The sequence below is a fragment of the Stenella coeruleoalba genome, assembly GCF_951394435.1.
Source record: "Stenella coeruleoalba genome assembly, chromosome: 16".
Lineage (NCBI taxonomy): Eukaryota > Metazoa > Chordata > Mammalia > Artiodactyla > Delphinidae > Stenella > Stenella coeruleoalba.
Window position 1 is genome coordinate 62866108 of NC_137162.1, and position 72089 is coordinate 62938196.

Genomic DNA, 72089 nt, shown 5'->3' on the forward strand with positions numbered 1-72089 from the left:
TTTTTCAGTTCATTTCTAATTAACTGGCCAACTTTTTACAGTTCACCAAATACTGAGTTCAAATTTTTATTTTTTAAATCGGTTATGCAACAAAGTTCCAAGTGAATAAGCGTCCTATTTATGACAGTGTTTTAAGCCACCTAATTAAAAGCATTATATATTTAAAATTGAAATTGAATATTTTTAAAACCTTCTAATCATCACAATTATAGCTTCCTAAACTACTGAGCAATCCTGCCCCCAAAGATAAATATGACAATGAGAAGAGATTTGAGAATATAAATATTTTAATCATTCACATAGCAAGCTCAGTATGTTTCAAATTCTTTATTATACATCATGGTTGCACAATTTGAGGCTGGTTAAATACAATTGTTTTTCAATTTTTCTTTGAATATTTTCCAGATTACTACATGCAAGTGACCATGAAAATATTTGGCATTTTAAAATTTTGAAACTCTGAACAGGCACTTACATGAAGGAAAACATTACCATTCACAGATATCCACATTTAAAATAGATGCTCCAGCACATGGTACCTGGAACCTTTTGCCAGTTAAGAAGTTGGTTACTGACCATTTTTCAAAGTGCCATAGTAGTAAAACAGGCTTAAAGAAATGTAATTTGGGTTACTTAGCTTACCCATAAAGTAAGGTTAACTGACAAGACTTGCACTGAAGTGTATAAAAAAATATTGGTACAAAAACCAATGAACCGTAAGTGAAAGTAGTTTCACACAACAGGCTTCATTTTAGTTCCTACACCCCACATTTAGTGTATTTGCGATCAGACCCCATGCATAGCATAAAAACAGATGACTACAACCTTCTTTTTCAGAGGCTTTGAACAATACTTGAATTTAATATTAAAAAAATTTAAACAGAGTGGATGAACTGGTTTAAATTTGAGTTTGAACTAGTCAACTTTCCAATTTAACAAACATGAAATTGTCGAGATTTGGGTAACTACATACTTCACCAGTTCTCCTGAGTCCCCCATCCTCAAATTTTCCCCTGAAAAGGGAAGAGAATATTTGCAAGAAAATTATATTTGCATATATGTGCTAAAAAGATTCCTTAAATCAAAAAAATTTTTTTCAAAGTATTTATGGAAAAATTATATAGTTTTAACAAACTAAAATGCCAACACAGAGTCAACTCCACATTGCAGAAAACATACCGTGGTACCTATCTGATAGTAGTAGCAAAATGGTTACTTAATATGGTACCCCCCCCAAAAAAAGCTGCAATGACATGCCACATAATCTCTTATGGAAAAAAATTTAATATTCACATCACAGAAGACTTCAAAGAGAACAAAATTCAGGAAGCCATGAAATGGTAGACTCAGAGGCACCTACAACGAAACACTCATATGCATTTCTCAAACACGTATGGAAAAACAAAAATGTAGTTTTCAAAAATATTGAGATGCCATGTTTTAAATCTTTGCAGGATTAAGGGCCACTCAGGTTTTTCTAATTTTATTTGAACACAAAATGTTTAATTTTTTGCGTGTAGAGAATAAGAGGTAATCATTAGCATGAAAAAGGAGAATAAAAGAATTTGTAATCAACATTATGCAGAAAGAAAGCAAAATTACAAATACCAACCTACTCACATGAAAATCTTTAATGTTTATGCTGATGTACAGCTGAGTGCTTATCATTAAATGAAAGTGTGTGGTTAAAAAAACAACAACACGGCAGTTTAAGAAAGTTCCAGTGTTTCAAAGAAAGCACTTTTTAAATGTATATACATGAATAACATTTAGTTATGTCATAAAATAAACTCAGCACTGTAAGATAAAGGAAGACTATCATAAATGGGGTTTTGGCCTTTTCCCCGCCCTACACACTGCGACCACCTTTAACCTGCCGAACTTCAATCTCAACAGATATAGGAGTTTTTTTCTTTTTTTTCTCCTATTCAGTTCACATTTCAGGCTGCTCAGCAGATGCCTGCGATTCTGGCGATTCAAATCGCTGGTGAAAGTTTGTTCTCTGTTTCCTCAGTTTTTCAGGAGCTTTTCTCCACAAAATTATCTCCTAGAAGACAAATGCAAGACAACAAATTAATGTCCTCATATTATTCCTTATATTTTCACCATAGAAATAATGCCACTTCAATTTTAACCATAACAAAACTAACTTCTTCCCTACAAAAGCCCTCCTCTTTCTTTATTGACTCACCTTCTTCCAATTCTAATCTTGGGCCTCCCCTTCTGGCAACTCTGCTCCCACCAGCACCCATGCATGCCACCACCATGAATCCAATCTGGCACAAAGTCCTAGCTATTACTGCTTTAAAGAATTCCTAAAATCTACCTTTTGTTTGTTGTTCCACTGCCCTTATCCAAATTCAAGCCCTTGTCACTTCAACCTTAGATACTAAAATAGCTTCCTGGTAGATGGCTCTCCCTCCCTTGCCTGATACCCCTTTCTAAGCTATCCTTCCTATCACTTCCAGATTAGTCTAAAACATTGCTTGGATGACTCTTCCAATAGTTCTCAGTTCCTCCAGGATAAATCTCCAACCTGGCATTCAAGCCCTCCATAACCTTTATCCAATTTATCAACATCACTCTCTTCCCTACCTAGACCCCAGTACCCCACCAGCCAAACTGGGTTACTCTCTGCATCTAACGCACTTCAAATTAAACTTTCCCTCCATCTTCCCCTTGATATTCTTCAAATCCCTCTTCCTCTGCCTATCTAAGTCTCACCCTAACCAATACATCCTGAGATCTCTTCTCTTCTAAATTCTTAAAATTACTTGCTTCATAAAGTCATGGCAGGCTGTTTGTTTTTTAACCAACATAGCAGAATTTAAACATCCAAATGAATGCCCGTGGGAAGCATATACTACTCAATAGGGCCACAATATGTAATTGATTTGGAAATTGTAAATTTCATATAATCTAATTTGAAATTATAAATCACCTATGTTTAATTATACAGCATTATGGCAGCATTAGCAGAGTAACTTTTCTCTCTTCCCAATTACTGTCAAAGTATTACTTAAGTTTTCTGTTAATTATACACACTCTCTCTTTCCACATATCGGCAATGTGAGGGCCTTGAGGACAAACCATGTTTAAAAAGGTAGCTTTTGTATTCATCACAGTACTCAACACAGAATAATTTCCTTTTTTTTTCCAGAATAATTTCTTATTTAGTTTTGAACACTCAACTGACATTCAAATATTTATTAATCTGATTCCGAATACAGAAGACCATTCTAATCACTATTTTTTATTCAAAATTCACCAAAGGCTTTTAATTGATTTTCAAATGAGAACAAGTTTTATGATAAACATCTTATATTAAAAAAGTATTAGGGGTGGGCTTCCCTGGTGGCGCAGTGGTTGAGAGTCCGCCTGCCGATGCAGGGGACGCGGGTTCGTGCCCTGGTCTGGGAAGATCCCACATGCCGCGGAGCGGCTGGGCCCGTGAGCCATGGCCGCTAAGCCTGTGCGTCTGGAGCCTGTGCTCCACAACGGGAGAGGCCACACAGTGAGAGGCCCGCGTACAGTGCAAAAAAAAAAAAAAAAAAAAAAAGTATTAGGGGGCTTCCCTGGTGGCGCAGTGGTTGAGAGTCCGCCTGCCGATGCAGAAGACGCGGGTTCGTGCCCCGGTCCGGGAAGATCCCACATGCCACAGAGCAGCTGGGCCCGTGAGCCATGGCCGCTGAGACTGCGCGTCCGGAGCCTGTGCTCCGCAACGGGAGAGGCCCACATACCGCAAAAAAAAAAAAAAAGAAAGAAAGTATTAGGGACTTCCCTGGTGGCACAGTGGTTAAGAATACACCTGCCAATGCAGGGGACATGGGTTCAATCCTTGGTCCGGGAAGATACCACATGCCGTGGAGCAACTAAAGCCCGTGAACCACAACTACTGAGCCTGTGCTCTAGAGCCCACGAGCCGCAACACGCCTGGAGCCCACATGCCTAGAGCCTGTGCTCCGCAAGAAGAGAAGCCACTGCAATGAGAAGCCCGCGCACCACAACGAAGAGTAGCCCCCGCTTGCCACAACTAGAGAAAGTCCGCACACAGCAACAAAGACCCAATGCAGCCATAGATTTAAAAAAAAAGTATTAGATTTGGGTCATCTCAAAAACATTTATAAGAAGATTGTTTAATTATGGAAAAATGGAAACCCCCAAATCCATCAAGTTGATGCAGTCATTAAAAGTGATAAAGGAAATCTTTGTTGATAAAGGAAAGCTATTCAAGATACTATTGACTGAAAAAACAAATTAAAGATCAATATGCATAATAATGATCTAAAAGCACATATACAAATTTGTCTAGAAAACTAATCACAATGGTGGTGGAATTTTTGTTGACCTTTTACTTCATTGTTTTTTATTGCCTGATTTTTTTTTTAAAACAAATAGCAGGTATTGTTTTTATAAAAAAACAAAGGTTTCAAGAGAAAAATAAAAGCCTTGCCAGGGACCTCCCTGGTGGTCCAGTGGTTAAGACTCGTCACTTCCACTGCAGGGGCCGCGGGTTCGATCCTTGGCAGGGGAACTAAGATGCCGCATGCCACAAAATTAAATTTAAAAAAAACAAAACAAAACAAAAAAAAGCCCTGCCAAATTATAGCCCATTCTGGAGTCCTGCAGAATGACCGGGAAGAGATGGATTACAACATAGTTCCATTCATGCTTACTTCTATAACATACTGTCAGTGTTTTCACTTACTTAGAAACCCCCACTTGCTCAGTACAATAAAGCTTAGAAAAATGTGTTTTTGGAATTGCCACAGAACAAAATAACATCTGGGTGGCACCATACCTGCTGCTTGAAGTACCTCCTGTCTTCCTCATCAACAAGGACTAGATTCAAAAAGTACCTTACTGAAAATTTTTTGTTCACATCTCTCATTGTTGGAGTTGGGTCATAGCCTGCTAAAAACAGTCTTATTGGAATTGATTCACCTGAAAGAAAAGCAATTTCCATTTAATTCTAAAGGATGATTAAATATATCAATAGTTACATAACACCTAAAACTAAGCATCATAGAGAAGACATTAATGCTTCAGTTCCTCACAAGACAGCAGCATAACAAAAGCTTTAGACGGGTTTCTCAGCCTTGACACTATTGACATTTTAGGCCCGATAATTCTTTGTCATGGATAAGGTCCTATGCACTGTATGAAGTTCAGCAGCATTCCTGGCCTCTACCCACAAGATGCCAGTAGCAGTCCCCAAATATGATAACCAAAAATGTCTCCAGGCATTGCCAAATGTCCCCTGGGGAGGGGGGACCAAAATTGCCCCTAGATGAGAACCACTGCTCTAGAGCCAAAATGCCTGGATTTGAATCCCAACTCCAGCCAAGTCACTTAACCATCTGTTTCATCTGTACCATAATTTCTAATCATGTGTATAAATTCTTGAATACTTATTACTAATTCACCCAAAGCAACAAACATGTTTAGAATGATGACATTCCTTCATTAGCAATGAAGCAATAGCAAAAAGATTGCTATTCAGATTCTCATGGCTTCTCTTTTTCTAAGAATAATTATTTGCATATTCTGCTTTGAATCCTTTTTATGTAATAGTTTTCTTATGTATATCTATTTCCTTAAAGATGTACAACCCATCACTTTACATAAAAATTTGTGGCTGCTGGAATTTTACAAAGTTATGTTGCATAACACAAGAGTACACACACAAGAGTCCTGGAGTCAGAAACCCCTGGACTCAAACTCCAACTGTGCAATGACTAGATATTGAAGGAAACCAGAATATGTCACCGAAAAATATTCCTCTTTGACATACAGATTATTTTGAGCTGAAGGCAATTAAGCAGCAGTAAAATCAGAAAAGAATCCCCTGTTCTGCCTAAAGGCAGGATATAAATTCTCCTTTTACTGAAGACAGCCTTTTTTCAGGCCGGGGATGGCACCAGAGGAACCTGCAAACAAGCCTACTCCATTGGTTTTCTCCCACATATTTACCTGCCCGTAGTTTGCCGCCCTGGGAAGCCTAAACTGCTTTCCTTTGCCCAGTCATTTCTCTCCAAATTTATTGTTCTTTTGAAGATGCTATATAGGCTGAAATTCTAAGTCACAGCTTTGAGTTACTTTTTTGTTGAGGTTTCTCCTGGGTGATGTGTACTGCATGCATTAATCAACTGTTTTTCTCTTATTGATCTTTTTGTTAAAGAATTCCAGCTGAAAATCTGAGACGGGTAGAGGGAAAGTTCTGCCTCCCCTACAGTATATCACCTTTAACAAGTTTTTTACCTCTACATCTCAGTTTCATGTATAAAATAAGGGTTACCACTACCTAACTCAAAGTGTGGTAGGGAACTTGACAGCGCCTGAGAATACAATGCCTCATCTATAGTTGGTACTCAGTAAATGGTAACTACTCTTTGAAGTAATTACTAACAGAGTAAGAAAAACCCAAAGACATAAATTTAAAATGATAAATACTGGCTTCATTGTCTTAGACACTGAAAATTATCTACTAAGGGAACTGCTTATTTTCTTGAGGGCTATATAAGAACTCCAAAATCCCACAATGAATACTTAATTATACTGCACCTTATGTTCAGCATGAGTAAAAAAGATTTACAGAGAGAAACTACTGTAACAAAAGGTAATTAAAATATTATAAATTCAGAACTAGGGAAGAGATATCCATAAATGTCTCTTCTAAATTCTAAATTTAAACTGAGTAAAAAATTAAACCTTATTTCAAACTAGAAAGTACTACTATAGTCTTCTCAGCATTTATACAAAGATAATCTTAAAAATCATTGTAAGAATCGTTTTAAGAATTCACAGATATATTCACACTGAATAAATACTTTCAAACTAATCTGCCATGAACAGTGCTATCTGCACTACCTGTAACTTAAAAGTAAATGAAAAGTGTATTACCTTTTACTGGTGCACCATCCATTATTTCATATTTAGCGATTGTTTCTGTTTCTGTTGTGGTACTGGGTCCTAGTGCAATAATGTAAATGATATTAATTTAAATACTGCTAGAATATGATCTCCAGACTTATACCTTCTTCCTATTTTCTGACTACATTATTTTAGTACTAATTTACTTTCCCCTTTTGTGAAAATGTTGATCATTCTTTTCTATTTCTTGATCTACACTTACTTACCACCCAACTGAAGATCGCACTCCCTTCCTCCCGAAGTAATTCAATAGACTCTTGAAAAACTGCAGGGGCTGGGGCGCTTGACCGTACACACAGGAAAACGTGTGTATAATTTATAGTCCGTTCTCTGTATCCTCCACTCCTCCCTATCCACGGTTCCTCCCTATCTGTGGATTCAACCAACTGCAGATCATGTAGTAGTGTAATATTTACTACTGAAAAAAATCTGCTATAAGTAGACCCATGCAGTTCAAACCTCATGTTATTCAAGGGTCAACTGTATACAGTTCAGAAATAATCTTCACAGACTTCCTTCTATCATTTCTAATATCTGCTAAAATAGAAACTATCAATGCATAGCAGTGCACTGACATGCTAGTTTTCTCTGCAACACCCAAAATGTTTTCTCTTGTTAACTTTAACATAGACAAAACATCAAAGTGAATACCTGACATACATACAGTTCTTTTAAAAAGTCAATGAGATAAGTTTAAAAGGTACACTAAAACACAGTAATGATCCCAATGTTGTGAAATATACAATATGCAAAGGCTAAGGTCTGTTCTGGATTATGAGTACAAATTATTTTTTATTTAAAATTTTCCAGAACTGAATATAATTTTTATAACTAGAAAAAAATGTTTAAATAAACAATTTCTTTTTAAACAACAAATGGGAACCTGAAGTTTGGTTTTAATATCTTTAAATCACTTTAACTTTTTTTTTAATATTTTTTTCCCAGTCTGTGGCTTGTCTTTTTATTCTCTAAACCATAGACAGTTTTTCTTTTTTTTTAATTAATTAATTAATTTTATTTTTGGCTGCCTTGGGTCTTCGTTGCTGTGCACGGGCCTTCTCTAATTGCGGCGAGTGGGGGCTACTCTTCATTGAGATGCGCAAGCTTCTCATTGCTGTGGCTTCTCTTGTTGGGGAGTGCGGGCTCTAGGCGCGCAGGCTTCAGTAGTTGTGGCATGCAGGCTCAGTAGTCGTCGCGCACGGGCTTAGTTGCTCTGAGGCATGTGGAATCTTCCAGGACCAGGGCTCTAACTCACATCTGAGCGTTGGCAGGAGGATTCTTAACCACTGTGCCACCAGGGAAGTCCCTAATCACTTTAACTTTTATTAGCAGGTGAAAAATGGAGATTAAGAAATTACAGATATTTAAAATCATGACTACCAATTATAAATTCTTAAAAAGTGTTGTCTAAAATTCTTTTTAGCAGAAAACCAGCAAAGTTAAAGGGAACAAACTAAATCTAAATATTAATTAAAATCAGGGAATTCCCTGATGGTCCAGCGCTTAGGACTTTGCACTTCCGCTGCAGGGGGCACAGGTTTGATCCCTGATCAGAGAACTAAGATCCCACAAGCCACATGGCGTGGCCAAAAAAATAATAATAATTAAAATTAAAAAGCAGTTATGGGGCTTCCCTGGTGGTGCAGTGGTTGAGAGTCCGCCTGCCGATGCAGGGGACATGGGTTCGTGATCCAGTCCGGGAAGATCCCACATGCCGCGGAGCAGCTGGGCCCGTGAGCCATGGCCGCTGAGCCTGCGCTCCGCAACGGGAGAGGCCACAACAGTGAGAGGCCCCTGTACCGCCAAAAAAAAAAAAAAAAAAGCAGTTATGAACCAATAGAAGATTTGGGGGCAACTGGTCAGCTATCTGGAGAAAAGTAAAGTTGGATCCATAGCTGATCTCTTACATCAGGACAAATTCCAAATGAATTAAAAGTTTAATTAATTAATTTAATTTAATTTTAATTAATTAAAATTCCTAAACTATAGTGTATTACTTTAGTAGAATCAAGCACAGAAAATTTTTAGAACCTCAGTGTAAAAAAGGCCTTTCTAACTGTGGTATAAAACCCAGAATCCATAAGAGTAAAAACTGATAAATCTGACTTACATAAACATCAAGAACTTCTAGATGGCAAAAACCACCATAAGCAAGACAAACTGGGGAAATTTTGCTGCTCTTAATACAGAAAGAGGGGGACTTCCCTGGTGGTGCAGTGGTTGAGAATCCACCTGTCAATGCAGAGGACATGGGTTCGATCCCTGGTCCAGGAAGATCCCACATGCCATGGAGCAACTAACCCCGTGCACCACAACTACTGAGCCTGCGCCCTAGAGCCCGTGAGCCACAACTACTGAGCCCACATGCTGCAACTACTGAAGCCCATGTGCCTAGAGCCCATGCTCCGCAACAAGAGAAGCCACCATAATGAAAAGCCTGTGCACCACAATGAAGAGTATCCCCCGCTCGCGGCAACTAGAGAAAGCCTGCACGCAGCAGCGAAGACCCAATGCAGCCAAAAAAGAAAAAAAAAACAGAAGAAAAAGGGATTGATTTTCCTAATATATAAAGAGTTTCTACACATCAAAAGGAAAAGACTAATAATCCAATAGAGATGGGGCAAAGGATATGGATAGGTGGTTTACAGAAAAGAAATACAAATGGCTTTTATACACATGAAAAGATGCTCACCCTCACTCAGATGAGAAAAATGAATTAAACTTTTCCCCCACCCATGAGATCAGCTAAAAGTTTTGTAACATCATGCTTATGAGAATACAGGGAGAAAGAGGCACCCTCCTACATTCATTGCTGGTAGTAATGCAAACTGGTACAGTCCATAAAGAGGAGAAACTGATATGAATTGAAATTACAAATGAATATACCGTTGGAAACAGCAATTCCACTTCTAAGATTTTATCTTGCACACAAACCAACACATATGTGAAATAATATTATTAACTAAAGCATTGTTCATAATAGCAAAAGACTAGAAACAACCTGTTATGTCCACCAATAGCTAGTACACCCATTGAATGGAATACTGTAAGAAAGATGAGGAAGTGTTCCACACATTGATATGTAAAGAACTCTAAAGTATGTATTGTATATAACCACTTAACTAAAAAAAGGGGGAGGGTGTAATGTAGAGGCACTTGCAGGTATATGGATAAATACTTAAAGGATTTTAAAACTTACAAACATATCACCTATGAGTAGCTGGAGTACATAAACAGGACACTTTTTACTGTATAATCGTTCACACTTTATTTTTGAACGATGTGAATTTATTATGTATTCAAAAATTAATTTTTTAAAAACATAAATGAATAACTCACTGCCAGCAATATTAAGTATCAAAGTTAGTCTCCAAGGTGGATATTTATTTTAAGTTTAAACAATATTTTAAGATTTCAAAATTTCAACTAAAATGAATTTCAGTTCAAATACTCTTCAACTTACCAATTCCCGTGATCTCTTTTTTTATCAGTTGTAACTCCATATGTTGGATTTTTATTCTTACTAATAAGAAGTAAATTTTTCCAACAATCACATCCTTTAAATGATACCTTTGGGGAAAGAGTATTTGTCACTTACTAAATATCAGTTTACAAAACAAACAAAAGGAGTGAAATATGTCCTGAAAGGATTTATTAGGTATCTGTAGGATAATTACTATTTAAGAATACCATTCTGACCATTCATGTGTTTAATGTTCTTTTTTGAAAAAAGTACTCATCGTTTTACTATAAAAATAAGGAAGCAAAGTTTACTTGACCATCGATACACCTCAGAGGGAAGAATTAGCCTGATTAATTGTTGGTCCCTACGTAGAGGTTAACTTAGTTTCCAAAGAGCTTAAGCATGGAAAATTAAGATTTTTATGCCTGAAAATTTTTATTTGGTGTATGAAGATGTTTTGAACATTAAAAACTCTACACATGGGTTTAGTGTCAGTATTACTCCAAGTGCTAGAATAGTGCAGCTAACAAATCACCTGGCCACAAAGAGAGACTCCATAAATTGAGTTTGTTGCTGTAATACCTACTAATCAAAGACTTTTCCAGGGACCTTGAAATAACATGGTAGCAAACCTAGGAATTCCTGTAATTCCCAGAGGGTTTTTTTTTTTAAACTTCTCCCAGGTTTGATCTCAAAATAATATCCCAAGAGTTGATTAATGCAATTATGTTAGTCTGAAAGGAGGCTTCCAGTGACAAGTTTTAGGTCCTAAACTATCTAATAATTTTATCAACAATATAATTTAAGACGCTGAACACGTGTGTATCACAATTTCAGTGATATAAACTGAGACATGACAAGTAATAAAAATGATGTAACAGAAGAGTGCACAGGAAGGGGACAAAAGAATGAACATCCATTTCTTCAACAATAAACTTTAGTGAAAAATAAATAAATAAAAGAGAAAACCTATAAATTAAAAGAGATTTAAGAATAAAAAAACAAATGTAGTGTGTTTGGATCCACTGGATTTGAGCAAGTCTCCTTTGGATACTGATTTGAACAAACCATACGGCGACAAAACATTTATGAGTAAATTAGGGAAAAGTGAACACTGACTAAATATGTGACGAGGTTAAGAAATTATTAATATTGTTAGATATATACTTTGGTATATGTTTGAAATTTTCCATAATAAAGCTTTAAAAGGCATTAATAAATAAAATAAGAGCCCATTTCTGAAAATGTACAACATATATAAACATATATACCCCCTCCCATGAAAAGATATACATGAGGATTTAATAGTGGTTAAGTAGTAATGGTGAAAATATGTGGTATTTTTACTTCCTTTGACTTTTCTACACTGTCAATTTTTTTAATAATAAAAATGTATTGCTCATGTAGTCAGAAAAAGAGCATTTTTGCTTATTTTTAAAGAGATGACCAGCTAAAATGATCTCAAGACAAGAAGATAAATTTTTTGAGACATAGGATTAGATGCCTTCTGAGATGGTGAGATCCTCTATAAAAAATGGTCAATTACCAGGAATAGAATAATAAAGACGTCTGCGCTGAGTCAGAAACAAAACTAAATTCCTAAAGTTTCTTTCAGCTCAGAGATTCTGTTGGTCTGTTAACATCAGATTAATGTTGATTCTATCCTTACCTTGACCAATTTACAAAGACATAAAAGGTTTATTTCTTAATTTTCCCTGAACATTTATGTTATCTGTTTGTGAAAGGTACTTACTTTGATTTATTATATTCAAATTCTATGTGTAGACAATCTTCAATGCCCACTTCCATCTTAATAGAATTGTTGACATCAGGATAGGTAGCAAGCTGGTGAACAATAAGATCATATTCTTTTACCAAGTCTGTCAGTCTTCTTACTATCGTCACTTTAAGGAAATACCTACAAAATTAATGGAGAGGACAAGTTAAATCTCCTGTGATATATCTCAGTGTTTTAAATAAGCAAACATTAACTGCAACTCCTCTTTCTCTGCTGGAACTCCTTAGGGATCAATTTACTCCATTTACTTCATGAAGAAGTTTTAATTTTTAAATAAATGCCCCCACCATAGAAAAAATACAAAGTTCAATTTTAAGAATAGTGTACATACTTTTTAGATCAATTTGAAGCACCATCATCAAGCCTACTTGAGGACATCTCTCTAGATCACTGCTTTTTGTTTGTTTTTTCTTTTTTTCTAGATCACTTCTTAACCATACACTAAATGAGATTCATTGGGAAACTAATAGATTTAGAGAGTAATTCCATTTACAGGACAAATGAAGTACCTAAGAACGATTCATACAGGGAAGTGTATGACTAAAACTTCTCATAATAGGATTCTCTAAAACTACAGAAGGCTCTTACTACATCAGATGAGCATTACCCAGAAAAAAAAAAAAAATTTTGACAGAATTTAAAAAATCTTAAGCCTTCCAGTCCAAAATTATAATTAGACGTTCTAATAAGACATTCAATAGTAGTCATTACTTTCTGGTTTTGATTCTGTCTACAGTTTCTGATACACGTTCATACCTTAAACGGACATTGGCACCGATGTAAGATTCATATGGCTTTTCAACTTGCATAAATTCAAAATCATAACTTCTGCTCTGAGTCAGTTCTCCAGGTAAGGCTAGTTCTTTCACTAGGTTTACAAATTCGTGAGTATTACTCTTGTCATTGAAAAGTTCTAAGAAATTTTAAAAAGCAAAAAGACCAATTATATTTAATACCCATCTCATTAAAACTCAAACTTCTACTTCCAAAGCAAATAATTTTTACAAAAAGAATTAGTTGGATTTGCCTCCACTTTAAATACTAGAGCTATGATCTAAATTCCATTATCTTTCTCACTATTATGCTCCACTTAGGCATAAAAAAATTCAAGCAGCATAGCAAAATGAAAATTTCTATTATAAAAAAATGAATTCATTCCTTTAATGCATTTAGGGTTTGCCCAGTATGAAGCTGTTTTAACAGACATATTTCCAGCAATTATTTGAACTTCCTCCCTTCTAGGCAAAAAATGTATTGTCTTGTTTTGCTTTAGTTAGGCAAATATATTACCTTGATAAAACTATAATACGCAAAAGACTAAAATCAACTATCAGTTAATTACTATAATTTGCCCCTTAAATATAATCTCATCCAAAATAGACATGTAAATAAATATCCACCCATTCCAATTTTGATACTTTAAAAATGTACAATAAAACTTAGAAAGCTAGGACCTATTTTCTTTTCTCTTTTCCGAATCTGCAGTACCAAAAGATTTATACAGTTTAACTCCTACTAAATCAAGAATGTCTCTGAAATACACATATGGAAACATACACAAGTTGATCTAAGTCAAAAAGAAATTACACTTTTCCTTTTCACATGGAATTTTCTATTGACAAGTGAGTCTGGCTACAGGTACACACTAAGTTAGGAAGACAAATGGCATGGGTAATTAGAAAGTGAAGGATGAAGGTGACACTGCTAATTGTGAATAAACCTGGTGAAAAATGTAGGCAGATGGAAATTTCAGTGAGTAAACTAATTTACTTGAATTATTTTTCAAGGCTGGTAGCTTACATAACTCCTTTCACTTTTAGTAATTAAGTTTAATCACAAATAAAGGCAGGATTAGTCAAATATCATTTAATACAATTAAAAGAAACATGATTTAATATTTATAAAATAAATCCTCTTTTATTACGCAAAATCAATTCCTTCTTTCCATAAAGCTAAGTGCCAAATTAAACTCTCTTCAAACTCAGTTATCAAAGAAAAAAAAAGTAATACTATTTTAAAACTCACCAATTTGACCTACAAATTCAATTCTAATTCCTTGGTGCTCTAGCCTCTTTCCAGATTGCTTAAAGGCTATGTTTACCTGCCAAAACATGAAATTGTAAGAGATGTTAACAATCCTTTTCGGGCCTACTAGCAGATTGCTTCCAGATGAATACAATGTATAAATATTTCAGGTATTCATTTCTGAAGTCTGAGACACCACCACATACCTAGATCCTACCTAGACCTTATAGCGCCAGAGAAGGTAAAACCTACTCATATACAATCAGTAATGAACCTCTTACTTATACGTACACTTAAAGCATCTTCTTTGTTAGTAAGGAATCCTTCTTTACAGCTGGAGAACTATAAAGACTCAATAAAAGGGAAAACTTTCAACTATTCAAATATGTTTTCAGGTCAAATAGTTAAATTCTACAACAGCATTTTAATGTAAGGTTATTACTAATTCTAAGAACTGATCTTAAAGATCACTTTCAGCCTTTTATAACCAACAATATATTGTTATAATTCCTGATCTTAAAAGCAATGCTTATTGCCCTGAGTCTGCTACTCATCCTAAAAACAGAATGTCTAAAGATTTAAATTTTGAGTATGATTATCTTACGTACTTTTCAAATTAAATATATAATCTAAAATCCCTAAATTCATATGTGCCAAATGGAAACCTTAATTTTAAACATTTTAATTTGACAAAATATCTATAAAGTACATACATATTAAAAACAAAACTCGAAACATTTAAGGATTAGCTAACATACCAAAAAGCATACTTCCGGGTTTATTCTTTACTATAAAAAATATGGGTAGCATGACTCTTAAAAGCTTTTCTTACAAATAGTGTTTTCAAAAGACAACAGAAATTAAGGACCAATAAAAACCGAAGTTCAGTTACTTCTGTCTGTAAACTACATAATTAAAATATTCATGCTTCTATATCTTCCATATATCTGTGACCAGGATGAGTTAGTTACCTGCCTTCCAAATTAATATCTCAGAAAAACAAGTAAATAATTAAACAAATTGTAGTACATCATATGATGGAGTATAATTAAAGTATAAAAATAATAAGGTCAAAGAATATTTAATGATGTGGGAAGATGTGCATGGTATGTCACATGAAGGAAGCATGGTCAAACTGTATACAAGTATAATGCCAATTATATTTTTTAAACTACAGAAAAAACTCTTAACAGGAGTTACTTCTGGAATGTATGCTTATGGGTAATTTTGTTTCCTTCTCTGTAGCTTTTTTTGACAGACGGCAATTAAATTTAACTTTAAAAAGTATATGCTTCAGGAGTCCCAAGACAATTCAATGGGGAAAGAATATTCTTTTCAACAAATAATGCTGGAACAACTCAATCTCAACATACAAAAAATGAAATTGGATCCCTACCTTGCACCATATACAAATATTAACTCAAAATGGATAAAAGACCTAAATGTAAGAGCTACAGTTACAAAACTCTTAGAAGAAAACATAGGTGTAAATTTTAGTACTTCAAGACACCACCAAGAAAGTGAAAAGACAACTCACAGAAATAGAGAAAATATTTGCAAAACATAACTGACAAAAGACTTGTATCTAGAGTATATAAAGAACTCTTACAACTCAACAATCAAAAGACAAATAACCCAATTAAAAATGGTCAAAGGATATATACAGACTTTTCTCCAAAAGAGTTATACAAACAGCAATAAGCACATGAAAAGATGCTCAATATTATTCATCATTAGGGGAAATGCAAATCAAAACCATTATGACCACTTCTCACCCACTAAGATGGCAATAAAAAATACAGACAATAATAAGTATTGCCAAGAATGTGAAGAAACTGGAACCCTCATACATTGCTGAAGAGAATATAAAATGGTGCAGCTGCATTGGAAAAGCCTGGCAGTTCCCTTAAAAGTTAAACATAGAGTTAACGTATGACCCAGCAATTCCATTCCTAAGTATACACACCAGAGAAATGAAAACACACAGTCACACAAAAACTTAACACACAAATGTACAGCAATATTCATAACAGTCAACAAATAGAAACCCAAATATCCTCAACTGAAATGTCCTCAACTGATGAATGGATGAAGTGTGGTACATCCATATACTACACAGATATATACTGAAATATTATTCCGCCATAGAAAAGAATGGTGTTTTGATACATGCTGCAACATGAATGAACCTTGAAAACATTATGCTACATGAAATGAGGCAGACACAAAAAGACAAATCTTATATGACCACTTATATGAAATAGAACAGGCTCAGAACAAGCAAATTTATAGGAAAAAAAGTAGACTAGAGGGACTTACTTCCCTGGTGGAGCAGTGGTTAAGAATCCGCCTGCCAATGCAGGAGACACCAGTTTGAGCCCTGGTCCAGGAAGATCCCACATGCACGCAGCAACCCCATGTGCCACAACTACTGAGCCTGCACTCTAGAGCCCGTGAGCCACAACTACTGAGCCTGCATGCCACAACTACTGAAGTCCATGCACCTAGAGCCCGTGCACCACAAGAGAAGCGACCACAAAAAAAAAAAAAAAAGAAGCCACCACAATGAGAAGCCCACGCACCGCAACAGAGAGTAGCCCCCCCTCGCCGCAACTACAGAAAGCCTGTGAGCAGCAACGAAGACCCAACGCAGACAAAAATAAATAAATAAATAAACTTATTTTTTTAAAAAAGTAGGCTAGAGGTATCCATGGACTGGGAGAAAAGGGAAAAGAGTAGTTATTGCTTGATGGGTACAAAGTTTCTGTTTGGGGTGATGAACAAAACTATTTTAAAATAGTGGTGACGGGGGCTTCCCTGGTGGCACAGTGGTTGAGAATCCACCTGCCAATGCAGGGGACACAGGTATGAGCCCTGGTCCAGGAAGATCCCACGTGCCGCGGAGCAACTAAGCCCATGTGCCACAACTACTGAGCCTGCGCTCTAGAGTCCGGGAGCCACAACTACTGAGCCCACGTGCTACAACTACTGAAGTGCTACAACTACTGAAGCCCGTGCACCCTAGAGCCCTTGCTCTGCCACAAGAGAAGCCGCTGCAATGAGAAGGCCATGCACTGCATCAAAAAGGAGGCCCTGCTCCACAACTAGAGAGAGCCCGAGCACAGCAATGAAGACCCAATACAGCCAAAAATAAATAAATAAAATAAATTTATAAAAAAAAAAAGGTGATGATTACACAACACTGTGAATGTGATTAATGCCACTGAATTAGACACATAAAAATGGTTAATATGGTAAATTTTACTATATATATTTTTTACCAAAATTTTTTTAAAAAGGAATAAACCTTGAAGACATCATGCTGAGTAGAAGAAGCCAAACACAAAAGGCCACATATTTTATGATTCCATTTATATGAAATGTCCAGAATAGGCAAATCCACAGAGAAAGAAAGTACATTTATAGATTAGTGGATGCTAGGTGTCTTAGTCCATTCGGGCTGCTATGACAAAATACCATAGACTAGGTGGCTTAAAAACAACATAAATTTATTGCTTACACTTCTGGAGGCTGTGAAGTTCAAGATCAAAGCGCCAGGAGATTTGGTGTCCGGGGAGAGCTTGCTTTCTGGTTCACAGACGGCTGTCTTTTCACTATGTCCTCACATGTCAGAAGGTGCACATGGGATTTCTCTGAGGACACTAATCCCATTCATGAGGGCTCTGCCCTCATGACCTAATCATCTCCCAATCCCCCCCAGCCCCACCCCCCCAATATATCACACTGGGGATTAGGTTTCAACACATGAATCTTATAAGGACACAAACATTCAGTTTATGGCACCAAGGGAGTTACTGCTAATGGTATGGTGTTTCTTCTGGAGTGATGAAAACCTTATGGAATTAGATAGTGGTGACAGTTGCACAACTCTGCAAATATAGTAAAAACCTCTGAACTGTACACTTTAGTAGGGTGAATTTTATGGTATGTGAATTACAACTCAATAAAGCTATCTTTAAAAAAAATGAAAAAAATAAAAAATGAAAGTATATGTCACAAATAAACCAATGGAACAGAACAGAGATGTTGAAACAGACTCATACAACCTCTGGCTGATGACAAAGGTGATGCTGCAGTGTAGTGGGTGAAAGGATGGCTTTTTCAATAAATGTCCTGGGTTAATAAGATATCCATGTGGGGAAAAAACAAACAAACAAGTAGCCTTGACTCCTATATCACAAAGACAAAATCAATTCCAAAAAACTGAAGATCTAAATGTGAAATGTAAAATTGTTTTAAATTATAGGAAAAACAGGAGAACATCTTCATGCCCATACGGTAGGCAAAGATATCTTAAACAGGTTACAAAAAGCACTAACATTTGTAGAGTATTAAAATTAAGAACTCCTGTTCATCCAACGATACCATTAAGATAGTGAAAAATCCAGCCAGAAAGATATTTATAATACATATGCAAAGGACTCTATATTGAGAAGCACGCATCAAGAACATACCAAAAAAAAAAAAAATCCTACACATCAATAAGAAAAAAAGTCAACTGAGTGTAAAAATGAGCCCAAAAAACTCCCCACCAAAACCCAAAGCCTTGAATAGGCATTTCACAAAGGACATCAAATAGCCAATAAATATATGAACAGTCACTCAACCTCATTAGATGTCAGGGAAATGGAAATTTACACATGTAGCGAGAAAATGAGAAGGTAAGATGACAAGCCATAAACTGGGAGAAAATATTTGCAGAAGCCACATCTGAGAAAAGGCTGTTTTCCAAAAAGGGCTGTTTCCGACTCTTAAAACTCAATAAGAAGAAAACAAACAACCCGAATGAAAATTAGGCAAAAGATTTGAACAAGCACTTCACCAAAAAAGATATATATTTGAAGATAAACATATGAAAAGATGTTCAACATCATATTATTAGGGAACTGCAAATTAAAACAATGAGATACCACTACAAAACTATTAGAATGGGCAAAATCTAGAACACTGACATCATCAAATGCTAGCTAGAATGTGGTACAACAGGAACTCTCATTCATTGCTGAAAATGGTAGTGCTACTTTGGAAAATAGTTTGGCAGTTTCTTACAGAACCAACACTATTTCCTTTACTCGTTTGACATGTTCCATCCTTTTAATGATTTTGTCTGCTCTCTTCCAGGCCTCTTCTCTTTCTCCCCATCATTTTAAAGGGACAGTAAAGTAGAAAAGCAAAAAATTTATTTCAAATATAACACTAAGACATCAGTAAGTAAACTGGCAAAGGACCAGAATAGACGATGCAGTAAAATAGCTAATAAACCTAAGTTCAACCTATCTAGTAACCAAAGAAATGCTATCAAAGAATAATATCATTTTTGCCTATAGAAATAGCAAAGATTAAAAAGTGACCATATTCAGTACTACCCTGAGTGAAACAAGGCATTAAGTGAACATGTGATTTGATGCAAATTCTCCAGGTTAATATGTATTGATACCCTTCAAATATTCATGTCTTTTGGTCCAGCAACTCACTTCCAGGAATTCATTCTAAGGAAGTAATCTTATCCTACAGAAATTTGGAGAAAAATTTATGTACTAAAGTTTTATAACTAAAAACATGCCTGTATTACTAAAGATACAGTGATATACTACAAGCAGTCTGAAAAATACAGTAGAAACTATTTAAATATCCAATAATAGGGAAAAGTTATGCTTAATATATTATACATACATTAACTAATGCAGAGAGACGAGGAGGAAACACATTCAAATTTTAACAGTGAATTATTTCCATATGATGGGAATATAGATAATTATTTTATTTCCCAAACGATCTACCATGTGTATGTATCACCTTAACAAGCAGGGGAGAGAAACTCTTAATATTTCAAAAATACTGAAAATAATTGAAAAATTATTTCAAATGTTTTATGACTTGATTTTATCTAGGATATTACCATTCTTCAGTATCACAAACTAATGAGTACTAATCATGTTTCATAAGGTATAAGAATAATCTTATACATCACTTGGTAAGGAAAAGGAGGAAAAAGTTAAACCACAGAAGGTATCATAAATGTATCTGACCATGCATGGACACGTTCCAAATGTACTTAAGTCCTCTACAGAGTATCAAGAAATGAGATCAACAGACACAATGACAGTAGTACAGACAGATAAGCTATAAAGAATGAGAAAGAAACTTTTAGAAAGGTATACTAGAGAATTATCCCCAATCTCCACAACTCAACTTTATGTTAAAGGAGAAACAAACTTTAAGTGGATCACAGCCCCACTGTAGAAAGTGTCTGAAGTTAAACAGATGCACATAGTCACAAACACACAAAATTTTCCACACAGTTTAATTTAGACTCTGCCCCTGTAACCCTTCCAGTTTAAGAATCTTTCCTGTAAATGTTCTATTGAATCAAGGATTTAACTGACCTTCTGAAAAAAATTTTCCATCTCTAATAAAATCATTCAAATTTAGATACAGCACAAGCCATTCTCATGACTAATTCTAATACGCTACAACTAGGTAATTCTCCAAACAAAATATTTACCTTCCCTGAAACAGATTCTCCATCATAGAAAAGATAGTGTTTTTCTACTTTGCCATCCTCAGTTTTCATTTCTGCCATTTTCCTGGTTTCCCCATCATTAAGGACAACATCGATCTCACAAATGGGACCAAAAAATCCTCCAAGAAAACTCTGAAATAAAAGGAAAATGTTCATAATTATGTTTTGTCAGTCACTACATTTCTAAATTCAAATTTAATTACCTATAACCTACAGTTAATCTATGAATTCACAAGGAAATAATAACTTATATCAAATACTACATCAAAACTAAAATTTCATACAATATGCATACAGTTAATGCTGTACTGTATGCTTAAAATTTTGCTGAGGATATATTTGTTATATGTTTTCTACCACAATAAAATTAAAAGACAAAAAAGAAAACAAATTTAAACACGCTATAATTTCAATCATTTCCATAGGTAACCACTATAAATAATCAAATAGTAACATATACCAAAGATCTAAAAGGACTACCCCAGTGGTCCAGTGGTTAAGACTCCCCGCTTCCACTACAGGGGATACAGGTTCAATCCCTGGTTGGGGAAGTTCTGCATGCATGCCGCGGGGCTACAAAATTAATCCTAACAACTGGATTTGAAAGGTTACCTTTAGTAATACATCTATGAGGTTCTTTCATTATACTGCTATAATGAAACTCATACAATCCCAATTACTCATGAGTTATTACAATGTACTAGTTATGGTAAAATCTACTGCTATATAAGTCTGAACAGCATGTGTTACACTGTGTAAGTAAGCCCTTGGAATAAAACTGGCTCTAATGGAGGAGACTAATTAAATTTCTGTAAATTTTGTGAATACCCAAAAGAAGTGAGCTAAAACTAGGCATGTTTGGTAAGACCAGCCCTCCCGCAGGAAGTTAGTATTGGTGCAGTAGCAAAATCTAGAGCAAGGAACTTGCGTTAAGGCTCAGTTCTGTCCTCAGGAGGACAGCAAACAAGCTAATGATCCTGCTAAGGCTATGTGGGTCATAGGATGATACTATGATCAAAGGAGATAGTGTTTTCCTAAATTCTGAGCTTGCTTCTTTGTTTTTTGGCAGTGCCACGCAGCTTGTGGGATCTTAGTTATAGAACTCGGGCCCTCGGCAGTGAAAGCTCAGAGTCCTAACCACTGGACGGCCGGGGAATTCCCACTTCTTTATTTTTATTAATCCTTTATTAACAAAAGGATTATAATTTCATGAAATCAACTCAAAGAATTGCCAGATTAGTACTTATGACATACTCCAAAGACATAACCAGCAAATTTTCCTTTTGGCAAGATGTTTTAACCTTTCCTGGCAATATTATAAATGACAAACAATTTTAATTAGAAAACTATTCTGAACTTAGAATGAAAAACATCAATGATAGGGCATGTGCACTGTCCCTTCCTAGTTAGCTTTCATACCCCAAGTTTTAAATTCAAAACTTGCTCAAAATGGTATACATTCTCGTAAGAGTTACAAATATGAGAATGTATAGCAGCTGAAAATCAGTTACTATTTATCAAGTATGTGCAAAGCACTGAGCCAGCAAAGCTGCGGGGGGGGGGGGGGGGCTGCTGTGGGAGGAGCAATTATGAAAGGGTAGAACATGACAGTCCAAAATTCGGGTTATAAAATAGAAGCAGGAAAATAAAATTTAATTTTCTCATTCCCCCTTAATATTCTTAGAGCTGGTTGCAGGAAAATGAGATTTGAAAACTATAAAAATTGTTTTACAAATGAAAGGAAATATTATGGTAACTTTTCCCACATACATATACTTAACACATACAGCTGAACTGGGATTTGAAAGTTGATATTAAAAGATCAAATAATCAAAAATAAAATAAAATCAAAATTGCCACTAATTAAAATGGTATAAAAGACTTAAAAGTCACATAAAACTTCACAATTAACAACAATTAGTAATTGTAAACAATAAGTTTTATTTTGACACTATATGTAAAAATGTAGGTCTTAGGCATTAAAAATATGTAAAAATTATGTGTTATCCTCTATTATTTTCTGTATGCATGAAGTATTTCATAACTAAAAATTAAAAATGGACTTACTTTTCAACACAATCAAAACACTAAGATTGGGAGAGATCAGAAGAAATAAAAAAAGCCTAGTGTAGCATATGCAGAAAAACAAAAGGTTGATGATAAACTACAGCACTTTAACACGGTTAAGTTAATGAGGCCATGAGAATTTAGCATTGGGTTAACATCCAGTTTTTTACACCAGGACACATCAAAAATGAACTAGTCTTGGTAAAAGCCTCCAGAAAATTGTGCATGTAGATAACAGAGAGAAAAATATCTGAGAAAAAAGTTTGTCTTGTTTTCCTTCTAGAAGGAGTTGAAAGAAAGATTCTCTACCCAAAGTCTTCTAGAGTTTTTATTTCTAAAAAAAAAAACAGAAGGGATTTCCCTGGCGGTCCAGTGGTTAGGGCTCTGCGCTGTCACTGCTGAGGGCGTGGGTTCAATCTCTGGTCTAAGATTCCACAAGCCGCATGGTGTGGCCAAATAAATAAATGAAGTTTTTATTTCAAGATGTGCATCTTCTGTATTTCAAACAAAAAGTCACAAAATTAAAATCTTCTTAAAATTATTCACAATCAAATTATAATACTTCCGATATATAAAGAGGAAAAAAATGGTCAGAATGGTGAAGACCAGAAGGAAAAGGAATAAAAGCTGTAAAGAGAGTTAGGATATATTAACATATACTTCTGCTGAAATTACAGAAGGCAGTTTTGAAATCATTTACGAGAAAGACTACCAAGTTCTTTTAGAAAAGATATCTTCAAGTGAGCATTCAAAATAGGGGATTTTCAGCAGCAATACTAGACAATATACAGGTTCAAACTCTTAGGTGGCCTTTAAATAACTAGAGGGCAATATATATGACTACTTAAATATTAGAGCAATTGTTCTCACAGTTTTCCAATCGTAGCGTAAACTACATATCACTGAATTTAGCTTAATTTAAGATTTTTCACATAATTTGTAAACCTAACACTGAGCATTACCATCTAGCAAAATTACACGTGTATATGTTAAAATACAAACTTTTTAGCCCTCACTGAAGAAATTTCACTACATCCAGTGGCTGTAAAGAAATGCAACTCAAGGTGAGGCAGAAGAGAGGCTCTCAAAATTTATTCACTTAGGGCATACACGAACAATGAAACAGCAAATTTTCATACATATATTATTACACTTGTGCCCATTTCAATGTTATAAAGCTTTACAATTGTGTTTGTTTCAAGAGTAACTTGAAAATAAAAATTGCTCTTGAACATAATTCAAAAGCTCATTAAAAGTAATAATTTTAAATGTAAGCAAAAGATAGGAGGGCCTTTTAAGTTTTCTTTGCCAATTATATTCAACTAAAGAAGGCTTCTTTAACTCCCTGACAAGGCAAGGTCCCCCAATACTTCCTTCTTATCACAACTGTAATGATTTGTTTCCACGTTAAACAAATAATTACACAAATAAATGTTTATCTCCCTCTGGATTGCAAGCTAGAAGAGAGCAAGGGCTGTTTCAGTCTTGCTCAGGGCCCCTGGGAGCACCTAAGTATTGTAATTATTTGTTTAAAAAAAAGAGGAAAAGGTTCCAAGTTTAAGAATGAACATGTCTGTCCTCTCTTTATAAATTAAAACAACTCGATTTCTGACTTTAAATGTATTTATTCAAAGTAACTTTTTTTTTTTTTTAAATAAACCTAGCTTGGTCTATAAGCCAAAAGTCTCAAGCAGTTTACGGAACCGGGTGAGCTTTGGGAAAGCAGGTACTATTAAGGAGAGCGCACAGTAGGCGCTCAACATAAGATTGCTAAGTGAACCGAGTAAATGAATACTACCATAAAATGAGCCAAGTGAGATCAAATCTAGAGAAGATCGCCAACACACACAAAGCTAAACGCCATCGCGCCCACGCTGGTGCTTCCCACTAACTGTGGTGAGAGTACTCAGATTTCCCTCCCTCCTCTGCTCCCTAGGCCATTTCAACATCCCAAAGCGGTAAGTTTCCAGAATGGCTTGGTGAGGGAAACGAGACCTAACGCTTAAAACAGCGCGCAAGAAACTACTGCCTTTTGCATTAAAAACGTCCTCCCCTCCAACGTCCTTCTCTTTTTCTCTCCCATTCTATAACTGTCAACATCAAGGCTGAACTAGGGTCAGGAAATCGCAGAGTATCACCGTATTCAGGCTAAAAAAATCACGGACTTTATCAAGCTCCCGATCAACACTGGAAGAGAGTGACCAAGTCCCCCCGAGTCCGGAACTGGGGGATTCTTGAGTCACCCCACCTGAAAGGAAGCGAGGCTGCCCGGGAGGAGCAGAGGGGCTGGCTACCTTGGAAGGGGAGGGGGTGGCGGGCCCCCGCAGAGGCGGGGTCCGAGTACCCAGCCAGGGCCCCCACAGCCGATCGAGGAACTCGGGCAGAGGCTCCGACATGGCCAGGAGAACGCGCCGCCACCCGCAGGTGCTCGGGCATCGCCGAGACCGGGAAAGGGCGGCGCAGCCCAATAGTCTCCGACCCCGCGGCGGCCAAACAGGCCTAACCCGGCCCCCCCGCCCTGCCCGCCTGCCCCCTCCAGCCGCTCCCCGCAGCCCCTCCCGCGACATCTGGCCCGCCGTTGGCCGTCCCACCGCGCGCTCCGGGGCGAGGGCTGCAAGCGAGCGCGCTGGCCGCCGCGCACTCACCATTGTCATCGCCGCCGCCGCGTGCCCCACACTTCACTCCTCTTTCCTCAGGAGAACTCCCAGCCCCAGCTCCCTCCGCCCAGCGTCTTCGTCACGTGACTTCGGGCAGCTCGCCGCACGTGACCCCTCCCTTCCCTTCCTCCCCTTCGCCCAGCACTGGCCCCCTCCGGGCCTCTCGCCCCGCCCCACTGGTCAGCCTGGCGCTCCGAGGAGAGGCCGTTTGGAGGCGGGGCCTCGTGCTCCACCCCACGGCGGAGGGGTGGGGTCACTGAGTGGCGTCAAGTGGGTGGGGCCAGGGCGGACGTAGGTTCCCCAGGTCCTCCGCGCCCTCTTGTCTGTCACGTGAGGGGCGGTTCGCTGACCGGCGGTTTGCTGACGGGCTTTTTGCCACACCCAGTTCCACTTCTAGTGGAAGTTTGAGCAGCTGGGAAAGAAGAAAGGAGGAAAGAAAAGGTTCGTGCGGGAGGCCATCTCTGCGGGTGGGTTACTAGGCCGAGGAGTTGAAGGGCCGCTGTTACCCGAGGCCCTGATTCGTTAGGCCTCGCAAGAGACGTGCTCTCTCAATTCGGGGATGAGGCATTCTGCCACCATTCTCGAACTCTACCCAACTTCCTTTCTTTCCCTCAGCTTCTGAGATTTGAGAACTCAGAAGCTTTGTCACCTATGAGGAGACCAAAAAAAAAAAAAGGGTACTGTATCCGTTGCCTCGTAAAGTACACAGATAGTTCCTGAACTATCCACCCCTTAGCTGTGGAGGACTGAGAAATCACTTGTACCGCCCTGCCATTCCGTGAGGGGTGGAAGGCGTTCCTGAAAAGCGCAATGATGCTGCTCAGAAATACTCTGTCTTGGGCTTCCCTGGTGGCGTAGTGGTTGAGAGTCCGCCTGCCGATGCAGGGGACACGGTTCGTGCCTCGGTCCGGGAAGATCCCACATGCCGCGGAGCGGCTGGGCCCGTGAGCCATGGCCGCTGAGCCTGCGCGTGCGGAGCCTGTGCTCCGCGACGGGAGAGGTCACAACGGTGAGAGAACCGCGTACCGCAAAAAAAAAAAAAAAGTACTCTGTCTTTAACCGCAGCCTAATCACTGTGGTGTAAGCCTAGAGGACGGGCCCCTGAATGGAATACTGTTTTTTTTTTTCTTTTTTTTTAACACCTTTATTGGAGTATAATTGCTTTACAGTGGTGTGTTAGGAATACTGTTTTAAGATCTCAAAACTTAGCGTTGAGCCACCGCAGTAGACTATACATAACCAAAGCAGAAAAAAATGAGTCTGAACCTACCGGTTTTCCCATCATAACAAAACAGCATCAAGTTTGTGAGGCAAAGGTCTTAAAGCGAGTCTCAAATTTAAAAGGCTTGAAATTAGAGTTTGGTCTCTAACCACATTAGAATTGAACTAGAAATAACAAAAAGCCAGAAAATCCACAAATGTTTGGAAGGTGAGCAACATAATTCTAAACCTCTATGTCAAAGAATATTTCAGTGGGAATTTTTATATAGTTTGAACTAAAGGATAATGAAAATACAACATAGTAGAATTAATGGGATGCAGTGAGCAGTGTTTAGAGGGAGATCTGTAGCATTAAATGCATGTATTTGAAAAGAAGAAAGGTTTAAAATCTGCAATCTGTGTTCGCCTCGGGAAGTTAAAAGCATATTTAGCATGTGGAGGGGAGCAGAGGATACATGGGAATTCTGTACTTGCTGTGAACCTAAAACTGCTCTGAAAAATAAAGTCTATTTAAAAAATAAAAAGCGCTCACATACATGGTCAAATGATCTTTGGCAAAGGTGCAATGATGACTCAATGGGGAAAGGACAGCCTCTTCAACAAATGGTTTTGGGAAAACTGGGTATCTATGTGCAAAAGAATGAATTTGGACCATTATCTTATACCATATACAAAAATTAACTCAAAATGGATTAAAGACTTAAACATCAGACCTAAAACTATAAAACTCCTAGAAGAAAACATAGGGGAAAATCTTCAGGTCATTGCTCTTGGTAATGATTTCTTGTTTATGACACCAAAAGCACAGGCAACAAAAGCAAAGATAGACAAATGGGGCTACATCAAACTTAAAAACTTCCATTGCAGGGGGCACAGGGAACTAAGAGTCCCACATGCCCCACTGTGCGGCCAAAAATAAAAAATAAAAAAAACTTGTGTGCATCAAGGGACACAGCAGAGTGAAAAGGCAGCCTATGGAATGGAGAAAATATTTGCAAATCATATATGTGATAAGATACCCAGAATATCTAAAGAACTCTTACAACTCAGTAACAAAAAAATCAAACTGATTAAACAGTCCAACAAGCATATGGAAAGATACTCAGCATCACTAATCATCAGAGAACTGCACGTCAAAACCACAAGATGTCGATTCACACTCATTAGGATGGTTAATATTTGGAAAAAAGAAAATAACAAGTGTAGGTGAAGATGTGGAGAAATCAGAACCCTTATGCACCGTTGGTGAGATTGCAAAATGGTACAGCCCCTGTGGAAAGCAGTATGGAGGTTCTTCAAAAAAGTGAGAATGGGACTACCACATGATATAGCAATCCCAGTTCTGGGTGAATATCCAAAAGAATTGAGAGTAGGGTCTCAAAGAGGTATTTGCATACTCACGTTCACAGCACATATGAACGTTCCTGTTCATTCATAATAGTCAAGAGATAGAAGCAACACAAATGTTCATGGACAGATGAATTTTAATCTTTGAAAGGAGGAAAATCCTGTCATATGCTACAACATAGATGAAACTTGAGGACATTATGCTAAGTGAAATAAACCAGTCACAGGACTTCCTTGGTGGCCCAGAGGTTAGGACTCCACACTTCCACTGCAGGGGACACGAGTTTGATACCTGGTCAGGGAAAAAAGATCCTGCATGCCTCATGGTGGAGCCAAAAAAAGAGAAATAAACCAGTCACAAAAAGACAAATACTGTATGATTCTACTTATATGAGTTACCTAAAGTAGTCAAATTCATAAAACAGAAAATAGGATGCCGGTTACTAGAGATTTGAGGGGAGGAGAAAGGGGAGTTGCTGAAACAGAGTTTCAGATTGCAAGATGAAAACGTTCTGGAGGTCTGTTTTACAGCACTGTGAAAATAGTTAACACTGCTGAGCTGTATACTTAAAAATTGTTAAAATGGTATATTTTATGTGTTTTGTTACCCCACACACACAAAGCAAATTAAACTCTAAGAAAGTAGAAGGAAGGAAAACAAAAAAATCCTAAAGTTTATAAAGCAGAAATTGCTGTGAAAACAGTGATCTGTGGATTAGCCCTACACTATGGTTAAATGTGCTTTTTTGTGTACGTGGGACAACATCTTTATACATGTTTTAAAGTTTATCTCTATTATTGCTGATGCTCAGGTCAGCATTATAATGTATAGATAAAATATATAAAAATAAGAAATCACTATGTTCTTTACGTGAAACTAATACTGTAAGTCAATTGTACTTCAACAAACAGGAAAAAGTGGAAATACTTTTCCATTTTTCATTAGGATGTTTGTCTTATTATTGAGTTTATTAATATTTTGGATACAAGTCCTGTATCATATATTAATTGCAAATATTTTTCCCAGTGTGTAGCTTCACTATTTATTCTCTTAATAATGTTTTTGGATGACCTGAGAATTTTGGCTTTTACATTTAGGCATGTGATTCATCTTGATTTAAATTTTGCAAATAATGTGAGGTGAGATTTAAGGGCTTATTTTTGTCCACATGGTTCCAGCACCATTTGTTGAAAATAATTTCCTTTCCCCATTAAATTGCTTTGGAGCCTTTGTCAAAAATCTATTGACTATATAATTATGGATTTATTTCTGGACTTTTAATTCTGTCTCATTGATCTGTTTGTCTATCTTTATACAAACCACATTGTCATGATTACTATAGATTTATAGTAAGCCTTGAAAGTAAGGAAGTGTAGTTACTCCAAATTAGTTCTTTTTCAAGAATGTTTTGGTTCTAAGATTTTTGTGTTTCCATATAAATTTTTGAATTGTTAATCCACTTTTTTTTAAGCTGCTGTGACCTTTATTGGAATTGATTGAGCTCTATTTGAGGAAAATTGACATCTTAACAATACTGAGCTTTGCAATCCATGAACATGGTATATTTCTCTATTTATTAAGGTCTTTTTAAATTTCTGTCAGCAATGCTTTGTAATTTTCAGTGTAGAAAGCTTACACATCTTTTTTTAAATTTATTCCTAATCATTTATATTTTTAATAATATTGTAAATGGAATTTTAAAATTTCATTTTCCAGTTGTTCAATGCTTGAGTGTGTGTGTGTGTGTGTGTGTGTGTGTGTGTGAGAGAGAGAGAGAGAGAGAGAGAGATTGCCTTTCTATGTTGACTTTATAACTTACAACCTTGTTAAATTTCTTTGATAATGTCCTCCCTTCTCTTTTCTCTCCTCTTTTCCTGAGTCTTCTATTAGTCATATTGGGGCTTCCTGATTGATTTTGTCATTTTCTTACTTTTTCTTTCCTATTTTCCATCTACTTGTGTTTTGGTTCTCCTTTCTAGGTGATTTTCCCTGATTTTATGTTACAGCTCTTAGAACTTTTTTTATTACTGTGTTATGGTAAACAGCTTCTAAGATGCTCTCCAAGGATCCATATCTCTGTGTACTCCCTTCTCAAATTCTATCAAGGTTGGTCTGTATGACCAACAGAGTAAGGTGGAAGTGATGATGTATGACTTATAAGCTTGCTTCTGACTTGCTCTTTTCTGGATCAATTACTCTGAGAGAAGTCAGCAGCCATGTCATGTAATCCAATGGAGAGGCCCACATAATGAGCTGAGGCCTCCTGTAAACAGCCAACACTAACTTGCCAGCCAGGTGTTTGAGCCATCTTAGAAAGGTGACCCTCCCACCCCAGTCAAGTCTTCAGATGACTGCAGCCCCAGCTAACATTCTAACTGCAATCTTATGAGGGACCCCCCCACAACCACCTAGGTAATCCACTTCCAAATTTCTGATCCATAGAAACTATGAAATAATACATGTTATTTTTTAAAATTTATTTTATTGCAGTATAGTTAATTTACAAGTTGTGTTCATTTCTGCTGTACAGCAAAGTGATTTAGTTATGCATATATGTATATTCTTTTCATATTTTTTCCCATTATGGTTTATTACAGGATATTAAATATAGTTCCCTGTGCTATACAGTAGGACCTTGTTGTTTATCCATTCTATACATAATAATTTGCATCTGCTAATCCCAAACTCCCAGTCCATCCCTCCCCTACCCCCTACTTTGACAACCACAAGTCTGTTCTCTATATCTGTGAGTCTCTTTCTGTTTCATAGATAAGTTCATTTGTGTCATATTTTAAATTTGATATATAAGTGATATCATATGATATTTCTTTCTCTGTCTGACTTACTTAGTATGATAATCTCTAGGTCCATCCATGTTGCTGCAAATGGCATTATTTCATTCTTTTTTTAATGGCTGAGTAATATTCCATTTATATATGTACCACATCTTTTTTATCCATTCCTCTGTCGATGGACATTTAGGTTATTTCCATGTCTTGGCTATTGTGAATAGTGCGGCTATGAACATAGGGGTGCATGTATCTTTTGGAATTATAGTTTTTTTCTGGATACAAGCCCAGGAATGGGATTGCTGGATCATATGGCAACTCTATTTGAAATAATACATGTTTATTCTTGTTTTAAGCCACTAAGTTTTGAGGTAATTTATCACACAGCAATAGATAACCATTAGATGCTATTATATTTTTGATTTCCAAGAGCTCTTTCTTATTCTCTGACAGTCCCATTTTAATATCATGTTGTCCTTGTGAAGATAAAGAAACAAAAGATCCAGTAATCAACATATAAACATCTAAAAATGTAGATTTGTGCATAAATCACTGACATAATTTCCTTTATATCAAATCACATATTAAGTGGCTGAATGATCATGATAGTAAAGTCTCTAGTTCCTATGTACCAATGATAAATGATAAATAATTACTATTCCATTATAAGGTGAGAACATAACTAATAAGACTGTAGTCCACAAATAATCATTGATTTAGTGCAGTGGTTCTCAGAGGGGCAATGGACATTTGGCAACGTCTGGAGACACTTTTGATTGTCAAGTCTGGGTGAGTGCTACTAAGATCAGAAATGCTGCTAAGCATCCTACAATGCACAGGACAGCCCCTTACAACAAAGAAATATCCTGTCCAAAATGTCAATAATGACAAGGCTGAGAAACCCTGGTTTAGTATAAACCTAAGAAGACAAACAGAATTCTGAAAGATCAATCGTTTTAATATTTTAAGCAGTGGTTTGAGTGGTAAAACAGACTACGTGCTGAGGGAATGGAGACAAAAAGCTTCTGCAAAATCAATCATCCCTTTCTCTTTGCTGCCTTAGCATTTTGTTTATAACTATTGTAAATTGGAAAAAAAATCTATAATGTAATGTATTACAGTTATTTATTTGTTTCCCCCCCCCACATCGTGAGTAGTCTTAACTGTTTATTCCTGGTGTCTTGGTCCTTAGTAGGTTTTTGTTGATTGTATAATATGAGAAAAAGTGACTGTGAGTTAGAGAGGTACAAAAAGTACAAATTGAAAGAAGCCCAACCCCTTCCCTTCCCTCAAACTCTATAATTATGGCAAATGATTGATAAATAGAACCCAAAAGGTAAAAGAGTAAGAGTGAGAAAGAACATGGGTTATATACTATTTCCCCTATGTGCCTAAGAATATTTACTTCTATCTGTCTACCTTCCTTTGTGCCAGGCAAGACTAACATATTACATTCACTCTCACTTGATCCCTGTTAAGGCTCTAAGCTCAAGCACGAAGGCTGTCTGGTATGTCTTTGTTCCCATTTGTATCTTCAATGCCTAGCACAGTACCTGGCCATGCCAGGAATCTTTAAAACAATCTTATGAAGTAGCTATAACACATGTTCACGATTACAATTGTTTAGGAGCTTTGAGCTAATCGTATCACATGTATTGCCTCATTTAATCTTTACCACAGCACTATGGGCAAATATTGTTAACCTATAGTACAGATAACAATAACAGCTTGTAAGTTTATTCATCACTCAATGACATTGTTCTAAGCACTTTACATACATTAATTTATTTAATCTCAACAAACTTATAAGGTAGTCACTATCATCATCTTCATTTTAAAGAGGAGGAAACTGAGGTACAGAGAGGTTAAATGAGTTAACTCATCTGATGTTACCTAGTTAGTAAGTGACAGCTTTGAACCCAGGTGATCTTGCTTCAGAGACCACACAATTAACCCCTTCACAACATTGCCCTCCATAGACAATGTTAGCAAAATTAAGTAACTTGCCTTAAGTTACAAAGCTAATAAAGAGTGAAATTGGTAATTAAGCCAGGACTTTGAAATTCTAAACCTCGTACTTTTTTAAATTAGTCTAATTACCTCTCTAAAAATAGAAATATTCTACATTTTCTTTGTGGCAAGTTTAAGATCTTTCTTAGTAAAAAAAAGTGTCATTTTTTGATAAAAATTAGCCTAGACTATCTACCCCTTCTTCAAATGTGTAAAACTTATCACTTAACTAGAAAATGCAAAATAGTATGTATATTTTTCTAAACCATGCCTTATTTTTTCTGCTATGTATTTTTGGGTACCCAAAAGATAGGTCTCATGACAGTAATGTCCTACTGGGCATAAAAACTCACAAAGTTCCTGTTAAATAATCACAGATAGATTTATTAATGGAAAGATTAGGGTATAACTTAACAACTATCACCAGAAGTAAAATGCTATAAAGATAATTCCTATGAGTTGTGTCCTATGAGACGCAAACCCATAGAGGAAATTTATCAGGGAGTGTCCTTCAGATTAATGCCTGTGGAGGATTGGAAGGAAGCAGGATTAGACAGGAATAAACCGAGCTGCAATGGAATCACAATATGGTGTCTTCGTGTGACACCATAGAGAGTTCTGAAGCAGTTGTCCCTTCAGAGTTGTCCCAAGTGGAGCATGAGGTCTGAACCTTTATACCCCCACATACATGAGTCTTTGGCTGTGAGCTGTCCTGGGAAAGGAGCATGACCTTAGATGATGTGGCTTCTTCATCTAAGTTGTAGCTATCAGCCAACCTTCCCAGTAGCTGGAGGAATAAGTCCTCCAGTTCTAAAGGGGGAATCTGGGCAACACAGTACAGCACAGCATCCATAACAGTCCACCTTTGTGCCTCTTAGATCCATTTGCTTCATATACATTATGGAAGCAGCTTTTTCAGGACACTGGAGGGTTCTTAGGGAAAACTTATGAGGGGAGGGTCAGTGGAATGAACTGCAGCTGCTTCTGCTGCAACTGGTAGCAAGATATAATCAAAACTCATCAAATTCCTCCTTTGTTATCAATGTAGTTTTCTCTCATCCGTAGCTAACACCACTACTGGTCTAGATGGCTTAGTTGGAGGATTGACCCAGATCTTCAACCATGAGGATCTGAGCCCCCGGTTACCATGCACTTCTCGGGCCTAACTGCTAACTTTATCCATTTACCATCAAAACTGGATAAGGAAGTACTGAGAGAAGCCTCAGTAGGTCACCTGGATTTCAAAGATAGTCTTCCCCTGTCCCCATTGTGTAGCAACAGCCCTCTCTCCTCCTGATGATCAGGTCCATTTCCCCCACCTAGATGATTACTTCTTATTGACTGTTCATCCCTTGGCACAAAGGGCTTAAAGTGCCTGAATGATGAGAACCATAGCTTAAAGTTCAATAGGATTCTTACTGTGTCCCCTGGTGGAAACATTTCCCCAAGGGTACCATAACATCTAAATCTGCAGAACACAATTGTAGGGATAGGAAGCACAAATTCCCCAAGTAGGCTTGATGTTAAGTGTGTCCTAGCCTACTTCCACTCATTGGTTCCTGGACCCATATATTCTCCACGTATTAAGGGCACAGTACAATATAGAAGTTACTGATTTAGCATGTATACTGCATCCTGGCAGTTGGTGTGCCAACCTCGATATATCATATCCAAGCTTGTACCTCAGCTGTGCCTTCGATAGACCCTTCTATCATTCTATCATGTTGGTGGCATCTAGGGTCAACAGTGGATCCCATCGTCACGTGCCACTGCTGAATCTCCTTGCTATAAAGTGGGTCCTTTGGTCTGATGCAATGTTATATACGAAGTTATGTTGGTGGATCAAATATTCTGTAAGCCCTTAGATATTGATGTTGCTGGAGGCCCCGTGGGTAGGAAAGACAAATACATACCTAGAATACATGTCTATTCCTGTTAGAACAAATCTCTGGCCCATCCAGAATGGAAGGGGCCTAATATAGTCAACCTGCCACCAAAGTCTCCTTGAAGAATGGTGCCATATCAGTGGCACAGCAGTGAGCTCTGTTGCTAGCATATGGGACATTTGGCAACATCAGTAGCTAAAGTAGTCTTGGCCAGTGGGAACCCATGCATAGTCTCCCTCTCTGCCATTATAGCTACTCCTCCATTAGTTCATTGTGCTCTCATTAGGGTAGCCCGTGACAGAGGCTGACTAATACCTGCCGGTCATTTAATCTACCTGGTTGTTAGTGCCTCTTCTGTACTGGATGCTTTCTGATTGGCCTTGGCGTTTGACCCAAAGATTTTCACACTTTGCATCTTCTCTCATTGGTCCATTCATGTGCCTTTACCCCAGACTTCTTACTCCCCAATCTTGCGATATTTTCTATTTTAGGCCCCTTATCAACTTACCAAAACATTTACCACTACCCATGGAACTGTGTATATCCTAACCTTGGGCTCCTTCTCTTTCTACACAGGGTAAATGACCAGGTTCGCCACCTGAAGCTCTGCTCATTGGATTTCCTCTCACAGCTATTTTCAAGGCTACCCCTAATTGGCACTTCAGTGCACCTGCCATCCATTTTTGACTTGAACCTATATAAGAGGCCAATTCACCTATGAACCCAGCTTGATCTTATTCCTGCTTTGTCAGTCATAAAGAACACTCTCTACCCCCACCATATGGCCATAGTTTTGAGCTGAGGGAGAGATGTCAGTTCATCAGTGGCACATGACATGGGGGTCTGGATGCAGGCTCATGATCCATCGATACAGTGGACCACTGTGATATTCTGTGAGATGTCCAGTTAGTCCAAGTGTCTTCAGATTATATTATGGCAGAGGGCAGAAGATTTAACATAGCCCTGAGAATAGACTAAATATATACTGTTATCCGTTCCAAGAGAACATAACCTGTTTCTGATTCTCCTTTTTTTTTTTTAATTTTTATTTTTTTCTCTCCTTTTTGATAGGGATGGAAATGAAAGCATTTTCCAGCTTAATGCCTGCCTACCACATACCTGAAGCTGTGTAACTCTGCTCCAGCAAAAGTACTATATCTGGCATAGCTGCTGCAAGTACAACTACTACTTCGTTGAATTTGTGATACTCTACTGTCACCCCCCAGAATCCATCTGGTTTTTGCAAGATCCAGACTGGTCAATTAAATGGAGATACACTGGGGACTAGTATCCCTGCATTCTTCAGGTTTTTAAAGGTACTACTAATCTCTGACATTCCCCCCAGGATGAAATGTTTTTGATTTGTTGACAGATGGGGGTGGGTAGCTTTAGAAGTCTCCACCTGGTCTTCCCCATTGCAATAGCTCCTATCACACAGGTCAAGAAATCAATGTGGTGTTGTGCTACCAATTATGTCCATTCTAACTACACATTTAGGGACTGGAAAAATGACCACTGTGAGCTGGGTCAAGATTCCACTTAATACCTGATCACCTAATGCCCCACTAACAGGGAGGCCATGATGATGCTTTGGATCTCCATGTATCAAAGTTAATTAGACCCTGTAACTGATTGTCTTTGAGATGTCTGAATACTCTCCTTTCCCCAGGTTATAGTACCTGAGTTAATGGCCATCAGTCCCTTTGGGTAAACATTAGAGGAATCAGTGCTGTATATACTTGCCATGGTGTCACAGGGTCTTATTCCAGAGCACCTAACCTCTCTTTTAGTCAGTGGGTTCCAGGTCTGAAAACTGGCTCAGGTAAGGATACTGGAGCCAACTGTTTGATTAAAGGGTTGCAACTTTCAGTCCCACCCCTGACCTCCAGGCAAGGGAGATGGGAGAGGGGCTAGAGATTAAGTTCAATTACCAGTGGCCAATGATTTAATCAATCATACCTATGTAATGAAGACTTCAAAAAACCCACAAAGGACAGGGTTCAGAGAGCTTCTAGGTTGGGGAACCAGAAGCTTCCATGTGCCACCGTGCCAGGCCCCAAACTCCAAGAGGACAGAGACTCCTTTGTTCAGGACCTCACCTTGTGTATCGCTTCATCTAGCTGGATTTACACCCTTTTATAATAAATTGGTGATCAGGTAAGTGAAATGTTTCTCTGAGTTCTGAGAATTGCTCTAGCAAATTAACTGAACCTGAAGAGGTGGTCATTGGAAGCTCCAGTGTACAGCCAGTCGATCAGAAGCACAGGTAACAACCTAGGTTTGCGATTGGCATCTGAAGTGGAGGGAAGCCTTGTGGCACTGAGCCTTTAACCTGTAGAATCTGATGCTAGCTCCAGGTAGATAGTGTCAGAATTGAATTGAATTGTAGGACACCCAGCTGATGTCAGAAACTTTCTGGTTGGTGTGGGGAAATTCCTCACCCCTACCCTGCCAACCCCACCCCTCCAACACACAATGGAATTGGGTGCAGAACTGTTACCAACTATCTTACCTCTGAAGATGCCACTCTATAACTTTGCCCTGCATTCCACTCTGACCTTCCTCATTATGATAATTGTACCACCTGGCGTCTGATGGCTGAACACCTCCACCTGTCCTCTATTATTTTGGGATTTCCCCCACCCCATCATTCCCATTGCTATTTGTGAACCCAATTCTGTAACAACATTCTACCATCACCTCTGCCCTTTAGAGGAGAGCTACCACTGATAGCTCAGAGATGCTGCCCCTCTTACCAGCATATTCTTCATTGCTTTGGCCTTCCTTCGGAACAAAGTCATTTGGTAGGTTTTTAGGGCTTACACAAACTGTCCATTCTAGCATGCTAACTTCCTTAAACTTTTTGACCCCTTTTCCACTGCCTGCCATGGTAGTTCTAGCATTTCTACTTAAGAGGAGCTGTCACTTTTTCCAAGCTTCTAAGAGCCATTCTAGAAGCATGTCAACACCTTCTCCCGGAGTTCTTGCCAGGGTGATAAAACCTTTATCCCAGAAGAGTACTTCTGTTGCAGGAATGGGAACCCCTTCCAGGGCCCGAGAGTGGGCTCTTGTCTAACACTCAGAAGTGAATTGTCTGAGGAGATACACGTGCTGACAAAGCAAGAGACTTTATTCGGAAGGGGCATCCAGGCAGAGAGCAGCTGGGTAAGGGAACCCAGGAGAACTGCTCTGCCACGCAGCCCATAGTCTCAGGGGTAATGGGGTTAGTTTCCAGGTTGTCTCTGGCCAATCATTCTGACTCAGGGTCCTTCATGGTGGTGCGCACATTGCTCAGCCAAGATGGGTTCCAGCAAGAAGGATACTGGGACATATGGACTGGCGTCACCTCTCTCCTTTGGCCTTTCCCGAATTCTTCCAGTCAGTGGTAGCTTGTCAGTGGTAAGGTCCTTCCTTAACAGGACCTCCTGTTGTAAGATAACTCATGCAAGTGGTTACTCTCATGCCTGGCCAGGGCAGGTTGTTTTGGTCAGTGGTTCCCCTAACACTTCCATATTGATAAACACTTCCTTATCCAACTTTGTTTTTCCTCCATCCCTTGATCTAGCACTCTTAGAGTTAAGGCACATAGACACTTTCTAGGCTTCTGAGGTGCATGTCAGCTAAGCTCTGCAGAAACCTTCACCTTTCCTCCTTAGCAGCCCCAACACTTTCCTGTTGGTTTATATTGTAACTTTAGTTATGGATCTGGTGGCTAGGTGGGGTGGCAAGGCAGACCTAGAGGGAGTGTGCATGTGGTCTTAAAGGTCAGAGGCTTCTTAATCATCTTCAAGCCAGAGGAAAGCATTAATTCTTAAGGAGTGGGCCTCTTCTATAGATTCAGAGGGTTTGAGGAAGTCTGGGGATTTGAATTCTGAATCTATCAACCCAGATACGTTTCTACTCAGAGGTCTTCATTTCTGAGGGTCCAGTGTTTTCCCAGTCAGGGCCCTGATGTTGTATAACAGACTTGGCTAACTTGGCAACTTAACATTCTTGAACTCTGCTATTCTTCTGATTATATCCTGGGACTGAGCCTCAGCTTTTCCTGCCCTTCCACTGCAGAAGAGAGTTTCTTAATATGCTGCTGAGGAGGTCCATTAGTTTTCACATTTAGTCTTTAATTAATCATCCTTGGTGTTTCATTAATTGCCTCCAGCAAGAGCCATCCAGTGTCATTGTCTCTATAATTACTACTTCCCCATATTTCTCAGATGCCTCATATACCGCACCCTGGTGCACTTCCTTCCACTGGTACACCATCCCAGTTCATCATCAGTGAAAGTTTGAACGATTGCAGTGCTCTCTTGTGGTTGTTCTGCATCTACAGCCAGTGACGGGGTCCTCATTGCCAACCAGACAGTAGGTGATCCAGCTCCAAAATCCCATTTTAGCATCTGCTTTCTACCCATCCTGGCACCAACTTTCACAGGTTGGATTCCCCATAGAGCAAACTCTGAGATGAAAACTAGTGTGCAGAAAGTTCTTAAGGGAGCTCTCTCAGGGGGGAATGGAAGGAAGCAAGACTAAGTAAAGGAAGAAACTGAGCTGCAAAACAGTCCCAACAAAGCCTCAGATGACTCCTCAGGGAGCTCTGAATCTGTGATTGCCCTGCTGAATTGTTCCAAGTTCAGGGGAGGGGTCTGGCACTCATATGCTCACATCAACCAGGCATTGGGTGCAGGCTGCCATGGGAAGAGGTGTGCCCTTGAACAAGGTGTCTCTCTTCCACAGAGGTTAATTTGAATAAGTCCTCAGTTCTGAAGAGGGGATCTACATGGTACAGAACAGGATCCATGACAATGATGCTGACAGGCTTTTCAGAATTAAGGGGAACAGAGATGAGTATAGTATAGCCCTAAAGAAGAGGAATTGTTTGGACAAGAGTAACCCTCTCTGTAGCATGATTGTTTTCTTCATCTGCTAGTTAACAGGATTTGATTCCAGTTACAAAATTTGGTCTCACTGTAAAATAACTTTACAGATATTTTGTTGATGAGAATCTAGAAACATCTGAACAAATAATTACTTCATGAACAAGAGAGCCCAGACAGCTTGACCCTTTGATTATACTTCTGCTTTAATAGAGTAATGTTTGAAAATACATAGATATCCAGGAAAAAAAGTAAAGCAGTATGAGGTATTGAGAGCACAATCGTGCTTTAATCTGGGTGTTAAGTTTCTAATTGTGACAGCAATCACACTTCTAAGCAAACGCTGTCCACTAGCTCTGCAAACACCTCCAGTGGTACTATTAAAGCAGTTAACTTCACACTGTAAAACATGTCAAACCCAAACATGTCAAATACCCAATTCACTGTATGTTTCATCTGTGTTTTTTCACAAAAAAAGAGGCATATCTAGATTTCATAATCAGAGTCAGCTTCCTGAAGATTTAGATATGAAATAATGCCTGTCAATTTGTTTCTCAAACTAAATGTTTTAAGAACAGTATAATTTATTCTTTAAAGCAATTTTATACATATGTGGAGTCTAGTTAACTTCATAGTGATGTTGTTGAATACAATACAAAACAAATGCAGGTATTTTCCAGGACATTGGGATAGAAAAAGGAGGCTTTAAGAATTCATGAGAAAAAAAAGATAATAAAACTTAAACTTCCTTTTCAGATGTTTTAAATTTTCTATAAAGCTTTTTGTCCTCAAATTAATCATTTAACCATGGTACACAAATACATTGCCTGGTGTCAAGCTGGGAAACCCTCTCTTTTATATAGTAAAATCCTCTTCTGGTCCATTCTGACCCAAGTCCTGGTTGTCTGAGGGCAAATTTCTCTCCAGAGACCTAAAGTTGTAATAAAAAGCATCGTTTTCTTCTAGTGGTTGGTATTCCTGTTCGATTTCACGTAGGAAGCCACTTCCAGAGCCACTTCCAGAGCCTGATCCTGAAAAGTCCTCAGAAAGAGGGAAGACATCATTCAAGTTCCTGGATTTCATCATTCTGAAGCATGACAGAAAAGTGGAAAAGAAACATTAAAGTTTGAGACATGAAAAGATAATCATAATAAATTTTTTAAGATATGAAAGTAAATGTAGCCACTCCGTTGCTCAAATTTTAAGTTAAAAGTTTCCCAGTTATTTAATGTTTTAAAACAAAAAATAAGTCAGACCTTTCCACATATTTACAATACTTACTGTATCTAACTCGTTGCCTTTATCAGCTTCACATCTACTCATTGCAGATGCATATAAAAATGCTAATTTTCTTATCACTAACATAGCAATCCTATATTTAGAATATACTTAACGGGTCATTTATTTTTTACAGAAAAGATCCCATTTTTACACTTTCTCCCACTGAAGAAAGGACACACAAGTAAATTAGACTAGATATATATTTTTCCTATTTTAAAAATTCTGCAAAATCTCTAATAACTTCACAGGGCTTCAACAAAGCTCACGCTTAAGAAATTCTTTGCAACAAGTCAAGCATTATATTTGCCAGCATGTTAACATTCAATCTCCTCCCCGCATATAAGTGCATTCATTCAACTGGGTTCAGTGGGGTAGTTTGAAATCCACTCAGCACCAAAGGACCAGAGCAATGATGCCACCCATCAGTGGCAGAATAAGGCAACAAAGCATCAGAGACAAAAGTTGAGTTTCACAGCCTATGGGTCATTTTCTACATGAAAATAATAAACCACAGGCCATACAACAGATTAGAGTTTCCTTCATGCCTACATTCGATAAATATTGAATATCTGATCCCTGTTCTGAGGGCCTGGGATAGAATGGGGACTGACAGATGAGGTCCCTGCTCAGAGGTTTATAACTTTGGCGGGGAGACAGACAATAAAAAGTGAATAAGCAAATCAGGAAAATATTAGGTGGGGCTAAATGTTATGCAGAGAAACAAAGTGGAATAATGTAATAGAGGGTGACCTGCTGGATAGTTGGTCAGCTGGTTAGGAAAAGGAATCAGAGCTGGAAACAGATTTGGTAGTTTCTCCCCCTCCCTCTCCCTCTCCCTCTCCCTCTCCCTCTCCCTTTCTCTCTCTCTCTCTCTCTCTCTCTCTCTCTCTCTCTCTCACACACACACACACACACACACACACACACACACACACATAGTATTTAAAGCCATGGAACAGGATGAAGTCACCCAAAAAAGGCATGCAGATACAAAAGCAGCCCACGACAGAGCTAGGGCCACCCCAACATATTAAATATTAATCAAAGGAGAAAGAACAGCCAGGGAAGTAGAAGGAAACCCAAGACAAGGTGGGGCCATGGAAGCCCAGAGAAAAAAGTATTTCAGAGGAAGGGTGGTCAACTGTTTTTGAAAACAACTGACAAGTCAAGTGGGAATTCCCTGGCGGTTCAGTGGTTAGGACTCTGCAGTTCAGTGCCAAGGGCGCAGGCTCAATCCTTAGCCCGGAACTAAGATCCCACAAGGCATGTGGCGCAGGAAAAAAAAAAGAGAGAGAGAGAAGTCAAGTTAGCTAAACATAGAGAAGTAACCAGCAGATGTGTCAACAGGAAGTAATTGTGACCTATTTGGTTGCTGTTTTTATTCTTTTGGATCACCATTCTCCCTATCCCTTTTTTTTTTTTTTTTTTTGCGGTACGCGGGCCTCTCACTGTTGTGGCCTCTCGCGTTGCAGAACACAGGCTCTGGACGCGCAGGTTCAGCGGCCGTGGCTCACGGGCCCAGCCGCTCCGCGGCATGTGGGATCTTCCCGGACCAGGGCACGAACCCATGTCCCCTGCATCGGCAGACGGACTCTCAACCACTGCGCCACTAGGGAAGACCTCCCTATCCCTTCTTGCCTCCCTCCCTCCTAAACATGTACAATAACTATGACTGCTACAAACTTGTATATAGTTTTTGGATCAAATAACATGAGGAGATGGGGAACCATTAAAAATTGGGACTCCTGCTCTCCTTTGCTTTGTAAATTCAGAAGTCGGGAGTGGGAAAGAGGAATAGTTAAAATGTTTAAAAAACTTTAAGCTCCCTTGGAACTTTTACCAGTGTGGAGGAAAATAAAAAAGAACTTAAATTGGGAATTCCCTGGCAGTCCAGTGGTTAGGACTCCACGCTTTCACTGCCGAGGGCCCAGGTTCAATTAAAAAAAAAAAGAACTTAAATTAAAAAAAAAAAAAAGTAGGCTTCCCTGGTGGCGCAGTGGTTGAGAGTCCGCCTGCCGATGCAGGGGACACGGTTTCGTGCCCCGGTCCGGGAGGATCCCACATGCCACGGAGCAGCTGGGCCCGTGAGCCATGGCCTCTGAGCCTGCGCGTCCGGAACCTGTGCTCCGCAACGGGAGAGGCCACAGCAGTGAGAGGCCCGCGTACCGCAAAAAAAAAGTAAGTGCTTCTACCAAGCTCTCTGGGTGAAGGTAGAACCAGAAGGGGTTGAGGAGATAGTAAGCATCAGCAACCCTATCAGGAAGTGTTACTATGAAGAGGAGCAGAGAATGGGGCAACAGCTGGAAAGGATGCAGAGTCAAAGAGGGGATTTTACCTAAATGTAGGAGATACTAGAGAATGTCTGCATACTGATGAGAAGAAGATGCTGGGTTCAGAGGGTTAACTGCAGAATTAAAGTCCTGGAGAAGGTGCATGGGGATAGGATGCCCAGCACAAGGAGGGGTGGCCTTAGAAGCTGCCACAGTCATAGTACAGTCAAGAAACTTACCTAAATATTTAAGACAGGGAATTGCTAACACATGAGATGGAAGAGAAGCAAAGCCAAATAGGGAATAATAAGGAAACCCAGAGATGAGGAACAGCAAGAAAATATTTCCCTCCCTGGGCTAGAGGGACAGTGGAGGAGGTGGTACTACCTGAGCCCAGGGACCAAGAGCATCTGGTGGAAGCTGAAGCCATGGATGAGACACAGCCCTGCCAGAGGTGCCACCCAAGGCAGGAATGAGAAGAAACATCCTTGTCTCTTCTTGCCGCCCACGCTGACCAGTCTCCCTTTCAGGCATCCCACTGGCCAAACTCAGCCACAGATCTGGGAGCCTGAGAAATGCAGACCATAGGGATCAGCCCTCACCACCCTCACCCAACGGAGAGCAGGGAGATGGAAGGAGAAGAAATGGATCTGAGAGCAAGAGTGTCCAAGACCGTCACAGAAGCAGGGGCTGTGCATCCATATTAACAGGAGTGTCAGAGCAAGAAGGAAAGTTGCTGGCTGAGGAAAGGGAAGATCCTAGAGATTTTTTTTTATTTATTATTTTTAGTTGAGGTAGAGTTGATTTACAATATTATATACATTTCAGGTGTACAACAGTGATTCACAATTTTAAAGGTTATATTCCATTTATAGTTATTATAAAATATTGGCTATATTCCCTGTGTTGTACAATACATCCATGTAGATTATTTATTTATTTTTATTTATTTATTTTTGGCTGCGATGGATCTTCCTTGCTGTGCGCGGACTTTCTGTAGTTGGCGCAAGCCGCGGCTACTCTTCGTTGCGGTGCGCGGGCTTCTTATTGCGGTGGCTTCTCTTGTTGCAGAGCACGGGCTCTAGGTGCACAGGCTCAGTAGTTGTGGCACACGGGCTTAGTTGCTCTGCAGCATGTGGGATCTTCCCGGACCAGGGCTTGAACCCGCGTCCCCTGCATTGGCAGGCGGATTCTGAACCACTGAGCCACCAGGAAAGCCCGATTATTTATTTTATTCACAGTAGTTTGTACCTCTTAATCCCCTGCCCCTAGTTTGCCCCTCCCCCTTCCTTCTCCCCACTGGTAACCACTGGTTTGTTCTCTATATCTGTGTGTCTGTTTCTTTTTTGTTATATTCACAAGTTTGTTTTATTTTTTAGATTCCACGTATAAGTGATATCATACAGTATTTGTCTTCTCTATCTGACTTATTTCACTAAGCATAATACCCTCCAAGTCCATCCGTGTTGCTGCAAATGGCAAAATTTCGTTCTTTTTTATGGCTGAGTAGTATTCCAGTGTGTGTGTGTGTGTATCACATCTTCTTTATCCATTCATCTACTGATGGACACTTAGATTGCTTCCATATCTTGGCTATTATAAATAATGCTGCTATGAACATTGGGGTACATATATCTTTTCAAATTAGTGTTTTCATTTTCTTTGGATATATACCCAGGAGTACAGTTGCAGGATCATATGGTAACTCTATTTTTAGTTTTCTGAGGAAACTCCACACTGTTTTGTACAGTGGTTGCACCAATATACATTCCCATTAACAAGGTACAAGAGTCCCCTTTTCTCTACATCCTCGCCAGCAATTTATTATTTGTGATCTTTTTGATGACAGCCATTCTGACAGGTGGGAGGTGATATTCATTGTGGTTTTAATTTGCATTTCTCTGGTGATTAGCGATGTTGAGCATCTTTTCATGTGCCTGTTGTCTAACTGGATGTGTTCTTTGGAAAAATGTCTATTCAGATCTTCTGCCCAGTTTTTAATCGGGATGTTTGTTTTTTTGATGTTGAGTTGTATGAGCTGTTTATATACTTTAGATATTAACCCCTTATTAGTCATATCACTTGCAAATATTTTCTCCCATTCAGTAGGTTGTCCTTTTGTTTGTCGATGGTTTCCCTTGCTGTGCAAAAGCTTTTAAGTTTAATTAGGTCCCATTTGTTTATTTTTGCTTTTGTTTCCTTTGCCTTAGGACACGGATCCAAAAAATTATTGCTACAATTTATGTCAAAGAGTGTGGAAGATCATACAGATTTGAGGAGGGAAGAAATAGTGTAAATATTTGTTTTGGATGACTTGCGTTGTTCCTCTAATATCTTAGATTTAAATGAATCACTGTTGAAATCCGTTTCTTAAAATAATGGAGGATGCTGTAATATCACGTTCAAGCTTTATGCCGTGGACCTAAAAGCGAAGGGTTGCAGAGTTGCATTTTGAGGATGGTGGTGATATAATTTCAGTGATGAAGGGGGTTACCAGGATCCCCAAAGTGATGATAGACTTACGTGGTTTGGACATGATGATTTACGTGGCTTTCAGGGGAGTGATTTTCTATTTAAGCCTGAAGATTAAAACTTTTATGATAATTCTTTTCATAATGTATCTTTGCTACATATAATTTTGATATTCATTGAAATAATGGGTTTTAATACAATTCAATTTTTGTTACTTATGAATTCCTATTGGATCTTTTTTGCAAGTATAAGGCAGGTTTTATTTGATCAAGAAGAGTTTTGGATGTATGGACACCAAGGGAGGAAGTGGGGTGGGGGATGAATTGGGAGATTGCGGTTGACATTTATACACTAATATGTATAAAATAGATAATAAGAACCTGCTGTATAAAACGTAAATTAATTTAATTTAATTTAAAAAAAAGAAGAGTTTTGACTTTCTTTTTTATGAGTCGTGGTCACTTATTCTTCCTTTCCCTAATTTCTTCTTTTTTTTTTTTTATCACTACCATCTAAACGGAACATTTTTGTCACCCCTCAAAAATCTTGCACCTAATAGCAGTCACTCTTTATTCCTCCCTCCCTCACAGCCCCTGGCAACCACTACTCTATTTCTGTCTCTATGGATTTGCCTATTCTGGACATTTCACATAAATGGAATCATACAATATGTGGCTTTTTGTGTCTGGTTTCCTTCACTTTGCATAATGTTTTCAGGATTCATCCATGTTGTAGCATTTATCAATAACTCCTTCTTTCTTATGGCCAAATAATATTCTACTTAAGGGATGTACCACATTTTGTTTATCCATTCAGGTGATAGACTCCTATTGGATTTTAATATAAATATACAATGTGCTCTATTTACATTAATAAAATAATGTTCAATCATTTTCAATACCTATTGGTGAAAAGTATTCAATTTTTGTTTCTGCCACAAGAAAAAGACCTTGCAAAAGTGTAGGTGAATAGGGACCTCCCTGGTGGCGCAGTGGTTAAGAATCTGCCTGCCAGTGCAGGAGACACAGGTTCTATCTCTGGTCTGGAAAGATCCCACATGCCGCAGAGCAGCTAAGCCCGCACTCCGCAACTACTCAGCCCGCATGCCTAGAGCCCATGCTCCGCAACAAAAGAAACCACCACAATGAGAAGCCCGTGCACCGCAACGAAGAGTAGCCCCTGCTCTCAGCAACTAGAGAAAGCCCGCGCGCAGCAACAAAGACCCAACTCAGCCAAAAATAAATAAATTTTAAAAAATAAATAAAATTCTTAAAAAGGTAGGTGAATCATGTATTCTTGTGCATCTCATATACCAGTAAAGACAGTACAGTTTTACCCTGTACTGTGCAGTGAAAACCTAACCATGGAACCTAACCATGGAAGCAAGAGCCTGAAGAAAAACACTCTTGGCAACCCTCCCACCTCCATGCCAGGATCTCAGCAGCGGATGGTGAAAGTAAAATCAAGAAAGTCCACTTACGAAAAAGGGTCAGTCCTTGGAGGTAGGATTCTGTTGTATTCACCTGGAAGTAGATCGAACTCTGGTCCCTTTTCATCAATGCAGTTTGCAGAATTGCTGTCAGGATTGCAGCGTACCCACTGGTATCTGGCTTTCCGCACAGGAGAACCTGCCCAAACATGGAACCCACGTGGTCAATAAATGTCTCTTACACAGCTTCTAATCACTCTGTCCCTAAGAAATTTTTAATTAAATAGATTCTAAATTTGGTAGGTAAGGTGTGGACAGGTTTTATGATCGTTAATATCACAGGAGCACCGACTATTTGCTAGCCCTTTATGCACACCATTTGTCCTTCTCACAACACCCCTCTAAAGTAGCCTAGAGTTTAAGGTTAGAACAGGCTTTGGCAATTAGCTGCCTGGAGTGAAGTCTCAGCTCTGCTACTGGTGAGCTGTGAAACCTTAACTTCCCCAAGCCCCCACCAGAAAACTGAGGTACTAAGAGTGTCTCTCTTTCATAAGCTGGTCACAAAAATTAAATGAGAGAATGCATGTAAAGATCTTAACATAGTGCCAGGTACACAGTAAACACTTGAAAATATTAGCTATCATTATCTTTGTACTATTATTTCCATTTTATACAAAGGAAAACTGAGGCTGCACAGGTACTAAGTAGAGGACCCAGGATTCAAACCTGTATCTGACCCTGAATCCTGCCTGTTCTGGTAGAGATGAGTCGAATCATGCTCAGAAATGTTAAGGCATGTACCAATTGGTACCCGAGATACTACACAGCCCTAGTTCTTTAGGGCCATTCTTGGGTATTGAAAAGAAATTCTTGGGTATTCTTGGGAATGAAAAGTAGGTTAAAAACTTGGCCTCTTTCTTTGCCCTCACATCTAGTCAGAGATTTCAAAAATCCCTCAGCAGTGAAAGCCTGGAGTCCTAACTACTGGACCGCCAGGGAATTCCCTCCAAGGTATATTATTAAGTTAAAAAAAGTAAAGAACACTATGAATTGTTTGTTACCATTTGTGTGTGTTTGTGTTTTTTCACACTATATTTACATATATGCTTATATGCACAGAACATCTCTGAAAAGATACACAGCAAACTGATCATCTTTGTGGAGGGAATTGGTGGCTGGAAGACAGTGGAAGGAAGAGCATTGACTTTTCACTGCATATCCTTTTGAATCATTAGATTTTTGAGCCATACGTATGTATTATCTATTCAAAATTATTTTTATTTTTTGACAGCTTTCTTAAGGTGGACTTGACATTCAATAAGCTGTGCATGTTTAAAGTGCACAATTTGTTTCGACAAATGGATACACAATGGAACCATCACCACAATCAAGGGTATGAACATATTCAACATCCCCCAGAGTTTCCTTGTGCCCCTTTGTGATCCTGCTCTTCTCCCTCCCTCCTCCTGACTCCCCCCAGCCCCCCTCAACCATCAATCTACTTACTGTCATTATAAATTAGTTTGCATTTTCTAGAATTTTATGTAAATGGATACATACAGCAACTTGTCAATGGTTTCCTGACTTTAAATCAGGTTCTAGAGGGCTCTCTACCTTTTATAGTACTCTCTCCTAGAAATGGAGAGTTTATTTAGATATTCCTTACATCTAGACTGCTTTTGTTGCAATTTTTAATAAAATTTATCTTAGAAAAGGAATGTATGTTCATTATAGAAAATTTTGAAAAATGTAGCAAACCAACATACAAAAAAATTTACTCCTAATCTCATTACCCAGCCCTCCCAAAGACCATAAGTCCTGGAGTTTTGCTTTTTTTCCCTCTGGGTATCTGTATTTCTAGGAGAGTATGCACAAGTTGTGTCCTATTCTCAACTATCAGAGGTTGAAAAGTGAAGCCTCTACTGAGGTCAAATTCACTTTACATCTTAATGGGATGGCCAAGGACTTTGTTCTTAAAAGATTGCAGAACCACAGAACTTTTGCAAAATGTCCTCTTTCCTCATGAAACTCTATTATGTCTGTTTACACTCAACTTTGTCCTAGCTAATATTTCTGATTAATTTTATAAATACAGCATTGCTAAGTTATTAATAACATCATTAAGATATACATTATATACATATATATGGAGAGAAAGAGAGAGAAAATATATAAAGAATTCATGATGCTGTTCACCTTAGTATTATTTAAAATAGGGAAACAGGAAATAACTAAATAATCAAAACAAGAGAAAATACTCAGATTAATTATGAGGCATTCATATGAGAGACTATTAAACAAATGGGAAAAAAGCAGTAGTTATGGAAAAGACTATATAGCATCATAGGAAAATCTATGTTCAAAAATTAGTTTAAAAAAAGCAGAGGGGACTTCCCTCATGGTCCAGAGGGGACTTCCCTCGTGGTCCAGGGGACTTCCAATGCAGAGGACTCAAGTTCTATCCCTGGTCAGGGAACTAAGATCCCATGAGCTGCAGGGCAACTAAGCCCGTGTGCCGCAACTATGAGCCCACAAGCCATAACTAGAGAGCCCTTGCGCCACAACTACTGAGCCTGCATGTGCTGGAGCCTTTGCGCCACCACTAGAGAGGAGTCCGTGTGCCACACGAAAGATCCTGTGTGCTGCAACTAAAACCTGATACAGCCAAAAATAAATAAATAAATATTTTTTAAAAAGCAGAATACCACTCTATGCATAACAGTTGTTAATGCAACTACATAAATAGATATCGGGGGGCGTGAGGAATGGGAGGAAATACACAGAAATAACTATAGTGGTAGACTCTAGTGATTTTTTTCTCACTTTGTTTTCTAAATTGCTGTAATAAACAATATTCTTTTAAAAATATAAACAAAACAAAGACTCTAATGTAGAAAGTAAATGTTCTCCCATTGTTTTCCTTCTTTCTTTCTGTCTGTCTTACTTTCATTCATCCTTTCTTTTAGAACTACTATTCTATCACAATCTTCCCCATAGTTCCTGAATATAGCTTACAGTTTCTGGTCTGGGACGCTACTCATCCAGAATGGGTTAGCTTTGTCACTGCTTGGAGGCTGGAGGTAAGGCTTGACATCAACTTGTGATGTCAAGTTGACATCACAATGTCTCCCCCTTACTAGCTGTGTAACCTTAACCTCCCTGTACCTCAATTTCTTCATCCATAAAATGGGGACAGTAGTAGCTCTAATAATGAGATATAAATATTAGGCTCGTAGAATAGTACCTAGCACCATGGTCAGAGTTCTTTTTTTTTTTTTTTTTTGCGGTACATGGGCCTCTCACTGTTGTGGCCTCTCCCATTGCGGAGCACAGGCTCAGCGGCCATGGCTCACAGGCCCAGCTGCTCTGGGGCATGTGGGATCTTCCCGGACCGGGGCACGAACCCGCGTCCCCTGCATCGGCAGGCGGACTCTCAACCACTGCGCCACCAGGGAAGCCCAGAGCTCTTTATTTATTTAAATTAATCTCTCCCTTTTCTTTTCTTTTCTTTTTTAACATTTATTTGTTTATTTATTTTGGCTGCACTGGGTCTTGGTTGCAGCACGCAGGATCTTCATTGTGCCATGAGGGATCTTTGTTGCAGCATGCGGACTTCTTAGTTGCGGCATGTGAACTCTTAGTTGACACAGGCATAGGAGATCTAGTTCCCCAACCAGGGATCGATCCCGGGCCCCCTGCATTGGGAGCACGGAGTCTTAACCGGTGGACCACCAGGAAAGTCCCGTCAGAGTTCTTTAAATGCTAGTTTCTCTGCTGAGGAGGAGAATGAGAATGACCTATTGACTTATCTCTGATAGTGAACAGCTTGTAGAGAGACCAAATTTAAACTTCTGTTCCACCACAGTATCCCATAATAGAATCCCAAAGAGTTCCTGTTTAAACAAGATAAAAGTATCTGAAACATCTAGCACAAGGCTTTGCACATGGTAGGTATTTAATACATTTTAGCTCCTTCTCCTCTGATTCTTTCCTGAAGAAGCTTAAGCTTGGCATCTACTGAATTGTTACTTAGAAGCGTCATCATTGTGAGTCAGGTAAAAATTCAACATCTGCTCCAGCAGAGGGCAATGTCTTCACACCCCATGCCGTCTAGACCAGCGCGGTCCAATAGAAACAAGAGAAACCATCCGTACACGTATGGATGTTACAACAGCCATATTTTAAAAAGTAAAAAAGAGGTGACATTAATTTGAAAATATTTTACTTAAATATATTCAAATATTGTCACAACATAATCAATATAAGTTATTAATGGATATTTTACACTTTTTTTCATCCTAAGATTTCAAATCTGGTGTGTATTTTGCACTTACACAATACCTCATTTTGGACTCGCCACATTTCACACATTTCAAGTGCTTAGTAGCCACAAGAAGCCCGTAGCTACCATTTCAGACAGAGCAGGTCTAGACATTCTTCTCTACTGTCGTGGATGGCTGAATATCAAACAAAGTAAGTGCTTGCATAGATAGGAAGTTAAACAGAAAAGTAAAACTAATAGTTTAATGAGCAGCATCTCAGTGAAAGATCTCATCTTTTCACTGGTGTAAGAAACACAACTCTGGTAAATTAGAAAATTTCTAAAATACAAATTCCCTCTAGAGTTTAGAATCTCAGCTTTTAAAATTTATAAAGAGGGGTTTCTTTTTTTGGGTGACGAAAATGTTCTAAAATAGACTATGGTGATGGTTGCACGTATCTGTGAATATACTAAAAAACCATCGATGTACACTTTAAATGGGTGAATTGTATGGTATATGAAATCTATCTCAGTAAAGCTATTCCAAAATTGATAAAGAAATCAAAGATAGAAGTCCACCTCCCCCACAGAAATGTTTATCTAGTTTGGGACTGGTGATTTTATTTTTTTAAATAAAAAAAGTTTTATTGGTATGTATGTAACATAGCACACAATCACTCTTCTAAAATGTAAAATTCAGTGGTTTTTAGCATATTCATAGGTATGTGCAACTATCACCACAAATTTAGAACAATTTTATCATCACAGAGAAATCCCCTATCCTTTAGCTAGCCAGCTCCTGTATCTCATGCTTCTCATCCCTAAGTAACCACTAATCAATCTACTTTTTATCTCTATATTTTTAAGCAAGTTGGATGTTTCATGTAAATAAAATCATATTAGGTGTTTTCTTAATATTTATTTTTTTATTTTTGGCTGTGTCGGGACTTAGCTGCGGCACACAGGATCTTTCATTGCGGCACACGGGCTTCTCTCTAGTTGTGGTGGGCAGGCTCCAGAGTGTGTGGGCTTAGTTGCTCCACGGCATGTGGGATCTTAGTTCCCCCACCAGGGATTGAACCCACCTCCTCTGCATTGGAAGACGGATTCTTAACCGCTGGACCACCAGGGAAGTCCCGAGGTGGTTTTTCTTTTTTAAGTATAGTTGACCTAATATACTATGTTAGTTTCAGGTGCATAACATAGTGGTCCTGTATTGCTATATATTATAAAATGATCAACACACTGGGGATTTTAAATCTGCTTTAAAATAAAGAACACGGTTACAGATACCAAGTTCCTGACATATTTATTCAAGGGTGTTGGCAGAATGTGAAAATTCAACAGTTCCAGCCCCCGATGTGTGGGAGTATCTTGATTCTGTCTTGCTTGAGAGAAATCTTAAGATTACCATAATTTAAAAAATAAAAGGGAATATGCTCATGGACAGAAAAATTATCTTCCTAAGAGGCCCCACTTACAGATCTCCTGGTTAATTTTGTGGTGGATTCAAGGGAGAAGAATGTTTTTTATTTACAATCACTTCCCTCACTGCCTACCCCCGCCCTTTCTCGGTCTGTCTTTGTCTCTCTCTGTCTCTGTCTTTGCCCCTATTTCTTTCACACATACACACAGAGTCACTAGTCTTGCTTTAGCAAATACTTTCTATAAGTAAACATTACCAGAGCAAATAACTTACCCCAGTAATATCGTATTGTAATATCAATTTTTCTCCAACATCATCTCAATTTACTAATTTCCTATTCTTAATGGAGACTTGCTACAAGTGTGCTAGAAAAATTTAAGCGGAAACTGCCATGTTGTGGGGAGGGGGGGAGGGAGACCATCTCATTCATTGTTTGGTGGCATTCAAACAGAAGTCACCATCTAAGCTGGAAATGCTTCCTACAGGCCAATCAATTCCACAAGATGAATAAAGTTCCCCCACCCTTGTATGGTTTGACAAGCTATAAAAAGTTCCAAGTTTACTTTCAATTTCTCCTTCTCTGTCCCTCAACTCAGTGGTTTTTGTAGCAAGGGCTAGAGTCAAAGCAAGGTTGTTTTAAATAAAGAAAATCTCTAATCCACCTAGAATACAGCTAAATTGCAGTAGAAAGTTAACTCTGAACTTGAAATCAGATGACTAGCTCTGCCATTAATTAGTTGTAATGGGCCTTGGGCAAATCTCATAAATTTTTTGCAAGAGGTTGATGTAAAGAGCAAATGAAATTATGAATGTAAGATCCAATTTTCCCCTCTATAAATTGGTGTTAATTCCTCCTCCTAGGGAATGTGATGATCCTTTACCCGAGAATGGATGTGAATCACTTTACAATCAAACAGCAGCGCACATAGGTGGAATCAATATCATTATCGTGATCTCAGAGGCAGTGTAGAGTGGAAACATAGTCTGGCAATGACCCCCTTGGCCACACCTGCTCATGGATTTTCCATTTTCCCTCTTTATGGGCATCTTTTAGAAAGAGAGACAATAAAAGAGTAAGAGTCACCTCATCAATTGATGAGTAAGGCCCCATCAATAATCCCCTGGAGCTCTACATTAAATTGATTAGCCATCTGTCCTCTCCAGGGTCTCCCACACATTGCCAAACTTCCATCTCTTTGCACTTGGTAGACATACTTTTACAGCATGTCTTTACTTCAGCTTCACTTATAGTCACTGACATGGGCTGAATTGTGTCCCTCCAATTCAATGTGTTGAAGTTCTAACCCCCAGTACCTCAGAATGGGACTGTATTTGGAGACAGGGCCTTGAAAGAGATAATTAAGACATAATGAGGTCATGCAGATGAGCCCTAATCCAGTATGACTGGTTTCCTTACAAGAAGAGGAGATGGGGACATAGACACACACAAAGAACCATGTAAAGACAGAGACAAGACGGCCATCTACACGCTGAGGAGAGAAGCTTCAGAATGAAACTAACCCTGCTGACACCTTGATCTTGAACTTCTAGCCTCCAGAACTGTGAGGAAATAAATTCCTGTTGTTTAAGCCACCCAGTCTGTGGTACTTTGTTATAGCAGCCTTAGCAAACTAATACAATAACCTAAGATGTTTTGTTTCAGTAAAAACAAGCCAAAAGCCTAGTGCAGTTGATCAGTTCAGTCAAGTCAATGGGTTAAGAAAAAAAATTTTTTTAAGTGGGGAAAGAATGCTACAGAATCATATCTGGCATCACATAGAAGTATGATGAAATAGTGACCTCTCTGCAGCCTTGAGCTGATGTCACTCACACATGCAGCTGTGGGTGGACATCTATTTCCCTTCTTATTCAGATGTGAACACTAACCCTTGATTCCAATACCAACTGCACTTCTCCTTTGGAAACTCCCTAGTTTTTCAGTCCATTCATTCTCTCTTTTTTAGTTCCTTTCCCAACAAAGAGCTAAACCTACCTGGTGATGACATAAATACTAGTACTTTATAAAATGTTATAATAGTTTCTTCACTACATTCTGAAGAATACCTATTACATAAAGAATGCCTTTGTTTTCATTTTAGTTTTCCCTATAGAACCTTAGTGGGGAATGTGACATTTCTGGGAAATTTTGAAGATGTAAAGACTCACAGAGCTCTGGTCAGGGTAGACCCAGCACCAACAGGTCACTCAAGTCTGTGCTACAAACATGGACCTGAGTGCTTGGATCTTGTCAGAGCACATGAGGGAATTATTTCATCAAGCCGAAGGTTTTCCCTAAAAGATCCAAGTAAAGCCTGTTCCTTACATTCAACAATGTTTTATACCTTAAAAAGTAAATAGACGAATGGAAAATTTCAGCAACATTATTTGCTGGTTTTTTCTTCAATAATTGCATAACAAGAAGAAAGTGATTTTATAAATTTCCAATACATAATGAATGTATCTGAGATCATGTGTACAATTTCATTTCCACCAGAAGTAAAAACAAGACAACTAGAAGTAACTTCGAAGAAACAAATCCAGGATATGTGCAATCACCATGACTCAATATTTCCTTTACCGTTTGGAGGAACTCTAGTTTTTCTACTATAAATTCTCCCATCTACTTATCAGGCCATGACTTTCTGCCTTATTCAGACATGATCGCTTATTTACCAAAGGAGAAGAAATTGTATTTTTCCTACAAACTGATTGTTTTCATTTTCTTAGTCATTAAAGGTTTTAAGTTGTTTCATTCTGACTAAACAACCCTAAATGATAGACCTAATAAGAAATTTCCCAATGTGATGTTTCTCTGAGCAACAAAACAATTACTAAAATTCTTTGGCCTCTCTTTAAAATCTGAGATGGTTTTCATTAACTATGTCTAAACATAATTGAATTTTCACTAAGAACCAAGTTTTAAAAAGGAGAAAAAATACACGCAAATTTACTCTGATTTTAAAAATAGTATTTCCCAGTGTCACAATAATTATGACACTACCATATTATGTTAAAACTTGGGATTGATGTAGACACTTAGGGGTAGGTCATTTTCTATATTCCTTTCTTAAGCGTTGAAAAATTTATAAACAATTTTCATCTGACAATAAAATAGTACATTTCAATCATTTTAAGAACTTATAAGGCCACACCTCCCTCAGAGTTTAACTTTTTTTGGTACCAAACTTAACCAATCTCACACCAAGGAGTTCAGCTACCCCAAATCCTTTTTTTTTTTTTTCTTTTTTTGGCCTCCTTTCCCACAGTATAATACATTCCATACCTTAAAGCAAATATAAACATTTGTGTGGACCCCAGGACTTACAAGGAAGATTATAGGGGTACAAGATTCCTGGGTCTTACCTTGAACTGAAGAACCCAAAATCAGGATGAAGGCGAGAGCCAGGACAAGCCTACTGCACTGGAGGAGCACCTGCATGATGACCAACTTGCTTCAGCTCCACCGTCTGCACGCCAACCTCACGACAGGGAAGTGTAGCAGGGTGCTCTCTGTCCCTTTTAGAAAAGGTTCCAAAACCTCAAACCCTGCCCAGAACACACGTCACAGTTTCCTGAACAAATAGAAAGAAATCCACATCAAACCCCAGAAAGATTTAGAAAAAAAAAAAAAAGGCAGAAAAATAACTATTCATACCCATTATGAAACTGCAGTGGACTCTCCCCAGGTCTGCTTTTTCAAAAGTTTTGTTGTTTGCCACTTGCTGAGTAGAATCAGCATTCAGGACACTTTGTTTTTTCTTTCTTCAGGTAACAATCTAAACACGAGATTGCTAACATTAAGAGCCCGCTGCACAGTTGATGAGATAAGGGAGCTAGATGCTGCCATGCTGCCTTTTCATCACTGATGCCCTTCAACATAAAATATTCTTAATTTTCTTTTTCATCAGGAGTAGCATAACTCACTGAGCCAAGCTCAAGAAGTGAAACTTCAAAACTGAGTTTTAATCTACAAGAAAGTGTTGTCAGATTTCAAATGAGCCGTTTCTTCTAATTGGACTCAGTTTCTCCCACTGGCTCACCAGCTTTCCCTCTGCCTCAAGAATCTAGTGAGGATTTTTGGTTACAAAGAACTGGGTAAAACAGAAAAATGATTTTGCAGTCCTCTGCTCCTTCACACCGAGTATTTCTTATGATTTCATAAGAAATACTTTCATGTTTTTCTCCTGGTAAAACTTTTCAACTTGACTTTTGGTCTTCTGGCCTTGAATAAGCCGGAAATCAAAAACAAGGGGAGGTTGTCCTGTCAGTGGGCTGCTGGACCTCAGAAAATACAAAACAACAAAGTAAAGGAACAGCATTTTCCCCATGTCCTGGGGATTGTGTGCTGACTGAGGCCCGAGGAACACGAGGTAGAGGCTCCTTATTAAAGTCACATAATAAACACAGTTTATCACACGCCCTTGTCCTTGGGGCATGTACTTTTCCCTTACTTCCAGTCAAGATTCAACCTCTCTCCATTTCAACACGTCTAACCCTACAATGCCCACTTTCCATTTTCATCCTCACTCTGGCCTGTCCTTTGACAGGAGGGAGGAGTTTCCCTTCCCTTGTTCTAGCCTTCCTGCTGATTCCTTTACCATTTCCTGCTAAGGACGGGCCTCAGGATCTAATCGCTGAGTAGCTGTGGTACAAGTCCACAAAGGCTACAAAGAATGCACATTTTGACCCTCCTCAGAACCAGCTGGACGTGTGTCCGGGGACTCCTCCAAGTGCAGTAACCAACTCCCAAACTCACAAACCCAGTGAGTTCCCCACCATGGAATATTGGTTTCAGCTTGAAATAACAACCCTCATCTTTGGTCCCTTTTAATCCTATCCCCCAATTTAAAACCCTGGCACCAAAACAATAATCCCTGTCAATAGCTTCAACAAGGCTGCTGCAACGTCTCAGATCTGATTAGAGTTTGTGCTTTAAAATGGTAATTTTGGAGGCTCTTCCCATTTGAGTACTTTATTTTTTTAATTCTCTGGTCGTGGTGATTTTTTAAAAAACATTTGCAACATTCATAAGCATTTACTCTGCTTCCGCTACACTGACAACCAAGTTTCTTTTTCCAAACAGTCTTCCTCCAGCTTCATTTCCCTAGTCCTCTTCAAACTGTGGAGGAGCAGGATGTATCCCTAAACCTCAGCCTCTCTACAACAAGTTTTCAGTATTTTTAAAAGACAAATTCCATTCTAGACTTAGTCCTTCATTCACCAGGCAACCTTAAATGCACCTACTTTACTTCACACTCGGTTGATTTGCCTGTAAAATGGGTATCCTTAAGCCTTAACGGTCATCCTGGAACAGGACAGAAATCAGTTCCTTGTTGCCTAAAAGTGTAACTACCCCCCTGCCCCAAAGCAATGTAAACGTTGCCTTTCACCTGCTATTGGTCTCAGGGTGGCCTTTGGAAACGGGGGATCTGTTTGGAGCACTTGAACCTTCCCAGAATCACGAGTCAGCAGAACAGTTTTTAAGACAAATTGAGGTTGTCAGAGGAGATACTGAGGGCAGCACAAAACTACTCCAAGGGATGGCTCCAAGGCTCAGTTCTTTTTTAAAGCTCCCAGTTAAAGATTCTGCCACTCAGCAGCCTCTGAGGCTTTCTTGGCTGCTCACTGAGAAGGTCTTAACTCTGAACTGGGCATTGCACAAAAAAACCCCAAACAAACAGGAAATAGATCCTGTACCAAATCTATATCATGTCTCTGGAGGCTAAAAGAATGAATTTTCCAATGATTTTTTTATTTCTAGAACTGGAAGAGACCTTAGAAATCATCTACCTCACCCACTCAGGTGGGAAAAGAAGAAGTCCAGAAAGGTTACAGGACTTGCAGCTGGTCCCACAGCTGGTGAGTGGCAAAACCAGGTCTAGAACTCAGGTTTCGTAGTTCAAAGTCCAGTGACAGAGGAAGAATGAGGAAGAAACAAGATTAAGCTTTGTAATCATCAGAAGTCTTCCTTTTAGTCTTTTTGGTCTTTAGAGGTATGTACTGAAATATTCCTGTTTAAAATGATAAAATGACTGGAATTTGCTTCAGAATAATGCAGTTTGAGGAGGGGGCTATGAGAGAGGTATAGCAGTGGGCTGCTGATTGCTGAAGCTGAACAATGGGAAAAGTGGGGGCTCATTATACTAGCCTCCCTACCTTAATATATTTTTTGGAATTTCATAATAAGACACTTTAAAAAAATCAACCTTTTAAAAAGGTATGTTTATCTTATTTGGAGTCCATATAAATAAGAAAACATCTCCTGACTTAAAAGAGGACTTTTAAGGAAAGTCCAGGAAAAAAAAAATTCTTTTCTTTAAAAACCCACTTCTTTATTCTTGGATCTCAGTCATCCTTTGAGTTTCCCATTCTTTCGGTTCTACTCTCATTCCTACCACCCCTCCCTTCAGTGCCTGGGAAGACAGTATCTAAGACATAAAAGTATCTTGATGCTTTTGGTACAATGAGAACAGCTACCACTGTGTTCTTAGACCTCTCACCAAGTATCAGTGGATGGGTACCCATAGGATGAGTGCCCTGGGAGAGGGCACAGGCTCACAGACATCCCCAGCAGCTCTTTTCCTTGATCTACCCTTCTCATCACTGTAGCCGCATATCCAGTTTCCCAGGAGCAGGTGCCCCTTGTTGAAGGTTTCCACAGTCCTACTCCAGAAGCTGCTCCAGGTGTTGCCAAGTACATAAAAGTTTGGGAACTTGGGGCTTCCCTGGTGGTGCAGTGGTTGAGAATCGCCTGCCAATGCAGGGGACACGGGTTCGATCGCTGGTCCGGGAAGATCCCGCATGCTGCAGAGCAACTAAGCCCATGGGCCACAACTACTGAGCCTGTGCTCTAAAGCCCGCGAGCCACAACTACTGAGCCCACGTGCCACAGCTACTGAAGCCCGTGCGCCTAGAGCCCGTGCTCCGCAACGAGAGAAGCACCGCAATGAGGAGCCTGCGCACCACAAGGAAGAGTAGCCCCTGCTTGCTGCAACTAGAGAAAGCCCACACGCAGCAACAAAGACCCAACGCAGGCAGAAACAATAAATAAATTAAATAAAATAATAAAATAAATAAATTTATTAAAAAAAAGTTTGGGAACTTGAGTGTTTTAGTCTTGGACTGGAGATAGGGGAGGGGAAGGACACCCCTCCTCCCATAGTTTGGATCTACAATTTGACAAGAAGAAAAACAAGGGGCAGTGGGTATGTAGGAAATCTCTGTACCTTCTGCTCAACTTTGCTGTGAACGTAAAACTGCTCTAAAAAATAAATTCTATTTTTAAAAAGAGGCATAAAAGAACTTCTCAAATACTAACTACAGTCTAGTAGAATATGACATTCCAATTCCAAAATTATAGGGCTTTGAAGAACCAAAAGTTGCAATGGAACTTGCTGAATATTATTGATATAAATAACTGGGAACAGGGGGATGTGTTACTTTTCTTGGGAATATTTTCACAGGGATCAAAAATACTGGAAACAAATCTCTTAAGAAACATTTCAGACATGAGGGAATGGGAGCAGACACATGATTAGGGGGAATAAGATTATCTGAAAATGAATCAGGAAAGGAGTTTCCTTATTTGACTCCTGAAGTCTTATCTATTTCCTAAGATTCTATCTATCAATACTATTCTAAATTATTTTTCATATATTTATTAAATTATATTTTGTATTAAAAATTAATAAATGTTTACTATGGAAAAGTGGGTAGTTGAGGGATGGCAAAAGAGGACTTAAAGGAAAGTACAAATCCCTTACCACCTTCCATCCAGAGATTAGCACTGCCATATCCTGCCTTTGGTAATTCAGGTAGCACATACCTCTTGCTTGCACACTGGGATCCCGTTCATCTCCTCTTACAGCTTTTATTTTACACCTTACCCTGTGGCACTACCTGGCCCCACGAGGGTCCCCAGAACTAACTTTGTTGTTGATTCCAGCCAATTCTATAACCCACCCATCAATTCACCACCTGAAGACTCTGAGCTCCCTCTGCAGACTAGCAAACGATCCAAGTTCCCAAACTCGGTATTTCCTAGGCTTCACAACCAACTTCACTCCTACTCCCCAAAACACACACATACCGAAATTCCACTCACTTACCTACAATTATATTTAAGGTTATTGGTTACTAAGGAAGAGAGAAGTTCTTGCCCCTTAATTTGTAACCACAGAACATCAACCAGATCTTCAATGGCCTATTGATTTCAATCTTCTGAGGCGGACCACATTTACCAATTAAGTTACTACACTTTAGTTGGTTCTTATTTTTTGCCAGACTCTAGGTTCCTTTTTTTTTGGCTGGGGTCGGGAGTGGGGTGGGGTGGGAGGTGGCCCTCGGTAACAAACATGAAAAATGAACAAAATCTCTTAGTTAAATGCTTTTTAGAAGCTTCACCATTTGGTCACAGTTATTACATTGAAGTAGTGAACATTTTTCTCATGGGAATCTTAACTTTTTTTTTTTTTTTTTTTTTTGGGAATCTTAACTTTTAACCCCCACTAAAGAATGAAAAGATACTGCCTACTCTCCATCCAAAGAGATAGAATCCACTGCTGGAATCAGTTGCTCTTCTGACATCAATGATATACTCTACATTTGATGACTTTTATTTGATGACATCTCCAAATGGACTAAACTTCTAGATGAGGTTAGCATGTTTCTGTACATTCCCATAAGGCAATGAATGAATGGATAAATGAATGAAATCTGTATTGAATACTTCTATTTTGTTGTATGTGCTAGTCTTATCTTCACACCTAGATTATTCCAAGGATATAGTTTTGACTGGTATAGAATATAATGAGCTCAAATAACTGTTGCTTTCCAAAAAGTTAACAGTGGTGCTTTCTAGACAGTAGGATGACAAATGTTTCTCCTTTATCATTTCAAGACAATGCCAAATTTTGTAGAATACAATTATGTATCATATTAGTAATCAAGGAAAAAACAATAAAAATATATATTATTTAGTTAGTTAGTTATGTTTGGCTGCATTGGGTCTTCGTTGCTGTGCACGGGCTTTCTCTAGTTGCGGCAAGCGGAGGCTGCTCTTCACTGTAGTGTGCGGGCTTCTCATTGCAGTGGCTTCTCTTGTTGCAGAGCACGGGCTCTAGGCACGCAGGCTCAGTAGTTGTGGCTCACGGGGTCTAGAGTACAGGCTCAGTAGCTGTGGCGCACAGGCTTAGCTCCTCCGCGGCATGTGGGATCTTCCCAGACAAGGGATCGAACCTGTGTCCCCTGCATTGACAGGCAGATTCTTAATCACTGCGCCACCAGGGAAGTACCAATAAAAATATTTTGATTGTTGATAAAAGTTAACTTAAAAAAAAACTTTTAATGGAGAGCATTATTTGGATAACCTCCGTTGGGACACAATGAGACTAAAGAAGTTGGGTCAGTGATCAGCACTCAGGAACTGCCTGATAAAAGTAATTTTCCTCAAGACAACGTAGCTGGGAATACTATATGTTGGGGAAAAGTAGCAGTCAGGAAAGCTGAAGGGAAAGGACATTTGTGGGTTACGTAGATAGTCCAATCTCATCACAGATGAAAAAAGAATAGAGTTTCTTTTCAGACTTTAGAATATCCACAGAGATAATAATACTACTGGCTAATGGGGGTGGAAGTGAGGTCCCTTTCACTCTTTCCAAGAACTTGGAAATAGGAGAATGAGACCACCTTCAAACAAACTTATAATAATGGATTGGAGGAAAGATGTGCAAATTCACCCTAAAACAAAAGAATGGGGAGAGGGAGAGATGAAGAGAGAAATCAAGCCAGCCTTTCCCAAGGCACATCCTACTTTAAAGACAAAACTGAAATCTCCTTGAATGGAATCAAAGAGCATTTCCCCATGGGGAGAAGGAGTGGTCTCTCCTTCTTCTGGGCTGCTAGGAATGGATGAGCAGAACAAGTTTGCAAAATTCCTATGTTAAGGGACTCCTGATGTCGTTTTTATATTCGGATTCATTCACCTAGAAAAATATCAACCCAAGGTGCTCAGAATGCTGGTTTCTGCTCTCACTCTCATAACTGCTGCCTTTGGTTAATGAGGTTCCCATTAGAGCTAAGTGACTCATGATGGAAGAGCTCATTAAAGGCCAAGACCCTGCAGAATTAGTTCTGCAAGGCTTTCCTATCATTGCTGGCTTTCCTATGATGCTACTTGCCAGAGCTTCCAAACAGAACCCAAAAAGACATTCTACTTCCCATCCTCATCTCTATCTCAACTACTTTAGTCTCAAGTGATACTCAATGAAGGTATTATCCCAACATTTGCATCTTAATAGAGGACGATAACCATTAATAAACTTATTTTAGATTTTAATCCTCAAGACCGGTGGAGGTGGAAGATGGGGTTAGTGGGGTGGGAGGAAAAGACCGTTAGGGGCAAGCAAGAGCTTGCTCAATAGATCTCAGTTCAAACCACACTGTTGGGCTTTTAGGGCTTGCATCAAGAACCTCCTTGTTCCATATGACCAGAAGACCACCCCTCCCAGAGGCCTTTCTGGTTATCATAGTGGTGACTGGAAGAGAGTCAGGGCCCAGAATGACTAGCCCATCCAAGCTCACTGCCAAGAACCATCCTCCTGTCATTTAGAACTGTACTGTCCATCATGGTAGCCACATGTGGCTATTAAGTGTTTGAAATGTGACTAGTCTGAATTGAGATGTGCTGTATTTGTAAAATATATATTGGATTTCAAAGATATAGTTAAGAAGAAAGAATATAAAATCTCATTAATAATTTCTATATTATATGTTGAAATAATATTAGATATATTAGGTTAAAATGTATTATTAAAATTAATTTCACCTGTTTCATTCACTTTTTTAAATGGGGCTACCAGAAAACTTGAAATCATATATGGTGGCCTGCATTTGTGGCTTGCATTATATTTCTATTAGACAGTGCTGGCCTTGAAAATGGAGGCCCTTTTAAGATTAAGAAAAATATTGGTTAGAAAGAAGAGAGGCACAGAAACCTATATTCAATATACTATGATAAACCATAACGGAAAAGAATATTTTTAAAATAGAGTGTGTGTGTATGTATATATATATATATATATATATATATATATATATATATATATATATATATATCTGAATCACTTTGATGTACAGCAGTAATTAACACAACATTGTAAATCAACTATATTCAATAAAAAAAAATATTTCTGTAAAAAAATTTAAAAAAACAAAAGAGAGAGAGAGAGCTGCATGACCTACAGTGTGTTTGCACCAAAAATGTCCCTAAATAGGAGTTCTCGATGAAAATCACTCAGACGTTGGTTAGGAAGAACCTATGTAACCCAAAGAAAAAGCACCCACTGTTGGCTTTTTCTTTAGGACATATGTATAATTCTAAAGACTTCATCGTGTTAATTCACTTGATCATCATAATTGCCCTGTGCAGTAGGCATCATTTTTACACCTGTTATATAGATGATGAAACTGAGGCACAGAGAGGTATAAATGCAGGCGGGATTTGACTTTTGGCCATCAGACTTCAGACCCTGACTTGTGCCGGTTATGTGACCCCTCATATAAGCTCTCCGGCTGTACTTTCTGGGGGGAATTTTCCTTGTTAGTGCTATTTCCCCAGCAGCTCCATCCCGACTCTGTCCTAGCACTAAAAAACCAAACCAAACTCTGTCATGGGTAGGGAAAGCCCCTACACACTGGGCCCTGAATCCTGGATTTTGTGTAAAACCAAGTGTCTGGAAATATGGTGTTCTCAAACCCCTCTTAGCAACTCAGTAAATTGTGAGAACACAATTTTGCATTTCTAGACCTTGCAGCCTAAAGGCTAGGAAACTTTGCCAGGTTTTATCTTTTTTTAATTTGTCAAAGACCGTTTTTTCACCTTACATAATACTTTCCAAACCTTCCCAAACTGACGGTTGGCTGCTTGCGGATGTTCTGAAGCTCAACTAAGGAAATATTCTCAGGGAGCAGCCCAGAGGGCCTCAGAGCCCATTTCCCACAAAGGGATGACCGTTAAATGCTGGTGAGAGGAAGCCTTTTGCTTCTTTCACCTCATTTTTTTTCCTGACCAAAGGCCATACTCTTGCCTTTCTTTTCCTCAGAAACCACAGAAGTTAGATGGTTTTGCTTTTGATTTTAAAAAGCCTCAAAAATAAGAATAATTCTCTTATTCACCCCGGAAAAATGCTGCAACTGCCATCTTGTAACTTTATTATTATTATCATTATTATTGTAACTATTATTGTTATTACTATTATTACTATAAAGTGCACTCAGGAGATTGGTGAGCAGGAAACCAGGGAGCCGCTAGATGTTGCCTGTCTTCTTTGACAGATGTGGCCACTGAGGCCCAGGGAGTATGCGATTTACTCAAGGCCATGGCCTAGTTGTGAAAGAGCCTGGATCGAGGCTAACTTCCCTTGGCCCAGAGGTTTGGGCAGAGCCTGGTCCCCTGGGTCAGGTAAATCATCCCACCCAGTGGGGCAGCCACAGTGCAATTAGCATAGGCATGCATGGCCTCCTTCCTCCCTCCCCTTGGCCTTTTCTCAGATTCCTTATCTTTCAGTTGGGCCCTTCCTGATGTTTGTGTTAGATTTTTTCTTTGAGGCTTTAGCTATTTCCACTGCCTGAAATGTTGGATTCCCAGATACCCTCATGGATAAATCCCTTTTTCAAGTCCTGACTCATATCTGACCTTCTTAGGAGGCCCTGATTCCCATCTAATACAGTACTGCAGCCTCCTCACCCACACCCTGCACCCCAGCCCCCTTCCTTTTCTTTTTTCTATAGCATTTATCAACTAATTGCCTTCTCCACTAGAATGTAAGCTCCACGGGGACAGGGATCTTTGTTCGCTGATGTACCCCAAGTGTGCACAAGAACCCCTGGTCACAGCAGATGCTCAGCAAATACTGGGTGAAATGGAAAGTGTTCAAAACCGTTCCTGATGCTCACCAGCTCAGACGGTAAGAACCGCAGGGTGAGGGCTGTGCCCGGCACACAGGCAGGCCCTTGGGTTCAAAGTAAATTCTAATCTGTACAAAAATGTCAGGAGAGTAGGTCTTAGGGATAACTTCTTTCCACTACTTCTTTCCACGTTTATTTCCTGTCTGAATGTTCTGGAATATGGAAATAACAAATTAAGCTAAAACAAAATTCTGAGGACCCCATGTGCACCCTAGGTGTGACCCTCAGCACGTAACCAGTGGAAGGAGAGGCTGTAAACTCTGAACACTTTTCTCAGGGCCGGGGACAGGAAACCAGCCCATTGGAAAAGGGGCCAGGTCCCTCTTGCTCAGAGAGATTTTGAGACATCATAAGACTATTTTCAAGCATGAGAAAGAACATGCTGATCAGCAGTTTTCCATCTCTAGAGGTGACAGAGCAAGAGAAAATATGCCAATTTCTGAGTATAAGAGTGTTCAATGAGATTTAGAGAATACCCTCCTCAGAAGGAGATGAAACACCAGCAGAATATAACCAGGGGAAATTTGAGACGTCCAACTCTGGAGTGAAAGAAATTTTGATTAAAAAAAAAAAAAGCAAACAGGGCTTCCCTGGTGGTGCAGTGGTTGAGAGTCTGCCTGCCGATGCAGGAGACACGGGTTCGTGCCCCCGTCCGGGAGGATCCCACATGCCGCGGAGCGGCTGGGCCCGTGAGCCATGGCCGCCGAGCCTGCGTGTCCGGCGCCTGTGCTCCGCAACGGGAGAGGCCACAACAGTGAGAGGCCAGCGTATCGCAAAAAAAAAAAAAAAAAGCAAACAAATAAAACTCTGACATTCACAGGACAAAAATGATGCTCCTTTTCCCAGTTCTTCTGGATTCTAAACATTAGGGTCATACAGTGGCAAGAAAATGGAGTGGTTGGGAGCTGGGGCTTAGACTGAGACTGCTTGGGTTTAAACCTGACACATCCTAGCTGTGATCCAGGCAAGTTGTTAAGTCACTTGTGCCTCAATTTTTCTACGTTTTAAATGGGGTGATAATAGCACCAACCTCCAAGGAACACCAAGGATCAGACAAGCACATTTGAATTCATGTGAAGACCTGGCACCTGGCAATAAAGAACAAAGCCAGGCAGGCACCCAGCCAGTGCCCAGTAAGCAGGCGTTCTTACTTTCTTACCATACGGGTGTGGTGAGTGAAGTAGTAGTCCTTAAAGGTAGAGGTGGAGAACTGGAATAGGGAACAGCGGGGAATCTTAGTGGAGACAGAAGCTACAAGGAGACACACTAGGTCTGGGAACTAGAGGATGGGAAGCTTGGGGGTTGGTGGCAGTGAGAGGGGTGGACAATTGGGAACTCCGGAAGGAAAAACAGCAGGAGCAAAACCTTCCTGAGAAATCTTAAACCCATTTTTTAAAATCTTGGGTGAGGTGGGGCCTACTCGTGCCAGGCAGGGTGTGGGTGTGAGATCTGATCTTCACACAACTCTGCCAGGTTGGCCTGACCAGCCCCACCCCACAGATGAGACTTGAGGCTCAAGGCTGGCTGGTAAAGGGGAGGGAGCTGGGATGGACTGAGGCTTCTGTCCATATCTAGTCACAGGCCACGTGTAATTACAGTAACCATCACTCACATGTGAAAGATGAGCAGGCATTGCTCTCAGCACTTTTTACATATCAACGCATTTAATTCTGTCACAGTCCACTGAGGATTGTTCTGGTGAGGAAGCTGAGGACAGAATTTGATCAGCTGGGGCTGAGGTCCAGAGGTGTAGAACGGAGGGGACCCCTCCAATCCAGGGCAGGCTTCCAGAGCCCAGGCTGAGTTGGGTTCCCAGAGGGCTGACCTTAGAGGAGAGAGAGTCCAGACACAGGCCCCGCTATCCTGTTACCACCCAGTGGCCAGAGCCAGCTTGTTACAATACAAATCACATCACGTCACACCCCTCCAGACCTTCCCAAGGCAGAATCACCTAGTCAAGCACAATTTCTCCCTCTCAGAAACTGCAGTTTAAGGCCTCGTAATCCTGGCCTCAAAATCTCATTAGAAGGAGCTTTCTCTGATAGGATCCATCTGCAGCACCTCCTGTTCTGCAGTGTGTACGTGAAGCAGAGATAGGGAAAAACTAACGATGGACGTGTGAGGCAAGACCCCACAGGGGTCCAAGTCCTGGAGATAAGCAGGTCCTGAACCTCTTGCTTCAGTCCCCCAAAAAGGATAATTATTATCTCAGGGCAGCCACACAGGATAAGGCTAGGGTCACCCCTGATTGCCTTCTGCAAGCAGGGGGAGACGGGAGGCAGGGCCCCCCTCTGCCTGGGCCCAGTGTCCTCTGGATGCCCTACTCCTGGCTGTCCCAACCCTTTCCCCACTCTGGCCTGTCTTCACACCATCTGGGTGCAATGACACCAGCATGGAAGCTGGTGAGGGCAGGGACTGGGTCTGATATGGGTAGCCATATGTGCGTGGCACAGAGCAGGCTCTCAGGATATTTTTGTGGACCAGACACAGCTGAATCCAACACTTAACTGTACACAGCATGGGGGTTCAGAGCACGGCTGAGCCGAGCTGCCTGTGTTCACATCCCTGCTCTGACATCTGCTAGCTGAATGCCTTGGGGAGCCTTTAACCTTCCTGAACTCCAGCTTCTGCACTTGTTAAAAATGGGGGATTACTACCTCCTTCACAAGGACATTATGAGGATTAAGTGAGTTGAAGAAGGAAGCCCTCTAGTAGTAAGTGCTCAATGGTTGTTAGCTGCTAATTAGCATTACTATATTTAGCTGCATGATACTGGGCAAATCACATCTCTGAGCCTTGGGTTTTTTTCCTATAGAGTAGTAATATTAACCACCTCACAGGGTTGTTGGGAAGATTGAGATTGTCACGTGTAGAGGGTTTAGTACACTGCTTGGAAAACAATGGGTAAGAAGTGAGTCATTTACTGTGCTGTGTTCCATTCTTTGAGGGTCTTGCTAGTTGAGTAACCAACTGGCTGGATATATTAATTAATATTAGTAGTCCACGGAACTTCCCTGGTGGTCCAGTGGGTAAGACTCCACACTCCCAATGCAGGGGGCCCGGGTTTGATCCCTGGTGAGGGAACCAGATCCCACATGCATGCCGCAACTAAGAGTTCACGTGCCACAACTAAGAGTTCGCATGTCCCAACTAAAGATCCCACGTGCCGCAATGAAGATCCAGCATGCCGCAACTAAGACCTGGCACAGCCAAAATAAATAAATAAATAAACATTTAAAAAGAAAATATTGGACTTCCCTGGTGGTGCAGTGGTTAAGAATCTGCCTGCCAAGGCAGGGAACATGGGTTTGAGCCCTGGTCCGGGCAGATCCCACATGCCACGGAGCAACTAAGCCCGTGCGCCACAACACCTGAGCCTGCGCTCTAAAGCCTGCGAGCCACAGCTACTGAGCCTGTGTGCCACAACTACTGAAGCCCACACGTTGGAAGCCTGAGTGCCACCCAGAGCCTGTGCTCTGCAACAAGAGAAGCCATCACAGTGAGAAGCCCGCCTACCACAATGGAGAGTAGCCCCACTTGTCCCGGCTCGCCACAACTAGAGAAAGCCCATGTGCAACACCGAAGACCCAATGCAGCCAAAAATAAATAAATAAATTTATTTTTTAAAAAATTAGTAGTCCAGATAGACTCTCTGGAAAAGATAGAATTTCTCTGGGCCTCCCTTGCTGGGGTCACATCATGAATAGCTCCTAATATCCGCCAACTGGATTCAGTGGTTAATTTCCCCCACTGTTGAGCCACCTAGTCATACTTTTTCCATTGGAGAAATGGCTCAGAGAGGCTCCATTTCCAGACCTGTGCCTGAGCAGAAGCCCTCAAAACCCGACCCTCAAGAATGAATTAGTGGTTGTATTTCAGCCAAGGGTGGTTAGTGAGGGATTATTCAGAGGCAGGACCTTTACCAGTTAGCAAATGCCAAGCCAAACCAAAAACACCCTACTAGTTCCTTGTCCCCAGGCCAAGTCCTCCCCCACGTGCTGACATGACGGCCCCAACGAGGCTGGCAGAGTCGTGGACCTATATGCACCAGGACTCAGGAAGGGAAAATGGCAGCAAATGCCCACCTCCCAACTTCACAGAGGCCCACACTCGGAGCAAGAGGGAGGTCAACCTGCAGTTCTCAACTCCGAGTTCTGGGTGGAAAGGAGAGGTCAGGCAGCCGCTCCTCCCTGAGGGCTGGCCTTTTTCACCTTGCTGTTCTCTGAACCCAGAATGAGCTCCCATGTGGACAAGGGGTTTTTCCCTCCTTTTTGTGATTTTATTCATACACAAAAAAGCTTAAAGTTTAAGAAAATTAAATTAGTTGGTTATTTGCTTACTAAACCATTTTAACTGAAAAGAACCAACTTACATGCAATCTAAACAAGAGGTTACAGTACTTAAACTTCCTTTGATTGGTGGTGTATGGATCAGATGTGATTCTTTCCCCAGGTCTTTTTCTCCTCCAATCAAAATACCTCTGGGTGGGACTTCCCCGGTGGTGCAGTGGTTAAGACTCCACGCTCCCAATGCAGGTGGGCCCGGGTTCGATCCCTGGTCAGGGAACTAGGTCTCATATGCATGCTGCAACTAAGAGTTCGCATGCTGCAACTAAGGAGCCCGCCTGCCCCAACTAAGGAGCCCACATGTTGCAACTAAGGAGCCTGCCTGCTGCAACTAAGACCCGGCACAACCAAAAAAATACCTCTGGATACCTTCAAAAAAGACCCAAACCTTTAGAATAAGCTGCCCACTGAGCCACTAGTTCAGCAAGTATTTATCAAGCACCTACTGTGTGCGAGATGCGGGGCCATGAGGGTGAGGCATGAACAACACAGACCCTTCCTGGAGGAGTTCCATCTAGCCAGGACAAGCAAAGGACTTTGGCCGCCCAAGTCCTGGTTATGCCTACCATAGAACACTCCCACAGAGGTTTGGTTTTTATAGTATAATAATGATGCAACAGTTAAAATTTAAGAAAAACCTTGAATAGTCACTGTGCATAATCTCACTGTCTTAGCACAACTATTTCCATTTGTCTTTCCTTTCAGTTCCTAACCATAACATACACATCATGTTTTAGAGCAGAGGCAATCACAACAGAATTACCAGATAATATTTTTCCACCATTTATATTCTTATATATTCCTGCCTAGTTTTCATAATTATCCCTTTCAAAAAGCTACATACTGTTCTATCCTGCTTCCTGTGCCAGAATTACAAACTATTCCCCTATTGTTGGACTTCCACTTTTTTTTTCTTCTTGGATTTGTGGAAAACAGTGCAGTGTTCATGGACTCAGCACTGCCTGTGGAGCACCTCTTCCACCCAGGTCCTGTGCTGAGAGCATCGGGGCCCAGGGGCCACCAGCCACAGTCCTCCCAGAGCTCATTGGCCCATAAAGTCCCAAGGAACACCAACAAACCATTTCAGCAAAATGCAATCATGCTAAAAAGCCCCAGCAAAAGGGACTCATGTCTGACGGTCCCAAAAGAATTTTACGTTTTCAAAATGACTGAAGTCAAGTGTTTGAGGAAGTCCCAGCTCCCAAGTTTCAGTCACTAGCCAAGCTGAAACTACCTCCACACAAAGTTGTATTTCTTTCTTTTTTTTTTTTTTTTTGCGGTACGCGGGCCTCTCACTGCTGCGGCCTCTCCCATTGCGGAGCACAGGCTCCGGACGCGCAGGCTCAGTGGCCATGGTTCACGGGCCCAGCCGCTCCGCGGCATGTGGGATCCTCCCAGACCGGGGCACGAGCCCGCGTCCCCTGCATCGGCAGGCGGACTCCCAACGACTGCGCCACCAGGGAAGCCCCAAAGTTGTATTTCTAAATAGCAAACCCACCTTTATTTCAGAATGAATTCCCTAACCCTACTGAGCAGCCAGGAAACTCCAGACTTCTAGCCCACCCACGGGAGAGAGAGTTCAGGCCTGTGGCCAGCATGACGGAGCTACTGCATGGGTTGGCCTCTCTCTGGACCTGTCTCCTCTCTACTTCTCACTCCAAATAGAGTGGGGAGGAAAGGAGCCCTAGAAGAACCATGGCTTGGATTTCCTTGTTAATTGACTCTTCCACTGTTTTGGGTTTTTTGGGTTTTTTTTTATTTTTTTGGCCACGCTGTGTGGCTTGATGGATCTTAGTTCCCCGACCAGGGATCAAAACCGGGCCCCCTGCAGTGGAAGCGCGGAGTCCTAACCACTAGGACCTCCAGGGAATCCCTGCACTGTTCTTCTGGAAATAAAAAGAACACACGTTCACTTACTCTACCCCACCAAGACTGTCTCTCCCATAAAACCCCAGGATCTGGTCCCCCACCCTAACCCAGCTGCCAGAAATGGATATAGAAGAAAACCCAAAGGTACACAGCCCAG

General features: G+C 39.7%; 2 protein-coding genes and 1 long non-coding RNA gene across 6 annotated transcripts; 1 reads left to right on the forward strand and 2 right to left on the reverse strand.

Moving 5' to 3' along the window:
- Positions 1–307: 307 nt before the first annotated feature.
- On the reverse strand, positions 308–25586 carry VPS26A (VPS26 retromer complex component A; the record flags this gene model as incomplete). Of its 3 annotated transcripts, XM_079899302.1 has the most annotated exons (10): positions 308–2047; positions 4802–4944; positions 6904–6972; positions 10397–10503; positions 12150–12314; positions 12951–13107; positions 14220–14295; positions 20746–20895; positions 22831–23324; positions 25476–25503. In XM_079899302.1, 8 exons carry the CDS (start codon positions 20821–20823, stop codon positions 1934–1936), a joined length of 909 nt encoding a protein of 302 aa, XP_079755428.1. In that variant the 3' UTR covers positions 308–1933. The 3 variants fall into 3 exon arrangements, with proteins under 3 accessions (XP_079755428.1, XP_079755427.1, XP_079755429.1); XM_079899301.1 differs by lacking the exon at positions 22831–23324 and having other exon boundaries at positions 25476–25586; XM_079899303.1 differs by lacking the exons at positions 22831–23324; positions 25476–25503 and adding an exon at positions 25125–25226.
- Positions 25587–25817: 231 nt separating this feature from the next.
- Positions 25818–46446, forward strand: LOC307175657. 2 transcript variants are annotated; one of them, XR_013824394.1, is made up of 3 exons: positions 25818–25928; positions 35813–36057; positions 45374–46446. It is a non-coding gene; the product is annotated as an uncharacterized lncRNA (long non-coding RNA). The 2 variants fall into 2 exon arrangements; XR_013824395.1 differs by lacking the exon at positions 45374–46446 and adding an exon at positions 40579–40651.
- SRGN (serglycin) lies at positions 38565–56284 on the reverse strand. The gene is made up of 3 exons (XM_079900978.1): positions 56115–56284; positions 47116–47263; positions 38565–40699 (listed from the first exon to the last, which is right to left on the reverse strand). The coding sequence occupies exons 1-3, from the start codon at positions 56188–56190 to the stop codon at positions 40468–40470; spliced, it is 456 nt and encodes a 151-aa protein (XP_079757104.1). The 5' UTR covers positions 56191–56284; the 3' UTR covers positions 38565–40467.
- Between the last annotated feature and the right edge of the window lie 15805 nt (positions 56285–72089).

What these genes read in the sequence shown, in the direction of transcription:
- SRGN (XM_079900978.1), bottom strand. Translation starts at nt 56,190, where the DNA reads ATGCAGGTGCTCCTCCAGTGCAGTAGGCTTGTCCTGGCTCTCGCCTTC. An exon ending in TTTGGGTTCTTCAGTTCAAG is followed by an intron (nt 47,264 to 56,114) that starts GTAAGACCCAGG and finishes ATGTTTGGGCAG; the next exon opens with GTTCTCCTGTGCGGAAAGCC. An exon ending in CCAAGGACTGACCCTTTTTC is followed by an intron (nt 40,700 to 47,115) that starts GTAAGTGGACTT and finishes GTCATGCTTCAG; the next exon opens with AATGATGAAATCCAGGAACT.